We start from the raw sequence: 72,089 nt of genomic DNA on the forward strand, positions 1-72,089 counted from the left end.
CAGGCGTCATCAGATTTGGGCATAATCTGGGAAGGGACGGGCAACAGAAAGCGAAGGCTTCATTTCTCTTATTTTACCTTAATACCTATTTTATTTCATCCAAATCATCATTCTTCAGCTCTGAAGACCCTGGTGTCCTATGTGATATGGGGCCTAGCTTGCATAACAATGGGGCACAGGGGCACTTTAGAAGGTCTTACTAAAGCAGGTGAGAACTGGGTACAGGTGACCCAGGGCTGAGGCCTCTGTCTTGCATCTTGAGGCTCTGCCCTTCTCCGTGGGTATCATCTGATTTCAGGGACAGCGAGCTCGCCCCAGGACTGGGTGGGGGATTGTGATCCTCTTGCACTCCTGACCCTCTTCCATCCTTTGTCCATCCTAGGTGTGTCACCACTGGATTGTAGCTGTCATGTGGCTGGATAACCTTCTCTAGCCCATCTGGGGGGAAGGCTTTATTTCTGTATGCTCGGTAATAGCAGCTCTTAATTCATCACTTGTTTCAAATTCGCTGCTGCTGCTGCTGCTGCTAAGTTGCTTCAGTCGTGTCTGACTCTGTGCAACCCCGTAGACAGCAGCCCACCAGGCTCTGCCATCCCTGGCATTCTCCAGGCAAGAACACGGGAGTGGGTTGCCATTTCCTTCTCCAATGCATGAAAGTGAAAAGTGAAAGTGAAGTCGCTCAGTCGTGTCCGACTCTTAGCGACCCCATGGACTGCAGCCTACCAGGCTCCTCTGTCCACGGGATTTTCCAGGCAAGAGTACTGGAGTAGGTCACCAGTGCCTTCTCCGTCAAATTCGCTAAGAAGCATTAAAGAAAGGAGGTAGCTGAAAGAGTTCGTGGCCTTGTTTAAGTAAAGTCTACCCGAGGCTCAAAGGCAATTGGCATGGGGCCCACCTGCCCTACCTCGTTAACAGCCTTGGATTTCAGGTTTAATGATCCAGCCAGTTTAGACCAATCCTGATCCGTAGCCCGTGTTTCTTTTGGATGATTGGAGAAGTTACTCTCCCAAACTATACGGTTCATGGAAGCAAGCTCCAGCGTCATAAGTTCATTGCAAGCCCAGGACATTCACAAAGTTCTTCACAGGAGGAGCTGGGTGAAATGACGTTGAGTCTGACCTCTGAAGCCAGACTCCCCCCTCCACTCGCTCAGCTCTGGATGATTGGCTGAGAAGCAAAGAGGCCCCTGGCCTGTCGAAAACATCATTTCCACTGTAAACCTTGTTTTTATTCTCTGTGAAAGAGGACTTTATACTCTGAACTGTATGGAAGTTGAAAAAAATTTTTTTTTCAGATGAAATTGTTTCAAGTTTGGACTCAGCCCAAGCGGGATTAACAAAAATTGGCAAGTGAAAGTAAAATACACCAGGAGGCTTTTAGAAATGCAGAGTGTTAACTAAAAAATAATGAAAACTTCAGGGTGCCTCGCTCACAGACTTCACTGAGGGTGGTGGGTTTACTGACATGCACGCCTTGTTCTGCTTCACTGCCACACTTCTTGAACCATCCGAGTAACACTCTAGGCTTCCACAGGACTTTGTACTTTCAAATCTCTTTTCCATTACTAACTCATATTTTTATCATGTTATCACTGTGAAGTAAGTAGGTCCAAGATATGAAGAAATTGAGGCACAGACAGTAAAGTAACTGCCTGATATTGCTTATGGCTGACTTCTAGTGGGAAGACTGAAGTCTTTGGAAATGAGATGCAGCTGGGGTTCATAGTTGGTGCCGCTGTGGACTAGCCTAGTATCTAAGACTTGATCATTTATAAACCCCAAGCCTTGACTCACTCATTTGTGAAATAGGGATAGTTATATTACAAAGAAGGGTATAAGAATCAAATGAGATGGTAGTGGGATTCATTGTAAATTACAGTGTCACTGGAATGTTGAATGATATTTAACACATCCAGTTAGCAATATGAGTGGGAATTTAACCCATGTCTCCTAAGTCCTGGCTCAGCAATTCTATTTCCAATGGATCATCATTATCAGCCTCAAATCACCATCACTGGTTTATCTGGGAAATACCAGGTTTAAGACTTCTTCCAAGTCCTAAGTAAATTACAGGATTCATTTCGAATTTCTCTGTTAACTCACTAATCATGTTGGCCCCTTGTCAAGCTGAACAAGATTCATGTGGAATATGCTGGTTTTCTTTAGTTTTTTCACACTAAGTCACTCTGCTTCCTAAAGAATAGCCTCTTCTGTAATCTGGAGGAGCATTTTTTAATGCTTTATTATTACTATTTGTTAGAAAATACAATCTATAGAAAGACATTGCTCCAGTCCTCAGGGACTCTGTGTTCTCAAAGACATCAAAAGTAAGGCACACCTATTACTCTAAACATCTGCCAAATCATGTCTGCTTTCAAAACTATAGTAAAGTGAAACCAACCAAACCCTACAAACCAAAAACCAAAACAGTGACCAACGACAGAAAAACCTGAAGTTCCCCAGCTGTACCCTGTCAAGCAACAGAGCACATAAACATGATGAACTTCCTATAAATAGATGCTGGCTTTTTCTCATTGTATGTCTCTAATATACTGATTACAAGGAAGAAGCAACAGCAACATGTATGTCTCTGTTTCCTGTCTTCTCAGGTAGACTGTGACAACTGGGATGGGTGTCTTATTAATTCTTGTACCCCCAAACCATTCACTTGGCAAGGGGAAATATCACTTATTAAGCTCCTATTCAGTGCTAGGTTTGGTGCCAGCTTCTTCACATCAATCAATTCAGTTCAGTCACTCAGTCGTGTCCATCTCTTTGCAGTCCCGTGAACTGTAGCACACCAGGCTTCCCTGTCCATCACCAACTCCCGGAGCTTACTCAAACTCATGTCCATCGAGTCTGTGATGCCATCCAACCATCTCATCCTCTGTTGTCCCCTTCTCCTCCCACTTTCAATCTTTCCCAGTATCAGGGTCTTTTCAAATGAGTCAGTTCTTTGCATCAGGTGGCCAAAGTATTGGAGTTTCAGCTTCAGCATCAGTCCTTTCAATGAATAGTCAGGGTTGATTTCCTTCAGGATTGACTGATTTGATCCCCTTGCAGTCCAGGAAATTCTCAAGAATCTTCTCCAGAACCACAATTTGAAAGCATCAGTTCTTTGGCACTCAGCCTTCTTTATGGTCCAGCTCTCACATCTGCACATGACTACTGGAAAAACCATGACTTTGACTATAAAGACCTTTAGCAAGTTACTTTACCCATCTCCAGCTTATTTCCCTATCTGTCCATGAGTATGATGCTAATACCTCTCACTTAAGGATTATTTCAAAGAATGAATGAGATCACCAATGTGAAAGTCAAGAAGCAACCATCAGAACTGGACATGGAACAGCAGACTGGTTCCAAATTGGGAAAGGAATACGTCAAGGCTGTATATGGTCACCCTGCTTATTTAACTTATATGCAGAGTACATCATGTGAAATGCCAGGCTGCATGAAACACAAGCTGGAATCAAGATTGCTGGGAGAAAAATCAATAACCTCAGACACACAGATGACACTTCCCTTTGCAATAAAGATCTGTCTAGTCAAAGCTATGATTTTTCTAGTAGTCAGTCCAGTTTCCTTTAGGATTGACTGTTTGGATCTCCTTGCAAATCCAAGAGGCTCTCAAGAATCTTCTTCAACACCCCAGTTCAAAAACATCAATTCTTTGGTGCTCAGCTTTCTTTATAGTCCAACTCTCACATCCATACATGACTACCAGAAAAATCATAGCTTTGACTAGACAGATCTTTGTTGGCAAAGTAATGTCTCTGCTTTTTAACATACTGTCTGGGTTGGTCATAACTTTTCTTTCAAGGAGCGAGCGTCTTTTAATTTCATGGCTGCAGTCACCATCTGCAGTGATTTTTGGGACCATGATCTTAGTTTTCTGAATGTTGAGGGTTTTTGTTGTTGTTGTTGTTGTTAAAAGTATTATTTTATTTGTATACATATTTACCTTTCTAGAACTTTTATTCTTTTTTACAGTTTCAGGCTTTCATCTAGGATAATTTTTCTTCAGTTTGAGGAACTTCCTTTATTTCTTTTTTAAATTTTATTTATTTGTTTTTTTGCTCTTTATTTATTTATTTTTTTATTTTTTTACTTTACAATACTGTATTGGTTTTGCCATACATTGACATGAATCCACCATGGGTGTACATGAGTTCCCAATTCTGAACCCCCCTCCCACCACCCTTCCAATATCATCTCTCTGGGTCATCCCAGTGCACCAGCCTCAAGCATCCTATATCCTGTATCAAACATAGACTGGCAATTCGTTTCTTACATGATAGTATACATGTTTCAATGCCATTCTCCCAAATCATCCCACCCTCTCCCTCTCCCACAGAGTGTTGGCTTTTAAACCAACTTTTTCACTCTCCTCTTCCACTTTCATTAAGAGGCTCTTTAGCTCTTCTTTCTTTCTGCCATAAGGGAGGTGTCATCTGTCAGTAACCTGAGGTTATTGATTTTTCTCCCAGCAATCTTGATTCCAGCTTGTGTTTCATGCAGCCTGGCATTTCACATGATGTACTCTGCATATAAGTTAAATAAGCAGGGTGACCATATACAGCCTTGACGTATTCCTTTCCCAATTTGGAACCAGTCTGCTGTTCCATGTCCAGTTCTGATGGTTGCTTCTTGACTTTCACATTGGTGATCTCATTCATTCTTTGAAATAATCCTTAAGTGAGAGGTATTAGCATCATACTCATGGACAGATAGGGAAATAAGCTGGAGATGGGTAAAGTAACTTGCTAAAGGTCTTTATAGTCAAAGTCATGGTTTTTCCAGTAGTCATGTGCAGATGTGAGAGCTGGACCATAAAGAAGGCTGAGTGCCAAAGAACTGATGCTTTCAAATTGTGGTTCTGGAGAAGATTCTTGAGAATTTCCTGGACTGCAAGGGGATCAAATCAGTCAATCCTGAAGGAAATCAACCCTGAATATTCATTGGAAGGACTGATGCTGAAGCTGAAGCTCCAGTACTTTGGTGACCTGAGGCAAAAAGCAAACTCATTGGAAAAGACCCCTTCCAATCCCCTTCTACCAAATAAAAATTTGCATTTCACAAGATCTCAAGGTGATTCCAATTTGAGAAGCTCTGGTCTAGAGCCACGTCTTGAGCAAATTCTGTGTTTTAATAGAACCAGGGATGAACAAGAAGGGGTCTTTGGTAAAAATGCTGAGTCTTCCTGGGCAGAAGATGGATTGGGGCCATGTGAATCAATCTTTGATATTTAAGCTTCACAAACCTACACACAGGAAACTAGAGAGACTATGTGATGGGTTTGTAGTTTAATTACTGGTTCTTTGCTCAACAATTAATGATGCATTTACACAACATAGCTAAGAGGACCATCTCATTTTGGTCCTGGGAGCTTCCGTGAGCTTTTGATTTACAGCATCTATAAGGCCTTCATGCTTCTATCTCTCAAGTCTTGTGTCACTGACAATGAAGACCCTCTATCTTTGCTTGTTATAGGATGGCTGCAAGATGCTGCAGCTGGGGACGCCAGCTATCCTGATTTACCCAGACTGAAGAGTTTCTGGAAACTTTGGACTTCCAGTGTTAAAGCCTGTACAGTCCTGGGAAAGTGGAACAGTTGCTCATCTTAGCTTTAACTCTGTCTCTCTCATGCCTGTGGAGTCCGTGTTTTCTGTTTGGTGCAGGCATGCTAATTATTCTGTTAGAGCCATCCTCTGTTCTCTCCAGCAGCAGGTTATTATTTTCAGCTTGTTTTTCTTACTGAAAAACATTACTTCAAATGTATAGTCTATGCTAAAAATAAATACTCTGCATCTTAGAAAAATGAATGAGCATTTCTGCACAGTACCACTAAATGTCCCTTCTACTCATCCCACTTTCCTCAACAGCAAGAACACAGGAGTATTTGTTAATTGCTTCATGCCTAACACTACGTGGTTGAAGACTGCTTGTATCAGAACCTTATAATTCCACCTTGAGTGACCTCTGGTTTTTTTTATCTTTTTATGATCAATATTAAGATTAAGGTCCTATGTTTTAGGCTGTATCCCATGGTCACCCAGTCTTCAAGCCCAAGTAATAAGATTCGTGATATCAGAAATGTATTTCTCTTTTTATATTATTTGATTTCCTTTGATTCTTTACTGTGGAGGCTTAGGATTACCTTTTGACATCTTTCTTTGTAGCTGCCTGATCTTCATAAGAGGAAGTAGCAGATTAGAATTTCAGCCACAAAGGTAAAGAATTGCCTTTAAAAAAGGTCTAAGGTTTTTTAAAATCAAATGATTTAAATTGTACATTTTAGATTATTGCCTTGGGCATTTTCATATTAACCCACCCAGCTTTTTGGATACTTAGTTAAATAGATCATATTGAAAATAAGAAGACAGATTCTAAAAACATGTATATCTGAATTTCCTGTGTCTGGGAGAAATCGACACTGGCCAATTATAGATGTATTAATGTGTTGATTTAATTACTCTAAATTATATGGAATGTGGTTCAGTAACGTTCAAGATGGAAAACAAACATGTTTTCTGTCCATTCTCTCACTCTGAGGGAGCATTAAGATAATGATCTAATAGCTTGGGTGTGTGTGTGTCAGAAAAACTTGATTTATTATTTATCATTAACTGATGCTACTTATATTGACTATTTGTCATATCTGCTACGGATATGGGAAGAATGAATGATAATTAAACTACATTTTCTAATAAAGTCACACTGTACAGGGAGTTGACAGAGATATGAGTTGGACTTCTAGAACTGCACGTAAGATGTTAGCATCTTTAAGATGAAAGGAACTCAGACACAATTTGCAGCAACTTCTCCTACTTTCCAGATTAGGAAACTGACACGTTCCAAGTTGAAGTGACTTGACCAGGCTCACACAAGATCAGCAGGCAGCAGGACAACATCCGCTGACTCCTAATCCAGCGGATTCTCCCTGGCCACCATTTTGCATTGAACTTCAATACCTCCCACCTCTTTCTTTGCATCAGGTTCTTATCGATGATCTCTCACCTCCAGTAACAGTGAAGTTTCAAGCAAGCACAAGCTGTGAAGCTTTGCTTTGTTGCTGTTTTCTACAACTGAAAGGAAGCTTATGTGATTCTTGATTATCGTTACTTCTACCTCTTTCTGAAAAGCTATAGACAGGGACCTCTCTCCAAAGATTTGCCATTGTTTTATAACAAACTCACCTCTGTGTGTGTGTGTGTGTGTGTGTGTGTGTGTGTGTGTGTTTATGTGTACACACTTCACTTTTTTGTTTATCACAAATGGTCATGTAATGATATGTTGTGGTGGTTTAGTCGCTAAGTTGTATCTGACTCTGAGACCCCATGGACTGTAGACTGCCAGCTCCTCTGTCTATGAGATTCTCCAGGCAAGAATACTTGAGTGGGTTGCCATTTCCTTCTCCAGGGGATCTTCCCAGCCCAGGGATAAAACCCAGGTCTCCTGCATTGCAGGTGGATTCTTTACTAACTGAGCTAAGAGGGAAGCCCCAGTGATAAGCTACTATTGTGTAACTCCAGTGGTTCCTAACTGTCAGACACCCATGTTACCCAATCTTCTTTCCTTAGTTTTTAATAAACTTGGGTAACTCTTTTACAGTGTTTTGAGCTTGCTGCTGCTGCTGCTAAGTCGCTTCAGTCGTGTCCGACTCTGTGCGACCCCATAAACGGCAGCCCACCAGGCTCCCCTGTCCCTGGGATTCTCCAGGCAAGAACACTGGAGTTGGTTGCCATTTCCTTCTCCAACACATGAAAGTGAAAAGTCAAAGTGAAGTCGCTCAGTCGTGTCCGACTCCTAGCGACCCCATGGACTGCGGCCCACCAGGCTCCTCCGTCCATGGGATTATGTTGATACATGTAGGATTAGCTCATTGTGGGAAATCTAGTTTGCAGTTCTTCACCATTCAGTGAAAAAATATTTCTAATTTGGATTTATCTCCTCAGCACAAAGGATTCTAACCACTAAACTGTATGCTATCTATCACATATGATGGGCTTCCCTGTGGCTCAGCTGGTAAAGAATCTGCCTGCAACGCGAGAGACCTGGGTTCGATCCCTGGGTTGGAAAGATCCCTTGGAGAAGGGAGAGGCTACCCACTCCAGTATTCTGGCAGAGAGAATGCCATGGGGGACTGTATAGTCCATGGGGTCGCAAAGACATGACTGAGCGATGACTGAGTGACTTCCATTTCACTTCACTATCACATATGACATCAAGGCAGGGGGCAGGCATCTTAGGAATGTGGTGACTTTAACATTTCTAAAACTCTATGGATTCTATGAGGTCTGAATTGTTCTTGCTTCTCTTAATGCTTATAGATATACACATAAAAACATATCACAGCAGAAAGGATATGAAATTATCTCTGGATTCAATAAATTTGTTTATTGAGAATTATTCAGAACTTCTGGTTAAATGAAGGATTTATACTTTGATAGTATTTGTTCTTGTTTAATCGCTCAGTCATGTCTGATTCTTTTGCGACCCCCATGGACTGTAGCCCGCCAGGCCCCTCTGTCCATGGGATTTCCCAGGCAAGAATACTGGAGTGGGTAGCCATTTCCTTCTCCAGGGTGTCTTCTCTACCCAGAGATCAAAACCGCATCTCCTCCATTGGCAGGTGGATTCTTTACCAGCTGAGCCACCTGGGAAGCCCTCTGGTAGTATAAAAGATCTTAAATATTTTTATTGATAGTTCTAATTATAATGGTGGACTCCTTGTAGGCAATGAATATTTGTTTATTGAATAAAGAATATCCACATGTTGATTTTCTGTCAACGTAATTTCAGTGCTAAGTATATTGTATTCTCTTCCATCAAGCCATGTATCTCTTTTAGGCAGTCTCAGTTGTGCTAGGCTTCAGATGGTGAGTTCCTTTGCTCTTGGTGCACACGATCCTTGGTGGCTCAGATGGTAAAGCATCTGCCTGCTATGTGGGAGACCCAGGTTCGATCCCTGGGTCGGGAAGATCCTCTGGAAAAGTAAATGACAACCCACACCAATACTCTTGTCTGGAAAATTCCATGTATAGAGGAGCCTGGTAGGCCAGAGTCCACGGGGTCGCAAAGAGTCAGACACGACTAAGTGACCTCATTTGCTCTTGGTGCTCCCTTCCATGGGGGATAAGTTGTCCCATGCTAATATACCAGTGCTATCTCTCTCAGAGGGGCAACTGTCACTCCCCAGAGGAGGAATACTTCGTATAATTCAAGCTTTGGGAGGAGAACCCAGGCACATGTAATCCAGTTACTTGAGTCCTACCCGTCACTGCCCAGAAATGGACTGCTCAGAAAGCATACATATTTGCCATTGTTCTTGTCCATGCAAGGAATTTTATGAAATACTTCTTGTTGAAATCTGAGCTATTCCAGCATTCCATGTGTCTCAGATCTATCAGGCAGGTGCATCTTTGCCTAAAAGCCAGATACTTCTGGGCTTTAGATGAGGAAGTCCTCTTGCCTGCAGGTATAAGACCATTTTCCAACGTGGTGTTTGTATAATAAAGGTAATATTTTCATGCTACATTCATTCAGAGGCAAAAAGACCTTGTGGATAAGGGCATTGGTCATGGCCTCAAAGAGCTGAGATTTAAATTTCTACTCTGTTACTTGCTCAGAGTTGTAAGGATTTAATGAGTTAAGATGCATGAAGCATTTAAAACAGTGTCTGGCACAAGGTCCATCTCTACAGCTGTTTGATATGAATATTACCTTTTGCTTCATTTTTGATTTGGTTCAGAGAACAGACCTGGCAAAAGGGGTGATATGTCAGCTTCCTGTACTCACCACAGTAACAGAGTTTTAGAATAACTTGGAAACCCATTCCAATGTCAGATCACTCAGTGATGAAGCTAATCCCACACCATTATGTGTCTCATCCCTGGAATTATCTTTCCAATCTTAGAGCTAATGATGTCTACTCTAAAATTCTTAATGAATACAGATACCTCCAGTAGAGTTTCAAACCCTCCAAAATCCAACCTGAAGTCTACATTTCCAACCTCATCTTTCTAATGCACTCATTGAATTGTTGTTTAGTTGATAAGTCATGTCTAGCCCTTTTGTGACCCCATACACTGTAGTCTGCCAGGCTCCTCTGTCCATGGGATTTCCCAGGCAAGAATACTGGAGTGGGTTGCCATTTCCTTCTCCAGGGGTTGTTCTTGACCCAGGGATAGAACCCGGGTCCCCTTCATTGGCAGGCGGATTCTTTACCACTGAGCCACCAGGCCAACTTACTCATAGAATTGGCCCCAATCTAACACCACTCACTGTTCCTGAATCACAGCCTGTGTTTTCACACCACACTGGCTCTGCTCTTGTGCTTTCTAGTGTTTTTTCTCCCTTCTCTGCTTGCTAAACCAGAACCTGTCATTCACGGCCCAGCTCACAGGCCTACTCCTTTTTGAAACCTCTTCTCTATCCTCTGTTACAGATGTCTCTCTCCTCCATGTTGTGAAAATAAAAGAACATGTCGATTGTAACTCTATTGTACAACAGATTGCTATTGAAACTAATGTAACTCACCTGCTTCTGTGAGAGTTGTGTGAACTGTGAGCTCCTAAAGGTCTGGACATAAGACCACATCCTCTTCATCTTGTATACTCATTGCACCTAGCCCTAATTCAGTAACAACTCCCACTGCCCAAATGATTATCCAAACACTAGTCCATCAAGAGGTCCTGTATTGACCAAATACAAGAGGTCTGAATATTCATCAAACTCATCTACCTCTTTCCACCTGAACTTGACCACAGTCATTTCTTCCCAAGTCTCCTTCAATAGCCTCCTGATATAGCTCTCAATTCCAGTGTTGGCTCCAATTCAGGTTATTCCCCAAACAGCTGTCAGAGTCAAAACGTAAACCAAACTTGTGTTACCTTCTCACTTAATGAACCCCCTTGCTGTGATATTGAAATCAACATTTTGACCTTTCCACGCCTGCCTCCCCTTCTCACTTCATTCTGTACAATCCCCTTCCATTCCCTACTTCACTGTTCAAAAGTCACAAGTGTCTTCTTTCAATTTCTCCAACAGGTCGAACTTTCTCCCCTCTTAGCCTCTTGTACATTCTATTCTCTCTGCCTTGAAAGCTCCAGACTTAATTTTTTTTAATTGCTAGTGTTTTTTTTCTTTTTTTGGTACTTTAAGTCTCAGCTTAGAAGCCCCCTCCTAAGAGAAGACATTCCTGACCTTCCATCTAAAATGAATGCCACCCCCACCCCCATGTGATTCCTTATGTTCTGGAACCGAATACCTCAGGTCCTCACTATTTCTTTCATTATGATTGGTGAAGTGAAGTGAAGTGAAGTCGCTCAGTTGTGTCTGACTCTTTGTGATCCCATGGACTGTAGCCTACCGGGCTCCTCTGTCCATGGGATTTTCCAGGCAATAGTACTGGAGTGGATTGCTGTTTCCTTCTCCAGGGGATCTTCCCGACCCAGGGATCGAACCAGGGTCTCCTGCATTGTAGACAGCCACTTTACCGTTTGCGCCATGGGTGTTTTCCAGTGGTTTATTGCCTGTCTCCACCTGTAGTTCCATGATGGCGGGACTGATTGGATCTTGGTGTCATTCTCTTCTCAGGGCCAACCACAGAGCCCAACACATGAGGCAAGAGAGGTGTCTCGTGAATGACCATTCACGAGTAGCCTCAGAGACCTGAAGGATTCCCAGAGCAGGAGGGAGACTCAGAGTGTACCTGGTCAAAGTCCTTTGTTTCACAAGTCAGGAAATCAGGTTCCAGGATTTGTCATGAGTTCTCCTGAGGCCCCCTGCTTAGCACCTGTCGGACCTTTCCTGGTGTTTGGAAAGGTCCTGGTGTTCCCTTCATTATCATGTTCTCTTGCCCTAGGCTTCTGGAAATTATTCAACAACTATGGATCATTCATGAAATAATCTGAAAAGAAGACCGAGTCCTCCATTCATTTCAACCTTTCTCTGAGAAATGAAAGCAAAGCCTAAGGAAATGCCATCTGACTAATTTCTAACCAAGGCAAATCATCTCTTTTAGTCACCCTCAACAAAAATGTCAGTGTTCCCCAATCGCAGCGAGAGGTACCAAGGTCCATGTCAGCCTCCCAAGTTTGCTCTGCTTTACACGGGGAGCTGGGATCCAGTGCAGAGCCGGGTGGCTCAGAGCTGTGCCAGAATGTTTCTTAGGCAGGCACAGAAAAGCTAACATTTTAAATAGGCACCCCCTTTCATCTATTAGGGAATGTTTTCTACTATAGTCCAGGGCACACTAGTGAATTTATTGTTTATATTCATGTTCCTGTTTCTTTTCCTCTCTGAGTCTCAGTGTTCTCATCTCTACAAAAATAGTGGTTAATATCAAGGTCTCTTTGGCCTTGGCATTCTATAATTTTGCTTTATGGAGTCAGTGCTCAAGCTTTAACAAGTACGTGTAATTTGCAGAGCATTTTATTCAGCCTTATCATGTTCAGGAAAATAGATGATGATTGCAGCACCTCTTAGCATCCCGTTAGCATCCTCTACTGTTCTGAGCAGGTGTGAGGTACTAGTGAAGCCTGAAGGTGGTTCCTTCTGTTTCCTGCTCCCTGGGACTTTGCCATTTTTGCTAGACCAAGATATTCAGAGGCAAAGGAAGACATTCTCAAAAGTGATGATAAGGCTTGCGGCAATGCAGGGGAACCTGCCTATTTGATCACATGGGGAGTTTCTGGGAATGCCAACATCATTATCATATGCCAAGTCACCCAATGCGCTTATCATTTATTCTACAAATAGCTACTAAGCAACTTTTACCTGATATGCATTATATTAGGTGCTGGGGAATCTAAAAAATAGAAAATGATCCACCTTCTAGAAATACACAGATTAATGGGGAGATAGGGAGACAGGCTTAGGTAAGCTATTTCAGTGGAGTAGTGAGATATGTGCAGGAAGAAAGCTGCTTTTTCTTGCTGTTCTCACAGGGAAAGATATAACTAACTCCATCTGGGGCTTCTCAGAGGAGGCTACAAGAACTAGCTCATCAAGGGTGAGATGTTTTCTCAGTAGAGATAGAAGAGATGACAACACCAAGTGGAGGAGCAGAAGTACACAAAGCTATTGAATTTGGGCTTGGTATCCTCTGCAAATGGTGAGAAATGAAAGATGATTTTTGTGGTGACATCAGGGAATGGAGAGGATGAAGAAGAGGATAGTGGAGATGAAGCTGGAGGAGCAGGTTGCAGTTGGACGGAGGAGGGTCTTTTATTCCTTTTTAACGAGCATGGACTCCATTCTACATGCAAAAGTAAGTAAGTAAGTAAGTAAAGTCACTCAGTCGTGTCTGACTCTTTGTGACCCCATGGACTGCAGTCCACCGGGCTCCTCAGTCCATGGGATTCTCCAGGCAAGAATACTGGAGTGGGTTGCCATTTCCTTCTCCAGGGGACCTTCCTTACCCAGGGATCGAACCTGGGTCTCCCACATTGGAGGCTGATGCTTTCACCTCTGAGCCACCAGGGAAGCCTACATGCAAAGGTAGAGATCCCAATTACAGTAGAGAGGGTGCAAGTGCACACACAATATAATCAGATTTAATTTTTTAGGAAGATAATGGTATCTAGGGAAGGGCAGAGAATGTGAATGAGACAAGCCCAAGAGGATACAGCTTCTGGGGAACTGTGAACATTTTGACAGCTACTCTGCCAATGAGTAAAGGCGAAGCAACCTTTAGAAAAGTATTTTGGAGCTGATCAGTGGAAGGTCATATATTTATACTAAGTTGTTTGTGTCATTAGATACAAGCCTGGGAATACTACTCATGGCTTTTTCCTGTGGTTTATATGACAGTGATTAATGGAGCACCTACTGGGAACGTTGCTTGGCATGGAGTAGTGAAGATTGGAATTACCTATGCTGAAGATGTGACTTTTCTGGAAGAGGCAAACTTCCCACCTCCTGTACATGCTCATTTCATGTCTCATGTGCTGCTGGTTTTCTCAGATTCTGTGACTTTGACAAACTTCTGGCCTCTAGCTACAGAGAACAGGAGAGTTGGCCTCATGTCTGGCTCCATCACTGCTGGAGACAAATTCAAGGCCATTTTCAAACTGCAGGCTCAATACAACTGTGCTCTTGAATATAATAAGGACAAGAGGACCAATGTAAATCCAAATCTTCAGAGGGAAGAAGACATACATGAATCAGTGAAGAAACAGAATTTTTCTCTTTTCTTCCCACTGGAAATGTATTAGAAGGCCTTGACTCAGCATTAGTTCGTCTTATTACTCATGCTTATCTGTCCTTCTTGGCAATCTCATTGCTGGCTTGTTTTCAGGACATGAATGTAGAATCTTTGCAGTGTCTAATTCCTTGCAAGTTCCATTTGAGGGTGGAAGAGTTAGAACAAGCTCTAACCAGTAGACAGCCAGTGACTCAGGAGCTTAAGCATTTAACTAATTAGTAAAGAAAAATGTGGCAAAGATTTGCAGTTAATAAGAGTGAAAGAAGAATCACTGGAGCCTAAATTATGCAAGTTTCTATTTCCTTTTGGGACCATATCAGAGCTTTGGGAGAAGAAAGGCTACCTTTTACCTTTGAGGAATTTTCAGAGCATTTTTTTTTTCATTGGTGACTAACAGAATACTTTCAACATCTCAGAAAAATGCCTCATCATTTCCTCTTGTGAAATCTGTGTGCTTTTGAATAAATCCATGATAGGAATGTGGATCTCCATCTGTGATGGTCCATGTCCATTCTCATTTTTGAACAAAAGGTGGTACCAGGTGGTAGTCCTGGCTAGAAATAACAAGAAAAAAAAATAGAATGAAGAAAAAAGAAATAACAGAGCCCTTGCTTTCCCCAGGCATGCTGGAACCTATATTTATCTTTGTAAATCAGGAAAATGCAATCATTGAGAGCACATTCTTTTGTTGGAGGAGTTCAGATCCCAGCTTCATCTCTTTCTGGTCACAGGACTGTCCTCTCTGAGCCCCAGTTTTCTCATCTCTAAAATGGGGTCAACTATATCCACTTTCCAGGGAATTCTTGGAATTAAACACCAACACACGAAAAATATCTAACTTAGTGCCAGGCACACAATAATCATTCCAGGTCGTGTCAATTGCTATTAACAAAAATAGAAGAAAATTACAGAAAGTGCACATTTATGTTATTTGCTGACATTTATAGCAGGGTCTACTTAGTCCGTAAATGGGACTTCTCTAAGTAAAGAGAAAAATGTGATTTCTCTGTGTAGTATGTGACAATGGGAGGTTAAAAAGGTGGGAGAGGGCGAGGGTGAGATGATTTGGGAGAATGGCATTGAAGTATGTATCATATCATATAAGAAACGAATCGCCAGTCCAGGTTCGATGCAGGATACAGGATGCTTGGGGCTGGTGCACTGGGATGACCCAGAGGAATGGTACGGGGAGGGAGGTGGGAGGGCGGTTCAGGATGGGGAACACGTGTACACACCCATGGCAGATTCATGTTGATATATGGCAAAACCAATACAATATTGCAAAGTAAAAAAAAATAACAATAATAATTATAAATGATAAATGGTTAAAAAATTTTTAAAAAGGTTACATTTATGAATGATGTTTTCTAATTTTGTAGAAAGATGGTATTTCAACACTTGATTTTTAAACTTGTTTTATTTAGCTTATTTATTTTTTCTTTCCTTATTTCAGAAAAGAATTTCAAAATAATGTATAAGCCTATGAGCAAAACAATATAAACTAAATTATAATTATTTTTCACCTATAATCTTTTTTTCTCATACAATCTTAGCAACATTTTAAAAAGCTGTATAATTCCCAGACTGATGTGTAGGAGTTTCTCAATAAGTGTTTATTGACTTTAATTGACAAGATAGGGAGAGAGGGAAGAAAATTCAATATATGTTTCTCCTTAAGGCTTTTTTTCTTTGTCATCATATGTTTCTTAGATTTGACCATTATATGGATTTAAACCATAAATAACCAGATTTATATTTTTTAACTTAATGTTCATGTTAATCCACTTTAAAGTTAACTTTGACAATTTGTTTTGAATAGGTACTAAATTCATGTTTCAAAATTAGAAAGACACAAAAGCATTGATGGAAATTCTCCCATTCCTGTTTCTACTTCTTCTACCAGAAGACAACCTATGTTGATAATTTCTGTTAATAATTTTTAACCCGCAGTTGAAGTTTGTAAAAGAAAATCAGGTCAAGATCAGCATGTAGAACAGTGACCACTGCTTGGCCTTTGAGGTTAGAGATGTGCGAGTTCCATCATAAATTCTTCCCAGTAGCTCAACAGTTTTGGGTCAAGTTGCTTAGTTTCTCAAAGATCCAGTTTCTAACTCTATGCAGCTGCTGCTAAGTTGCTTCAGTCTTGTCCGACTCTGTGTGACCCCACAGACAGCCACCTACCAGGCTCCCCCGTCTCTGGGATTCTCTAGGCAAGAACACTGGAGTGGGTTGCCATTTCTTTCTCCAATGCATGAAAGTGAAAAGTGAAAGTGAAGATGCTCAGTCGTGTCCAACTCTTAGCGACCCCACGGACTGCAGCCTACCAGGCTCCTTCCATGGGATTTTCCAGGCAAGAGTACTGGAGTGGGTTTCCATTGCCTTCTCCATCTAACTCTATAAATGGATATAATTCTTTGCAGTCAAGTTTATGAAGTTTGTTGTTGCTTTTGTTTAGTTGCTAAGTTGTGTCCAACTCTTCTGCGACCTCATCAACTGTAGCCCGGCGTTTCCCAGGTGGCACAGTGGTAAAGAATCTGCGTGCCAATGAAGAAGACACAGGAAACATGGGTTCAACCCCCGGGTTGGGAAGATCTTCTGGAGTAGGAAATGGTAACCTACTCCAGTATTCTTGCCTGGGTAATCCTGTGGACAGAGGAGACTGGTGGGTTACAGTCCATGGAATTGGAAAAAGTTAGACACAACTGAATGACTGCTCATGGACTGTGGCTCACCAGTCTCCTCTGCTCATGGGATTTCCCAGGCAAGAATACTGGAGAAGGTTGCCATTTCTTTCTCCAAGGGATCTTCTCAATCCAGGGATCGAACCTGTGTCTTCTACATTGCAGGCAGATTCTTTACTGCAGGAAGCAGGGAAGCGGGTGATGAGGTTCAGATGAGAAGATGTATGCCTCAATGCGGCACTAGCAGGTGTTCAGTAAACACTGCCTTCTGTCATCTTATGTATATTTTGGATCAAAAATTTGATTTTTATGTGTATACTGACTAGCATGAAAATGTAAAATTTCAGTCTGTGCATTTGAAAAATGAAGGAAAATACTGAAACATTTCTTCCTCCTCCCATCTCCATGGATGTTTCATGGATGCTGATGCAGTCATTCCTTTAAGAACCAAGGATTGGGGGCCTTCTGTGTGTTCCTCACTGCCGTGGCTTTCTTCCCCATACCATCCCACCCTGCCTGTGCTCCCACACCATGTCTTTCTGATTCTTATCCAATGCCACTGACTTAAAAAAAATAATTCACTTACCAAATGGAGCAGAAATTGTTCAAGCCCACCTTTTTCCTACAAATGTGATGGACTCCAGAGTGTGGTCCATGAGTGTGGAAATGAGTGTTAGCTGTGCAGATGCATAGACCTCATTTGCAATCTGAATTTTGTCACTTTCTAAACTAACTAATCTCAGGCACTTAACTTACTATTTCTCAACCTTAATCTTCTCTCCTGGAAAATTACACTAGAAATACCTCTATCACTGAGATCTTTTAGGATGAAAAAAATGTAATAGAAATACCTGATATGTGGCAAATGACCAATAAACTATGACTTTTATAATTAGTATTTTGAGACACAGGGGGAGGCCTAGATAGTTTCCAAATGTTCTGCTTTCTCTACCCAGGAAAATGCAATCAGACTTACAGATAGGCAAATCAGCCAGTGTTTCATAGTGGTGTTTGATCATTAGTGGTATGTATGTGTGCACGTGCGTGTGTGTTTAGTCGCTTAGTTGTGTCCAACTCTTTGTGACCCCATAGACTGTAGCCCACCAGGCTCCTCTGTGCATCAGACTTCCCAAGCAAGAATACTGGAGTGGGTTGCCATTCTCTTCTCCAGGGAATCTTCCCGACTCAGTTCTCCTGCATTACAGGCAGATCCTTTACCGTCTGAGCCACAAGGGAAGCCAGATACACGGTGTATCTACTTGTTATCTGTATTCTATTCTACTTGATCTCAAATGCATCATTGGTAAGTGTTGACTATTTCCCTTCATGATGATTGGACTGGAAGCGAGACATCGTGGACTGTTCCCATATTAAAGAAGAGTGGATCAAATCTATCTGCAAACTTTGTGTCTTGATCACGCTATGCTTTTCTCTTCTTTTTTCAATTTTCCTTTCTCACTCCCTCTCTTGTTTCTTTCATAATTCCCACTTTAAACATATTACCTGGATGAGCAAAAGTAGCTCTAGACTGTTTGACACATTCTGGCTGCCAAGGGAAGAAACCAATGAACGTGGTACTTAACCTATTTTGAGGGCAGCTACAAGCCATAGGCATTGGTGTTCTTGCAGACTATGAGATATTTTATGTTCTGATAAGGGGTAAAAATTCCTGTCCCAAATGGCTCCCCATCAGCACTGAGGTCCTGCAACAATAACACTGCTGATTCAGACATTAATCTTAAATATCCAGGGAGCCTTAAAACATTGTAACCCACCAGCAAGGACCATGGTAATTGCTGTGTAAATCCCCTCCATAACATGGCTCCTATTATGACCAGCCAGCTAAAGCTTGCCTTTAAATCATCTCTATTGAACAAAGCCTTATAGAAACACCATAATCTACACACACCTCTGCTTTTTTTCATGAATCTGTTATCCTTTTTGCAAATCAGGTTCTTCACCTATTCCCTAACTCCAGATTAGTAATGCCCTGTTTAGTAAAGGAACATGGAATTTCAAAGGGAAACAGAAGCAACAATCATTACCAGCTGCTGTGCTAAGCATTGCAAAAATGCTCACACTTCCGTAGAGAAAGATCCATGCTGTGCTTTGCAGGCCTTCAGGTCTTTAGGGCCAGATACATGTACAACTTCTAGGCCAGGCTCCATTCTGTTCCAACAATAAGTTCTGAGAAATGAACTTTAGACCTAATGATCCATCTGGAACATTCAGTGATGACAATGACTTTGAAGTTACACTGACCTGGCCATCCCTGCCACTTATTGGCTTGGGTAAGTTATTCTTTTTTTTTTAAATCCATTCATTCAGACCACCAATACTTTGTGTCATATACTTGCCAGGCACTACTTATTATCCACCCACTCCCCAGGCCCTCCCACACCAAAAAAAAAAAAATAAAAATAAAGATCAGAAAGACAATGGAAATTCAGAGAAAGAATGATTTAATTAGACTTCAGAGGTTAAGGAAGGCTTCTTAGAGAGAATAATTGCTAAGATTAGACATGGAGAATGAAGAGTATCAGGCCTAGTTTTCTCATCTGTGAAATGGGAATCATCATCTAAAAATAGTGGCAACATTAAATAAGATGATATTCCTTAAATTCATAACTGCATTGGACTCAGATTTGGCATTTTCTAAATCTTACCAGTGTTTTTATATGATTATAATAATTGTATTTCCCATTTTACATAATTTGAAAAAGGCAAAAACATATTAAAAAAGAACAAAATAAAAGCCACTCATATCTCATACCCCAAAAATGTTTATCTTCTGTTAACATTTTAAGATACTTTCTGCCAAACATTTTTGGGCCTTTGTATACTTGTATATTGGGCTGGCCCAAAAATTCATTCGGTTTTGAGTAAAAATATCATTTTTCATTTTCATGAAGAACTTTATTGAATAACATATTCACTAACCAAATGAACTTTTTGGCTAACCCAATATTTGGGGTTACCCTTTTTATATATTTTGGACCCTTATTATTTCCAATGATTATGTAATATATCATATGGTTTTATTATAATTTAGCTAAGCATTCATCTATTTCTGTTCTTTTAAGCTGTTTTCAATTTGTAGCCATTATAAATTGAATTTCTGACTAGTGTAAATTGTGCTTAAATGAACATCTTTGTGGATAAATCTTTGTGCCTATTTTTGATTATTTCCTTAGGCTAGCTTCCCAGAATTAGAATGACTGGGTCATAGGCTACAAATATTTTTAAGGCTATGCAATCATATTGCCAGATTGTCTTCCAAAGGGGGTTATAACAATTTACATTCTGATGGGGAGTGAATGAGCTGGCCTGTCTCCACATAAGCTTGCCTCTAATTTGAAGTCACAGTTGCTGTTACTCTTATTACCATGTGCTGTTAGATCCTTGGGGCCATATCAGGTTTTCAAAGTTCAACCTAGATTTTTTTCTCTTTTTTTTGTGTGTCTAGATTTAAAAGCGGTAGCTGGTAAAACAGAGAAAACAATCAACTAAACAAAAGAGAACAAAAATGTGAATAATCCCGCTAATCAGAGACAACTACTCTCAAGGCAGTATCTTCTCTTTTTATTTCCAATGAGAAATGTGTTCTTTTCATTAAGTTAGTGCTGGATGTTCCTTTTTTCACTTACATTTCTGCATGTTTTAACATTCTTTTTTAAAAATGGGGATATTAGGAAGCAAATATCTTTATCAACCTGGTGGGTCAGATGGTAAAGAATCTGCGTGTAATACAGGAGACCTGGGTTCGATCACTGGGTCAGGTAGAGCCCCTGGAGAAGGGAATGCCTACCCACTCCAGTGTTCTTGTCTGGAGGACTCCATGGACAGAGGAGCCTAGTGGGCTGCAGTGCATGGTGTCCCGAAGAATCGGACACAACTGAGGGACTAACACTTTTGCTTTTTCTTATCGTTATTAAAATCTTTACCCTAGGGATTCTCAATCTTAGCACATTTTAGACCAGATAGGTCTTTCCTGGTGGAGGGCTGTCCTGTGGATTATAGGATGTTTAATAACATTTCCACTAGTTTCCATCCACTAGAGGCCAGCAGTACCCTCCTACCCATCCTCAGACTCGTGACAACCGAAAGTATCTCCCGATCTTATCAGATGTTCCCTGGATGGCAAACTTACCCCAGATGAGAGCCACGAACTGTACCCACTACCCTGTACTCCTGAAGTCCCCAAGGATAACCTGGGCTTAAATATTCCTGGCAAAACCACATTCACAGCAAACTGACATGTGCATTCAAACTATGGACAGCTCTGTCCCCAAAGTTCTTCCTTACAGGAGTCTAAGTTTTTCCAAACTACATAGTCACGACCTCCACTTTTCCTTCAGAAAAAATGTATGCAGATATATTTTGTCTTTTGCACTTCTCTTTCAAGTTTTAGAAGACTTACATCTCTAAAGAGTGCATTTATTTTCTTCCCTATTAATTGAACATCCTTTTAGTCCCCTCTCGATATCACCGCCGCTCACTGAATGCATTTCTATCTTTGCCCATTACTCTCTTTTTTGTATGGCATCAAATATGAGCTATGCTGATGGGAATGGAGAAAAGTAGATTTTTTCTGTCTCACTTGAGAGATCATGAACTTTAGGAAACTGCCTTTATTCAATCATTTTTGATCTACCAAAATGGAAATTTGATATTTTAAAACCTAATATATTTCTGTGTATTCAAACATCAAATTTACCTTTTCTGGAGAATGTATCACATCAGTGACTCATATTTCATTTACTGTCATCTAAAGACTAAAACTTGGTTCACAAATCCCTCTACTTGGCTTATCTGATGAAGCTGAAGAGAGTCACCTGGTGTATTGCTAATGACCATGTGCCTCATAGAAACTAGACACAAAATTATAGAAATATAGAGTGATAGAGTATGAAAGGACCAAAGAAACCATCTAATTTCACATCCTCTTTTCACAGACGAGGGAACTGAGACTCAGAGAAGTAACGTTTGCCTGGTTTTCACAGCTACTAACTCCTAGCAGGGCTTCCCTGGTGGCGCAATGGTAAAGACTTCACTGCCAATGCAGGAGAGGCGGGTTCCATCCCCGGGTCGGGAAGATCCCCTGGAGAAGGAAACGGCAACCCACTCCAGTATCCTTGCCTGGGAAATACCATGGACAGAGGAGCCTAGCAGGCTACAGTCCATGGGGTCCCAAAGAGCTGGACTCGACTTAACGAATAAACAACTCCGAGTCAGACTTCATCAAGAAGCCGATTCCCAGAATGCTGATCTGTCCAAGGACACCAAGGAGAACAATGTAATGGCTTAAGAAAACCTATCTATGCATATAATCTGCTAGTGGAGATGGAGAAGCAGACCAGGCAAATAAAGAGGGAATGACAGGCACAACCTATAACAGGGATGTCTGCAAGGACAAGGAATTGATGAAAAGCTCAGGGAGTAAATTATATTTGACTGATGAATCTGAATGGAGAAGGGAAAGGGTCCATTGCATACCGCAACTTCTAAGCGTCTGAATTCTCCCTTTTAATATGGCCTCTTCAAATTAATCTTATTAACTGACCACATGGGTTTTGGACAGACACCAGTTATTGCCACCCCAGATCTCTGAGTAAATTATTCCCAGTTACATGAGCCTCCTTTATTGTTCCATCATTTTGCTGTGTCTCTCTTCAGCTTTAACTAGTCAAGCCTCTGCTCCATTAGAAAGAGGAAATTCCTAAAAGGAGTACTTGATAGATTTCATCCAAAAGTTACCACCACCACCAAGTTGAAAACCATAATAATAATAACCCCTCACTAGTTTGTTCCTAACTAGTTTCAGTTTCCCAAGCACCTTTTGAGTTCAATAAATGAACAGTATAAATAAACAATATGGATATTTCGTAAGACGCTTGCGATCAGTCGAGCCGCTTATCTCTCTGCCTCCTTACAGGCTTTTCCCTGTCAGCTCATAAACTTCATATGTGTTGTGTGACTCAGCATACCTGCGGCAATAACTGAATGGCTCCTTACGATATCAACAGGATGTTTGATTTAGGCTAGCCATGAACAAATACTGATATTTCTAACCCTGAGAATCGCAAGTACAATGGAAATAAATATCTGATCTCGCGGCAAGTGAGTAATTGGATGTGAATTACATTTGTCTTTCTGATAATGATGCAAAGCAGAATGGCTGAGTGAGGGGACATCCTGTATTTAGGCGCTTCCACCGCAATGGGTAATTAACTGGAGTTGAATAGTTTAACGTCAAACTGTGGTCCTGCTCTTGATTTGCTGCTTTCGATAGCACAGCTGAAACCAAAAGGGTAAAGAGCAATGCCCTCCAATGGTGAGGATGTTCAGCATCATGGGTTTCAGAGCCAGTGATAAAAAGTGTACTCAAGTCTTTGTTCTGTCTGCCTAGCCCAGTGGGTTGTCCAGGGCTTGTGTGTGTGCTAAGTCGCTTCAGTCGTGCCTGACTCTCTGCGACCCTATGGACTGTATCTCACCAGGCTAATCTGTCCATGGGATTCTCCAGGTAAGAATACTGGAATGGGTTGCCATGCCCTCCTCCAGAGGATCTCCTTGATCCAGGGATTGAACCCACGTCTCTTATGTCTCCTGTAATGTCACGTGGGTTCTTTACCACTAACACCACCTGGAAAGCTCTGTCCAGCTCTTAAATGAGGTGAAATATGAACACATCATGACGTGAGAAAGATGCACACATCGCAGGTCTTAATATTATCACTTCCTTATAAGTAGGTGAACTTTCTGAGTCCATTTCTTTGAGTAAATGAGGACATGCACCTCGTTGACAATATGATGAGGATGATGGGCCTGCTTATCAACAGACACACACACACACACACACACACACACACACACACACTCCATATATACATCACTTACACTCCAGGAGTTGGTGATGGACAGGGAGGTCTGGTGTGCTGCGATTCATGGGGTTGCAAAGAGTCGGACACGACTGAGCGATTAAAGTGAACTGAACTGACTATGTGCATGCGAAGTCACTTCAGTTGTGTCCGACTCTTTACAATCCTACGGACTGTAGCCCACCAGGCTCCTCTCACTAGAGGATTTTCCAGGCAAGAATACTGGACTGCGTTGCCATGCCCTTCTCCAGGGGGATCTTCCTGGCCAACCCAGGAATCGAACCCACATCTCTTCCATCGCCTGCATTGGAAGCAGGTTCTTCACCAACTGAGCTATCAGGGAAGCCCAGGAAAACAAAGTCTGCTACTCTTTCCATTGTTTCCCCATCTAGTTGCCATGAAGTGATGGGAGTGGATGTCACGATCTTAGTTTTTTGAGTGTTGAGTTTTAAGCCAGCTTTTTCAGTCTCCTTTTTACTTTCACAAATACATAAATAAACCTTGAAATGGAGGAAGAATAAAGTATAACAGCTTTCCCAGAGGCCAGGGCCAGCTTGTGTGTATGTGACCTGTGTAATTGCTAGGGCCCCATACTTAGAAGGACCTACACTTGGTTTAACACTCTACTTGAAATTTTGCACTGACTTGAAATTTTAAACAGCAGGCCCTGCATGTTCAGTATGTACTGGGCCTCATAATTGTGAGGTTGCTCCTGTTCTGGTGACCAGCACTCATTGAGTGGGATGCAAAGCAGAGAATCAATCCCTCCTGGCGTCCCCCTCTCCCTCCCCCCAGCCTTCTCCAGTACAGACTTTCCTGTTATCTTCTGTATTTCTCCGTCACACTCATCTTCATTTCTCACAAACATTTCATACATTTATTATTTGATTCTCTGTCTTCCCCCTTGGCAGAATATCCACTCCCTGAGGGCAGAGATTTCATCTCTGCTGTACCCCATGCCTAGCATAGCAGCTGGCACTTGGCCAGAACATCATATCTTTGCGTTGAATGAATTCAACCCAGGTGCCTTAAGAGCAGAGCACACTTAACACTTGACCAGTGAGCACCCTTAACTACCATCCCCTAGTTCCTTATGATGGCTCCACCCTGTACACTGAGCAAATTTAGTTTCCTTGGGATCAACCAATAGCCAGGACTCTCTTGAAATTAGAATCTGTGTGTTTGACTGGAGGAAAAATTAGGAAGCATTTTTATTTTTTAAAAAAAGGCTTAAATTTTGCTGTCACACTAGATTATTGGAATAACAGGGAGGAACAAAAAAATTCCTAACACTTCTTGAAGCCTACTCTGTGCTAGGAGATAGGTACTAAATATATTTTCCTTCATTTAATTGAATTATCTCTCCACACAGATGGGTTTGCTTTATTATCCCCATCTTACAGAATTGAGCCTCAGAGGCAATCACTTCCTCATCCCAGCTTCCTCAGCCAAAAAGGGATGGCCATCAGCAATGATGATTATTGGGCTTCCCAGGTGGTGTTAGAGGTAAAGAACCTGCCTGCCAATGAAGGAGACATTAGAGACATGGATTTAATCCCTGGGTCAGGAAGACCCCCTGGAAGAGGAAATGGCAACCCACTCCAATATTCCTGCCTGGAAAATTCATGGACAGAGGACCCTGGCAGGTTACAGTCCATAGGGTAGCAGAGTAGGATACGACTGAAGAGACTTAGCATTCAGTGATGATTATTATTGTTAAAATAGATCAGTTTTTATAATTTGTAAAGCATGCATCTTCCAGGAAATAAAATAGAGAACTCCTTATTCATGAGGATATTCAGGCTTTGGAGCCAGTTTTCCTCCTATCTGCTTGTTGTTCTTTTGCTGGGTTTTGTTTCCTTTGGTGAGAGTTGAGGAAAGGGGATCACTTATTCATTTCCTCCCATATTCATTTACTTAGGATTTATGGTGCCGGGCTCTGTGCTTGCTGCTTGTTGGGGCAGCAGAGGCGAATCAGACACTGTCCTGCTCTCAAGGAGGCCACTGCTTTCTGTTGGCAACAAAACATCAGTCATTCCATAAACACCCCCTTAGCGCCTGCCCTGTGCCTGGCGCAAGGCTAAGTGACACATGGACCATCACCCTTTTCCTCAGGAGCTTCCAGTGTGGGAGGAGGGTCCCTGGCTTCTAATTAATGCAATGGACAAAATGCAAAAGGTATTGTAAGTGTTGTGAAAAGCAGGACAGGTCTGTCTTGTCCCAGCTGTGTTCCCAGTGCCTCACACAGTTCTGGGCCCACATTTGTTGACTGGAAGAAAAAAAAAAAGTGCAATCTAAAAGTTAAAAAATATCTCCTATTTGGTGGATTTTCTGAGGACTTAAGCCCAGAAGAAAGTTGCTCAGATCTCTCAGTGGGACTCCTCAAAGAGGTAAGGAAGACAGTAGAATATATAGGAGCTTTGCAACAACCAGGTAGCCAGAACAATGTTAATTAGAGATAACTGGATATGAATTTGGTGGTTTTGTATGTCTGGGAAGATGCAAGAGTCTGGGCTCAGTGAAATCATTCCTTTGATATGCATTGTCATTCTCTAGGGCCAGGATCCTGCTCGTCTCCATTCTGCATGCCCTCAAGTGCACAGCTGGGGGCAGCTGCAGCGGCTGGTGGCTGGATGGTCACATCTTTTGTTCACTCATATGACAGGAGACATTTTGCATCCACACAGTACATGTTCAATGTGTGAGAAGACTGAAATGCTGCAGTGCAGTCCTATGTAAAGTCAATCAGGTACGGGAGGAGATGTGACATCAAGGAGAGAGATATGATATCAGAAAGGTGATATCCACGCTTTCCTTAAAAAAAAAAAAAACTAACAAGGAAAGGGCATTAAAGAAAAATAATGTCATCATAAGCAAAAGATGAGTGGTGTGGAGACAGTTGAGATTAGCAGAGGTATGGGATCCTGGATTGAAGGCAGGAGAAGGGGATGACAGAGGATGAGATGGTTAGATGGCATCACTGACTCGACGGACATGAGTTTGAGCAAGCTCCAGGAGTTGGTGATGGATAGACAGACCCTTGGAGGACACAAACAAAACCTTGTGTGCACCAGGACCCAGGAGAAATGAACAGTGACCTCGCAAGAGACTGACCCAGATTTGCCTGCGAGGATCCAGGAGTCTCTGGCAGAGGTGTGGATGGTGGTAGCCTGCTACAGATTTGGGGGCACTGTGTGGTTTGCTGGACCTTTGGAAGGAGGCCGCCATTATCTTCATTACCTCCACCATAGTTTGGCCTCAGGTCAAACAACAGGAAAGGAACACAGCCCCACCCAACAACAGAAAGTTGGATTAAAGATTTAGTGAGCATGGCCCATCAGAACAAAGCCCAGTTTCCCCCGAATCGGTCTCTCCCATCAGGAAGCTTCCATAAGCTTCTTATCCTTCTCCATCAGAGGGCAGACAGACTGAAAACCACAGTCACAGAAAACTGACCAATCTGATCACATGGACCACACCCTTGTCTAACTCAGTGAAACTATGAGCCATGATGTAGGGCCACCCAAGACGGATGGGTCATCATAGAGAGGTCTGACAAAACATGGTCCACTGGAGGAGGGAATGGCCAACCACTTTAGTATTCTTGCCTTGAGAACCCCATGAACAGTACGAAAAGGCAAAAAGACAGGACACTGAAAGATGGACTCCCCAGGTCGGTAGGTGCCCAATATGCTACTGGAGATGAGTGGAGAAATAACTCCAGAAAGAATGAAAGGATGGAGCCAAAGCAAAAACAACATTCAGCTGTGGCTGTGACTGGTGATGAAAGTAAAGTCCAGTGCTGTAAAGAGCAATATTGCATAGGAACCTGGAATGTTAGGTCCACAAATCAAGGCAAATTGGAAGTGGTCACACAGGAGAAGGCAAAAGTGAACATCATCATTTTAGGAATCAGTGAACTAAAATGCACTGGAATGGGTGAATATAACTCAGATGACCATTATATCTACTACTGTGGGCAAGAATCCCTTAGAAGAAATGGAGTAGCCATCAAGTCAAAAGAGTCCAAATTGCAGTACTTGGATGCAATCTCCAAAATGACAGAATGATCTCTATTCGTTTCCAAGGCAAACCATTCAATATCACAGTAATCTAAGTCTATGCCCTGACCAGTAATGCTGAAGAAGTTGAATGGTTCTATGAAGACTTATAAGACCTTCTAGAACTAACACTCAAAAAATATGTCCTTTTCATTATAGGGGACTGGAATGCAAAAGTAGGAAGTCAAGGAAAACCAGGAGTAATAGGCAAATTTGGCCTTGGAGTACAGAATGAAGCAAGGCAAAGGCTAATAGAGTTTTGCCGAGAGAACACACAGGTCATGGCAAACACCCTCTTACAACAACACAAGAGAAGACTCTACACATGGACATCACCAGATGATAAATACCAAAATCAGGTTATATTCTTTGCAGCCAAAGAAGGAGAAACTCTATATAGTCAGCAAAGACCAGGCACTGACTGTGGCTCAGATCATGAACTCCTTATTGCCAAATTCAGACTTAAATTGAGAAAAGTAGGGAAAACCACTAGACCATCCAGGCATGACCTAAATCAAATCCTTTATGATTATACAGTGAAAGTGATGAACAGATTCAAGGTGTTAGATCTGATAGACAGAGTGCCTGAAGAACTAAGGACAGGGTTCGTGACATTATATAGGAGACAGTGATCAAAACCATCCTCAAGAAAAAGAAATGCAAAAAGGCAAAATGGTTGTCTGAGGAGGTCTTACAAACAGCTGTGAAAAGAAGAGAAGTGAACAGCAAAGGAGAAAAGGAAAGATAGACCCAATTGAATGCAGAGTTCCAAAGAATAGCAAGGAGAGATTAAGAGCCTTCCTCAGTGATTAATACAAAGAAATAGAGGAAAACATTAGAATGGGAAAGACTAGAGATCTCTTCAAGAAAATTAGAGACACCAAGGGAACATTTCATGCAAAGATGGGCAAAATAAAGGACATAAATTGTATAGTCCTAACAGAAGCAGAAGATATTAAGACAAGGTGGCAAGAATACGCAGAAGAACTATATAAAAAAGATCTTCATGACCCAAATAACCACGATGGTGCGATCACTCAACTAGAGCCAGACATCCTGGAAACCAAAGTCAAGTGGGTCTTAGAAGCATCACTATGAACAAAGCTAGTGGAAGTGATGGAATTCCAGTTGAGCTTTTTCAAATCCTAAAAGATGATGCTGTGAAAGTGTTGCACTCAGTATGCCAGCAAATTTGGAGAACTCGGAAGTGGCCACAGGACTGGAAAAGGTCAATTTTCATTCCAATCCACTCCAATCTTTGGCTATGCCAAAGAATGCTCAAACTACCGCACAACTGCACTCATCTCACACACTATCAGAGTAATGCTCAAAATTCTCCAAGCCATGCATCAACAGTATGTGAACCATGAACTTCCAGATGCTCAAGCTGGATTTAGAAAAGGCAGAGGAGCCAGAGATCATATTGCCAACATCCACTGGATCATCGAAAAAGTGAGAGAGTTCCAGAAAAACATAGACAATGCCAAAGCCTTTCACCATGCGGATCACAACAAACTGTGGGAAAGTTTTCAAGAGATGGGAATATCGGACCACCTGACCTGCCCCCTGAGAAATCTGTACACATGTCAGAAAGCAACAGTTAGAACCGGACATGCAACAACAGACTGGTTCCAAATCAGGAAAGGAGTACATCAAGGCTGTACTTTGTCACCCTACTTATTTAACTTATATGCAGAGTACATCATGAGAAATGCTGGACTGGATGAAGCACAAGCTGGGATCAAGATTGCCAGGAGAAATATCAATAACCTCAGATATGTAGATGATATCACCCTCATGGCAAAAAGTGAAGAAGAACTAAAGAGCCTCCTGGTGAAGGTGAAAGAAGATAGTGAAAAAGTTGGCTTAAAACTCAGCATTCAGAAAACTAAGATCATGGCACCTGGTCCCATCACTTCATGGCAAATGAATAGGGAAACAATGGAAACAGTGACAGACTTTATTTTTTTTTGGTGCGGGGGGAGGAGGGGGGCTCCAAAATCACTGCAGGTGGTGATTGCAGCCATGAAATTAAAAGACTCTTGCTTCTTGGAAGAAAAGTCATGACAAACCTAGACAGCATATTAAAAAGCAGAGAAGTTGCTTTGCTACCAAAGGTCTGTCTAGTCAAAGCTTTGGTTTTTCCAGTAGTCACGTACGGATGTGGGAGTTGGACTATAAAGAAGGCTGAGCCCCGAAGAATTGATGCTTTTGAACTGTGGTGTTGGAGAAGACTCTTGAGAGTCTCTAGGACTGCAAGGAGATCCAGTCAGTCCATCCTAAAGGAAATCAGTCCTGAACATTCATTGGAAGGACTGATGTTGAAGCTGAAGCTCTAATACTTTGGCCACCTGATGCGAAGAACTGACTCATTAGAAAAGACCCTGATGCTGGGAATGATTGAAGGCAGGAGGAGAAGGGGACGACAGAGGATGAGACGGTTGGGTGGCATCACCGACTCAATGGACATGAGTTTGAGTAAGCTCTGGTAGTTGGTGATTGACAGGGAGGCCTGGTGTGCTGCAGTCCATGGGGTTGCAAAAAGTTGGACACAACTGAGTGACTGGACTGACTGACTGACTGATAGGATGCTGGGACAGCTGGAGGCAGAAGGAAGCGGTTAAAAGCTGGTGGGGAGGCAGAAGGAAGCGGTGAAAAGCTGTGTGCCTGCCTAGCATAGAAAGGCCCTGTCAGACTTGTGCTGCAATAGTTTTGACCCAAACCGAGGCAGTGGCAGCGAGGATAAAGGAGTGGACAGGCACAGTTATAAGAACATGGGATTATCTTTACTTCTCATAGTAAGTGACTATGGTATTATTACATTACTTGTACTTATGCATGGGCTCAATTGTGCCTGATTCCTTGCAACCCCTTGGACTATAGCCTGCCAGGCTCCTCTGTCCATGGGATTTTCCAGGCAGGAATACTGGAGAGGGTTACCATTTCCTACTTCAGGGGATCTTCCCAACTCAGGGATAGAACCCATGTCTCCTGCATCTCCTGTACTGGTAGGTGGATTTGTTTTGTTTTTTTTTGTTGTTGTTGTTTGTTTGTTTGTTTGTTTTTAATCATCACTATATCACCTGGGTTAAGATATTAATATTTCAACTCCAGGAGAAAGGTGTTATCACACCACCCTGCCCTTCCGCCACCACCACTTTGCACAGTTGAAGAAGGAGAGGCTTAGGGAGGTTAAATCCTTTCCCTGATCAGGTCACAGGCCTGATCAGTTTCATAGTCAAAATTTGAGTTTATCTAATCCTAGCTCAGTATCTGGGAAAATGCAAAAGACATAATAGGTAGAAGAAGCTAATGGGTAGAACAGGATTGCACATGTGAGACCCCATAGATTTGATCTAGTCAATACACAGGATTTCTTGGCCTGGTACTGCTTGACAGGTTTTGAATTCAAAGGAACTGCACCACAGACCCCACTAATGCCTACTGTCCACAAAGCATCTTCATACATCCCAGTGAACCTGTAAATGGTCTGCCCCGCTGAAGGCAGACAAGAGCAGCCAAACGGAGAGTCTTAAAGATGCAGAATTCATTCAAACCCATTTGATGCAAAAAGAATGTCAATAAAGAGCTGGGAATTGAAGTGAGATAGAGAAGCAAAAAAAAAAAAAAAAAAAGTGACTTTGAAATTGACATTGGGAGCTTTTGCGAGGAGAGAAACAGGAAACCAGGGAATCTGTATTCAGTCCAGATGTGAGATGGGCAGGAAGAGGGAAGGAACATTCGGAAAGATAATGGGCTTACCCATTCTCTGCCCTCTGCCTGGAGGAGGGGCGGGGTAGATTGGGAGGGTGCAGTAGAGGAGGAAGTGTGAGGCCCGTGGTCTTCCAGCATTCCCCTCTGCTGGATTCATCCGTGTTAAAGAGGGATGAGAAGGCGTAGGGACCGAGTGCCATGTTTCCATAAGTAAACAGAAGCCTAAGATGTTCCGTTTTTTGTCAAATGAACAATGATTTACAGAGTGGTAATAGTCAGTGCTGGTGTGGTGATGGATAAAAGAGCAATTTAATACTGAGTTCTGGGAGTAAACTGGAGAAACTGTATGAGACCAAAAAAAGAAAAAAAAAAGATAGCAATATTTTCCAAAGGAATGAAAAAAATTCTACTTTCAGAAATCTATCTTATGGAAATAATATGAAATGTGGATGGAAAACCAGTGTATAGAGATCTTCATCATACTATGTAAAATAGTAAGGAAACTATAAAACATGTAAATGTCCAATGGTCATACAAATTTTGGTATATTCATAAAATGAATAACAAGTAAGGGCTTAATGCAGAATACTGTATAAAGAAAGTTCATTAACTTGAGAAAGTATTTATAGTATTACATAAAGTGAAAAGAGCAGGATACACACCTGTGTGTGTGTGTGGGGGGGTGTGTGTGTATGTATGTGAGTATGTGAGTTGTGTCTGACTCCTTGCGATCCCATGGGCTGTAGCCTGCCACGCTCTTCTGTCCATGGAATTTCCCAGGCAATAATACTGGAGTGGGTTGCAATTTCCTTCTCCAGGGAATCTTACTGGGATTGAAGCCCTGGGTCTCCTGCATCTCCTGCATTGGCAGGCAGATTCTTTACCAGTAGGGCCACCTGGAAAGACCCACCCGTTTGTATACATGATGTGATAGGCATCATAAAATTCTAAATTCTGTATGCCAGGGGGTGGCAAACTATAGCTCCTGTACCAAACCTGTCCTCTCCCTTCTTTTTGGAAACAACTGATACACAGCCACACTGGCTTTTATGGATCTTCTATGGCTGCCTCCGCGATACAATGGCAGGACCTAGTTCTTGTGCTTGAGCTCATAGATCCTCAAAGCCTAAAATATTTCCAATCTGTTTCTTTAGAGAAAAAGTTTGCTGAGTCCTCCTGCTTGAGAAAACACTAATGGTGATTTTTGTAATTGTAGAATTTTATTTTTGAAAAGAGCATTGTTATATTTATCTCTTATTTTCACAATAGGCCTGTTTTATTTTTATAATGTGTTAAAAATGAATACTTAAAAATATCTGGCTACAAGTGAGAACAGAGCAAGTACCCAATATGATTTTGCTCAGTTTTGTGTTTAGCTATGCAAAGTGAAGCAGTTTTGCTTACGTTGCTCTGAGTATTAGGAAGTCCCAAAGCTAACCCCCAGGGGCGACCTACTTCACATTTGTACTACACCCTTCAAAGGTGTTGTGTGTGCAGAGGAGGAACCTTGTGTTTTCCACAGCTCTAGAAATGGCTACAAGGCACATTTTATGTCCTTTGATGATTAGTTGAGGAGGTGCATACGATAACGGAAAGATGACCATATTGCATTGTTACAGGCTGCAGTCTGGTCCCTGGATCTGGCCTGTGGACCAGAGGGGAAATCCTGAATACCTCTGGATTTTGGTTGTGTGGTCTCCAAAACCAGCATAGTAACTCATCACCTGCTACTCACCACACAGTAACCCATTATCTGACTGGCTCCGATGTCCCCTTGATCTTTTGTCCAGTGCTTAGTGCTGTGATTCCAGGATTCATCAGAAATATCTGATCACCTTTTATAGCTGAGAATCTTGCTTCTTGACTTCCTGAATAAGCGGGATGCAAAGATGGCAGTTAACATGCAGGAGAGAAAAGCCTTCCTCCATGAAACTCTCACACATCACTTGATATTACCTGGTGACCTCTGAGAAATAGATCCCCTAAGGGGAGTGGCACCCACTGCCTCTTCCCCCTTCCCCAAACTGTGGTCCCTCTAGTGATAAACCATAATGGTAAAGAATATTTTTTAAACAAATAATGTGTGTGTGTGTATATATATATATATATACACGCATGTATATGTATAACAATCACTTTGCTGTACAGTAGAAATTAACACACTACTGTAAATCAACCACACTCTAGTAAATAAAGAAATAAATGCCTTGTCATATGTGCCATTCCATGCATGGTTCAAAGAAATAGCACATCTGTGAGAAAGAAGCACACGTCTGTTTGCTATGCTTCAGCCACCAAGAAAATATACTAAAATAGCTTAAAAGGCAGTTCACCGGAAGAAAAATTCAAATAGATATTTTTCTTTGGGTTCATAGTTCCGGTTTCTGTTTGCAGTGGGGATTTCATGGGGGAAAATATTTCAGCCCAGAGCTGGACATTTTGAGATGGCGGAGGCGCGGACACCCACATAGCTCTTCACTGTCATCACAGTTTCCCAGCCTGGTTCAGGCACCAGGCCGTGTATGCAGAGACTCTTTCCTACAAGTCATATGGCACCCCACATGATACAGGACAAGAGGCGCACATTTTCACTTACAGGAAGAAGAAGTTCTGAAGAGCAGAGGCACAGTATGGTGATTGCAGCTAACATGGTATTGTATACTTGAAAGTTGATTAGAATAGATCTTAAGCATTCTCACCGCAAAAAAGAGAGCACTATCGATGTCAACTATGTGAAGTGGTGGATTGGTATTTATCTTGATTTTGGTAATTACTCGACAAAGCGTATGTATATCAAATCATCATATCATGCACTTGATCTCATGTGAAGACTCATATGCAGATTATTCCTTTGTAAGTACAGAATGTACCAATAAGAAAGCTGAAGACTGCATAACCTTCATGGAGAAAACGATAAAGAAAGATATCATGAATATCCCTCCTGTTGGATCGTTTCATTCTTCCTCCAAAAATATGGTCTAATGGGGACTCTTTGGTTTAAAGCTCTGTATGCCTGGAATGTGACTTCTGATATCCCTGGGAAGTTGGAATAGGAAAACCATATCTCCAACCCCATTTCACAGGTCATGACAAGCTGGTGAGGGCAATCACATCTCTAGATAAACGTAGATAGTTGGAAAGGCCCCTGCATTACCCTACCCTCTAACTATTATCCTGGAACTTACACATTCTTATCCATGGTTCCACAGGTTTCCCAGGTGGCACAGTAGTAAAGAATCTGCCTGCCGATTCAGGAGACACAGAAGATGACGTTTTGATCCCTGGGTTGGGAAGATCCCCTGGGTAGGAAATGGTAATGCACCCCAGGATTCTTGCCTGGAAAACCCCATGGACAGAGGAGCCTGGAAGGCTACAATGCGTAGGGTTACACAGAGTCGGACACAACTGAGCGCAACAAACTATCCATGGTTCCACAAGGAAAAGCTGATGCTTTTGCTGAAACACATTGGACTGGCTTCTGACACCATTTTCTAAGGTCACATCTGAGCCACACAGGAAAACCTGCCTTACAACTATGGAGGCATTGCTCTGATAATGATCCAACTCATTCACATTTTTAACTCGCAGTAACCTAATTGTCTCAAATCCAAAGCACACAAACATTGAGGTGCTAATGGCATTGAAAAGATGGCCATTCGAGTCTTGATTTAAAAACTTGAGACCCTTTCCAGCCTCATTTCCACTCACACTCCTGACTACCATCCAACCCCGCTGGAAGGAGGGTGGGTGTTTGCCAATGAACTTGGCATCACACTCGGGATATCACAGAAGCTTTTATAGTTCTGAGCTGGTTTGTAAATGCTGTCTCAACTGCAAAGTACCTTCACTTCTCTTTAACTGCATGCTTCTATATGTCATTCAAGACCCAGCTAAAATTCTACTGTACCAGAAAAATTTCCCTGAACTTTTGTAGTCGTTTAGGCAGTTCTATGAAATTTTTTTCTGTTTCTCTTTCCTAGTACAGAAATGACTTGCAATTTGGGAGTCAGGCTGTTTAAATTTGAATTTTTAACCTCTTAGCAGTAACTTGAATGTTTCAGGCAAGTTATGTAACCTTCTTACCTTCAGTTCCTCATCTTTAAAATGAGTCTGATGAAAATATGTACCACACTGAGCTGTGGTGGGAATTCAATGAGAAAAAGAACCTTAAATCCTTTGACTGGTGTTTAGAAGAAACACTGGGAACAGAGGAAGAAAGTGATGCAGCTGGTTTTTACAGTTAATAAATCACTGCATCGATGAGCTTCATAAGTAAAAGAATTCAGTCTCATTTATCCCTGAGCCTAGAGCTCCTGACCAAGCCTGACATACTCTTACTGGGGAAAGACTGTTCAAAGCATAACTGAAATTATGTCACTTAAAGAAATTATAAGCTGACCGCTAAGCAAGGAGAACACTGTACTGTAATGCTTGCAAATAGTTCAGGCAGGATACCGATGGCTGTTGGAATCCAAGAGGTGTAGGACCTGGCATGGGAGAAAAGATGTATTTGTGGCTTGCTCTCCTACATTTAGCTTATCACCTGGAAGAGTGCTGAGTACTTGGGTACTCACTTGGGTAGTACCTCACACTTCTGACCTTCTGTAGGAAGGCTCACTGGAACACTTTAATTCTGGGTTCCACTCTATGTTTTATCTCACTGAAACTGTGCCTCGTACTGTGCTTTTCTTCTGTATAAATACAATCCTATCAATACCGGGGCCTGACTGTGTATATACTGGAGTAGGAACACAGACCTGGGAGCGCCTGATCTGCATGTTTGCCCCACCCTGCTGGCAGGTGGCATCAGTGTCCGTGTCAAGCTCAGAAGAGCAGCAGCTCCTGTTGGTCAAATGAAGGATCTGTGTTTATGAGCGATGCAAAGGCACAGATGGGCGAGGGCCTCAGAGCAGGGAAGGCAGAGATGAAGGAGGCCGGCTTTCTGAGCCTGAAAGAAAGTGAAAATGAAGTCGCTCAGTCGTCTCCGACTCTTTGCCACCCCATGGACCCTAACCTGCCAGGCTCCTCTGTCCGTGGGATTTTCCAGGCAAGAGTACTGGAGTGGGTTGCCATTTTCTTCTCCAGGGGATCTTCCCCACCCAGCAATCAAGCCCGGGTCTCCCGCATTGCGGGCAGACGCTTTACCGTGTGAGCCCCCAGGGAAGCCATGAGCGAGCTTCAGTTTGTCTTGCCGATTCTAGCCTCTAGCTCCCAACCAGCCTATCTCCTCCCTTCTTCCCAAATTCTCTTGAAAAACCTGTAGGATGCAAGTTAGAGGATCCCTACATTTTCTCCCTCACCATTATCACCAAATGATTTTATAGTAGCACCTAATGGTTTATTTAAAAATGTCCTTTTTAATATATTCATTTATTCATTCAACAAATATCTGGGAGATGTCTATCATGTGAGAGGGGCTGTGCTGAACACTATAGATAAAAATGAACAAGCCAGGAGGATTCCCCACTCCCGCAGAGTTTACAGCCTGTAAGCTATTAGCTTACGTTCATCTGAAGCTCAGAGCTACTATTTTTGAGATAAGAATCCATCTGATAGATGAGTAAACGGAGAACATTTAGGGAAAGCGTTAGACAGGGAATTCAGGTCACTGGTCTCTCCTGTACTATGTGTTGGGCCACGCTAGAAGAAAGGACATGAAAACAAAGCAAAAGCAAAATGGTAAGAGACTGGATATTGAGTATAGATCCATTAGCTTTCCCTTGAAATTATTCATGGAAGAGGAATTTGCTCTCCTGACTCCAGGCACCCTCACTCCATCTTCTCTTTTAAATGCCTGGCTGCTTTTTAGCCACCTTTCAAACTCTAGGAAACACTCTGGAATTCCAAGCTAGGAGGGGTTTCCTTTGTAGGCCTGGCTATTGTAACTTTACGAGAAACTATTCAGTACTTCCTTTTACCAGTTACAAAGCACAGTTTTCTGAATGAATTTCATACTCATTAAATGGTTAACCCTTTATCTTTCTGACTCACACTTTTCATGTTATTACTCAGCCTTCAGAGAGAGATAAAGCCTCAGACAGCTTTTATGTATACCAACCCCCCTCTCCCCCATCATACACACACGTACACAAACACATATCACATCCTTACAGATGACCACTAAGAAACATGCACATACAGACACACACAAACACACACACACACAAACACTATTCATACACAAAATTAAATAAGGGCTATGCTCATTCATTATAAATATACTTACCCTCTAAGGTGTGCGCACAAACACTCACAGGGCATGGCCTTGACTTTGTACTCTTTGTGAGAGGAAGGAAATGGAAAGACCCAGATAGATAGTCAGACTCCCAGCTAAACACATCAGAATCCTGTCAGTTCAGAGTGTTTGGGGCTCTTTCCTGTTTAAGAGAAGCAGAACATCAGTACTGCTGTTGCCTGTTGAACCTTCACTTCCCATCCCTCCCCATTGCTAGATCCTTCATCCGTACATCAAATGAATGATCTTTTTTTCTTTCACTGGAGGTAAAATCATAAGTATTACTGAATAAAGCAGACATGAGCTCCTGAATTCCAACCTCTGATATAACACATAGCTGGTTTCTAGCAGACACTAAGTAATACTAGCTGCATGACAGAATGCATAGAGACTGTTTGTATTTCATTAGAATAAAAAAGGTACTGGTCAGCCCCTTCGTATTTCAATTGAGGGTTCAGAGACCTGGAGAGTTACATGGTCATCCCAGGGTTACACTATTAATTGTGAGAAGAATGGGGCTGGAGCCACAACCTCCAGTATCCAGTAAACCTGGTGAGTAGAAGTCACTATTATTGGAAAGTTATTCTGTTTTGCTGTATCTCTTCTTAAATGTTCAAACTAGAAGTCAATACGGGTACATGTCACAAAGTGAAGTGAAATTTGGGGCGATTATTCAGTGAGACTTCGGTACAGGTATTCAAAGTGGGCAATTCCAGTCTCACCTTGATTTTTCCATCTTTATTTTGAACCTAAACTTGTCCATGTGGATTTCCTTTGCTTCTCTGAGGTTGGATTTATCCTTCAAGGGAAAAGAGATAAAGATAGAGAAATGCAAACAGAGTTTTAGGAAATGTGAAGCATAATAATTTTTAAAAATATTTTTAAAATTTTAATTGAAATATAAAATACATCAGTAAGGTACATAAAGGGCTTAGATCTTGTGTCCAGCTCATTGATTGCCTACGTATGAGCAGACCTGTATACACCTGGTAACCACCATTCAAATATAAGGCAGAGAATATTTCCATCACCTTAAAAGTCTCCCTTGGGACTTTCCTGCTGGTTCAGTGGCTAAGACTCTGTGCTCCCAGTTCAAGGGGCCCAGGTTCAATCCCTGGTCAGGGAACTAGATCCCATGTGCTATAACTAAGAGTTTGCATGCCACAGGTAAAGATCTTGCTTGTTGCAACTAAGATCTGGTGTAATCAAACAAATAAATAAATATTTTTTAAAAAAAAAACCATTCTCTGTGTCCCTTTCCACTTACACCTATGAATACAACCATTATTACTATAGGTTCATTTTACCTATCCTTGAACTTTATATAAATCATAAGGTGGCATTCTTTCATGTCTGATTTCTCTCACTCAGCACACTAGGTGTGAGTTTAATCTGTGTGTTGCATATATCAGCATTTTGTTTTTACTACTGAGTTGTGTTTCATTGTATGATTTGATCATAATTTGTCCATTTTTAGGTCAATGGATATCTGAATTTTTCCCAGCTTTTGGTGGTTATGAATATTTTTGTGCATGGCTTTGCATATATTTTATTTCTCTGGGGTATGTGTCTAGTAATAGGGCTTCTGGGTTGCAGTGTAGGTGAATGTTTTACTCTAACAGACAGTTTCAATAGTTTTTCAAAAGGAGTGCCCCTAGTCACACTCCTGCTAGTAACGTACAGAGTTCCATCTACTCTTCTTACTTAACAATAGTTGGTATTGTTATTTATTTTTTTAAAATTAGTTATCCTGGGGAGGGGAGTTTGGGGAGGAGTGGATATATGTATATGTATCACTGAGTCCCTTTGCTGTCCACCTGAAACTATCGCAGCTTTGTTAATTGGCTATACTCCAATATAAAATAAAAATCTAAAAACAATTTTTAGCCATCCTGATGAGGATGTAGTGGTGGTGACAACTCATTGTAGTATTAATTTGCATTTTTCTGAGTGATCTGTCTGAAGCATCTGTTGGGTTTTTTTGTTTTTTTTTTTTTGCTTGTTTGCTATTTTTAAGTAGGTATTTATTCTTCTGTTATTAATTTGTAAGAGTTATTAGTGTATTCTAGGTATGAGTTCCTTGTCAGATATAAACATATACGTGCAATATTATAAAAATCTTATCCCAGATTTTTCTTGCCTTTTTACTTCCTTATGTTCTGTTCAAGAAATATCTGCCAATCCAAAGTATGTAAAAGTATTTACATACTTTCCTTTTCTTTTTCCCCTAGAAGTTTATCTTCACATTTGGTGTGCATTCCATCTATAATTAATGTTGGAGTGTGGCATGAACATAGTCAGGATTTACTTGTTCACATCCAGATATCTAATAGCTTATTGAGAACATCTTCCTCTCTTTTCTGAATTCCCTTGGCACTTTTGGCATAAATCAAGTGACTGGGCAAAGAGTTCTATTTCTTGATTCTTTCTTCCATTGCATTAGTCTGTCTTTTCTTGTAGCAATATATACTCTTTTAATAACTGTAGCTTTGTTGTAGTTATCAAAATCTGACAGTGTAAGTCTTCCAATTTTCTTCTTTTGCAAAATTTCTTTGGGTGTTTTAAGTTCTTAGCACTTCTATAAAAAATTTAGAATCAGCTTGTTTATTCCAACAACAACAAAGAAGACATTTTCAGAGACTTTAATTGGGATCACACTGAATTGGTATATGAGTTTGGAGAGAATTTACATCTTACAGGTATTGAGTCATCCATAACATAAACATAGTAAGTCTTTCCACTTATCTGTTTTCTTTAATTTCTCTTAGCAATAGCTTCCAATTTTCAGTGTAGAGATCTTGGAAACTTTGACTAGACTTAGTCTTAATGATTTGATACTTTTTGATATTAGTGTAAATGCTATTGTTTTAAACATTGTTTCTAATTTTCAGTTATTAGTGCATAAAAATACATTTAACATTTGCATATAAACTCTGTGACCAATGACCTTCCAAAACTGACTTATTAACTCTGATAGTTTGTACATTGTTTTGGATTTTCCCCCTATACAATCATATCATCTCTGAATATGATAGTCTTACTTCTTGCTTTATCTGTATGCCTTTTATTTATTTTTCTTGCCTTATCATGCTGGCCAAGACTTATTTAATAACAACCACAGGTGGTGATAGGGAGAGGGAAATGAGAGCTATAGTTTGAATGTGAAGAAAATATAGCATGAAATATAGGAAAGGAGGGGACTAAACCCAGTGGCCTAAGATGAAAGAATCCTGGCTGTTGGGCAATTTTTGTGAGATCAGTTTCTAACAGTTTTCTGTATTCATTCATTTCTTTGGCTGTGCTGGGTGGTCTCTGTTGCAGCTCTGGCTTTCCTCTAGTTGCGGCGAGCCAGGGCTACTCTAGCCGTGGCGCCTGGGCTTCTTGTTGCAGTGGCTTCTCTTGTTGCAGAGCGTGGACTCTAGAGTGCATGGGCTTCAGTAATTCCAGCACGTGGGCGCAGTAGCTGCTGCTCAAGGTCCTAAAGTACAGGCTTGATAGCTGCAGTCCACGGGTTTCGTTGCGCCGCAGCATGTGGGATCTTCCTGGATCAGGGATGGAACCCGTGTCTCCTGCATTGGCAGGCAGATTCTTTACCACCGAGCCACAAGGGAAGCCATGGTGAGATTTTGCTAATCTTGTGTACTAACAAACTTCTATCATTTAGGACTGAGTCAGTTATTCTGCTGGGGTTACGTCCTACATCCTATGTGACTCCCTGGTCTGGCCCTGAGAAGGACTGATTGATTGAGGTTGCTGCTGCTGCTGCTAAGTCGCTTCAGTCGTGTCCGACTCTGTGTGACCCCATAGACAGCAGCCCACCAGGCTCCCCCTTCCCTGGGATTCTCCAGGCAAGAACACTGGAGTGGGTTGCCATTTCCTTCTCCAATGCATGAAAGTGAAAAGTGAAAGTGAAGTTGCTAGACTATCTCAAAATTGCTTTTCCTAAAATCCTCTACTGCTTATGCAATTAATGCATTAATCCCATCCATCCTTTATTCACTCATTAAACAGGTGTTAAGTGGCTCTTATGCACTAGACACTTCGGTAGAAACTGAGAAATCGATCTTTAACAAAATAGACATAACCTTGTCTTTTCTGAGCCTACAATCTTGTGGCTTTTAGCTGCAAGTAATAGAAAACCTGCGATTCATGGGGCCGCAAAGAGTCAGACACGACTGAGCGACTGAACTGAACTGAGCTGAACTGAATAGAACACCTACATTCTAAGATTTGAAAAGCTATCTAATTTTCTAAAGCAACTGGACATCTGAAGGCATTAGATTTTAGGATAAGTGCAGAAAACTGTCACGCAAGAACAAAGGTTTTCTATTCATCTTTCTTAAGATACTCAGGCCGTTGTTGTTGTTTTAATCAGCTTAAGACCATTATGACTGCTGCAATTCCAAACATCGTAACTTCCCACCAAAATCTTCAAAGAAGAAAAAGTGGTAAGGCAGTCTCTAGTATTAGTCTCTTTTATTAAGATGTCTAATATTTTCCAGAGGCTCCCCTCAATACTTTCTTTACGTATCAATGGCAAGAACCATACCACAGGTCACTTTTAGCTCTAAGAGAGGCTAGAAAATGAATATCTGGGAAAGAAGAATGGATTTGCCATGGAAAATGTTGATTAGCCCTGGTGACTCCACTAGAGCTGTTTGTATGGTCACCCCAAACTCAGCTGGGATCCTATTAACAATGAAAAAAAAAAAAGAAATGGCCAATAGATGGACAATGAGCAGTGTCTGCTACAGGCAGAGGCAATGTTTACCATATTCCATAAACAATTACTTTAGATTAGGCCATCCACTTCCAGCATCATCTCTCCTTGCACATTGGTCTTTTCTTTCCTAGTACTCACCTCCATTTGATATACATTTATATACATTTGCTATACAGACTTGAATGTATAAGCTCCATAATTGAACAAAGCATGATTGCTTTGTTTACCACTATACGCCCAGGTCCAAGCCCAGTACCCAGGCTGCAATAAGTGCTTAATGATCATTAATTGAATTAATAAATGCATACTTTGGATACATTTGTATTTAATAGGTAAATGAATGACATAAATGAATATGTTAATCAAAACTTGTAACCCTTAATGACAATATTTCTGCTTGATTTGTTACAGTCATATCAAGTCATCAACTTCCCCAATGAAACTATTGTTCATAATTCAAGTATAGGGCACACCAAAAAGTATAAAGAGCACTTTGGGATTTAAACAAGAGCTTGAGCCAATTGCTAGACAAACTTAGGTTAGAAAAACAATTATTGGGAACTCCCTGGAGGTTCAGTGGTTAGCACTCAGCACTTTCACTGCTGAGGGCCTGGGTCAATCCCTGGTCAGGGAACTAGGATCCCACAAGCCAAGCAGCATCTGTGTAGCCAAAAAAGAAAGAAAGAAAAGAAAACACAATTATGTCAAAGCTACCCATTCTGAATGTTTAAATTCACCCCCAGCTTTCCCACAGTTTATACTGCCCCTGCTATCTTCTCTAAATCTTACATAATACATCCAGGAACAATGAGTTTTTAATGCTTCTCCAAACATTCATTTATTCATTCATAGATACATTTATTCATTCATAAAACAAATATTTAACATGGCTACTCTGTGCTAGGCATTGTGCTACTTCATGACTCACTGCCTCAGGACAATCTCTGCCTTGAACACATTTATTTACCTACTTTATCTGATAAATTTTAACATATTTTAAAGCTCACTCAAATATATTTAGGTTAATGAAAACTTCTAGTAACCTAGAGAGTAAGACATTCTCTTTTTTCTCTGTGATCATATTGCACTTTTCATATGTCTCAGTAAGAATTTTTGAACTTTTTGCTAAATTCACTGTTTTCACGCTTTTCTTCTTCACTAGATGGTGACTCCTTCATTACAGGAATTTGTTGTAATCAAACCTTTGTATTTAAGTGTTTTGCATAATTGGTGACATAGTTTTGCTACAGGTTTATTTAGTGAATGAATAAATGAACTTGTGGATGGTTAGTGATCCATTTGTCAGGCGATGAAATAGGCTTACAAAAGATATTGTTATTGCTGTTTAGCTGGTAAGTCGTGGCTGATTATTTGTGACCTCATGGAATGTAGCCCACCAGGCTCCTCTGTCCATAGGATTTCCCAGGCAAGAATACTGGAGTGGGTTGTCATTTCCTTCTCCAGGGGATCATCCCAACCCAGGGATCAAACCCATGTCTCCTGCATTGGCAGGTGGATTCTTTATTGCTGAACCGTCAGGGAAGCCCACAAAGGATATTAGCAAGCAATAAATCTTTGGCTACAATTTGGATCTTCTGACTCTTGCTCTGGATAAAACCCACAGAACACAGCTGCCCTTAGTATTCCTCTTGGCCATGTTCCATCACTGTCACTTTTAAGAGAGGCATGGTCATTCATAAATGGGATCATATCTCATTGGCAGATCCAGCCCCACGCTGTCTGCTACCTCACCTAGAGGAGCATGTGCCTGTAGCAATCTGCGGATTCATCTTTTCTGTCTTCTGTGGGTGTCTGTTCACAGGCAGCACCTGAACAACAGTGGGGCCAACCAAGGGAGCAGAAGAGGGCATTTGCTAGTTCTCGACACAGATAAGCATCACCAGCTTTTTCCTTCTAAGAGCAGTGGCCTCAAAAGTTCCAAATTAGGAGAGAAAGGCAACAGGCTCACTAAAATGTGTGAAAAGTTAGAGCACATCTTGCCTTTGTCTACTTCCCTCCTCTGGAAATTCTTTTTGAATCTTGAACCTTTGAACTTTTTGAATACTAAATGTGTATCATCCTATCACACACACTGGCACATCACACACACTCAGTAATTTTTAGCTTCTTCAGTTCTTCCTCTAAGCTTTAAATTACAGAAAAGCCCTACTTGAATCTGAGGTTTGCTATTTAACTAGTTTATTTCAGATTGCAATCATATTATTTAATATTGTGAGAGTGTTATGCCAGTTTTGAAGAATTTTGACTTGATTTTGCTGCGTAAGAGTCCAGTCCTCTTCTTTACCCATCTCATAGGAGTGACTACAGAGACTGAGAAAGACTATCTATTTATTCTCAAAGTACTTATTAAGTACCCAGTGTATATGGTTAAATATGATAAGATTTATCATGGGGTAAAGCCCATGTTCTGAGCTAACCTGACATGGGAGACCCTGTGAGGCCTCTCTGTGAAAGTATCTCTTACACTGCGGCTTGGTTATGGCCACAAGCCCAGAAAGTGGTTGAGTTGGGATATGAACTCATGCCTGCTTGACTCAAAAGACAATGCTTTTGGCTTTGTACCCTCCTCTCTCTCAAACTCTGGCCCCAAATAATAAAAGCCAACTTTAATCTCTGCCCAACTTCAGTTGGCATGGTATGACAAATAGCCCAGTGGTCTCAGATGCCCAGTGGACTTGTTATTGGAATTCTATGGGCTAGACCTAGGCAGAATGCCAGAGCCTTATAGATCCATCAGGGTGGGGCTGGCGAATGTCTTCAGCAAGGAGAAGGGGTTATATACAGTCAAGGTCTGGCTGGCATCAACATGAGGACAAAATTTGTTTCTTTAAAATATAAAAACCATTTAATGACCAAGATCCTTTAAAATCAATGACTGGAAGAGATGGAAGAGGCTTTAGCATTCTGCATGTCTGTGTGCTAAGTCTCTTCAGTCATGTCTGACTCTTTGTGACCTTGTGGACTGTAGCCCCCTAGTCTCTGTCCATGGAATTCTCCAGGCAAGAATACTGGAATGGGTTGCCATGCCCTCCTCCAGGGGATCTTCCCAACCCAGAGATCAAACCTGCATCTCTTACATCTCCTGCATTGGCAAGTGGGTTCTTTACCACTACGGCCACCTGGGAAGCTCCTAAGTATCCTGCTGCTGCTGCTAAGTCACTTCAGCCGTGTCTGACTCTGTGCAACCCCAGAGACAGCAGCCCACCAGTCTCCCCTGTTCCTGGGATTCTCCAGGCAAGAACTGGAGTGGGTTGCCATTTCCTTCTCCAATGCATGAAAGTGAAAAGTGAAAGTGAAGTTGCTCAGTCATGTCCAACTCTTCGTGACCCCATGGACTGCAGCCCACCAGGCTCCTTCATCCGTGGGATTTTCCAGGCAAGAGTACTGGAGTGGGGTGCCATTGCCTTCTCCGCTAAGTATCCTAGCCTTCCTTGTTTTTAGATGTAGATGCTAAGACTCAGAGAAGTCACATGACCTTATTAGGGTCACTCAGTGAGATGACAGGGGGATCAGGGTTAGAAACCAATTCTTTTGACTCCCAGTGCAGGAGAAAACATGCTGCAAAACATGAGCTTCAGACTCACACTGTCACTGAATCTGGACTCTGCTGTTTAGCTGTGCGACCTTAACCATTCAGAGCCCCTGACACGGCCCGTCTCAGTGCAGGTTTTCAAGCCACCCTAAACATTTTCACCTCATCCTCTTTGACTTGATGCCTCATGTTTACTCAGAGATACCCCAAAGATGTAACATTGATTGGTTTTACATGCAGAGTACACATTACTTCATGATATATTGCAACTATCATCAAGTTTTAGTTGGTGCTATTTAGTATCCTCCAAAACAAATGTAATGGGATTTGACTCTTAGAGCTGGCTCAAGGTGGTAGCAATTCAGGATACAAAGAGAAAAAATAGGAAACATGAGAGAATTCACAAAAGTCATTGAGACCAAACATCTAGTCTTTTATGTCGTCAAACATTTGACTTAAAAGGTAGAAATGGGCAAGATAAATGAAGAGGCAGCTTAACAGTTGGCATTTCTTAAGGGGAGGAGAGCTATTGACCTTTTGGGAAGGATATTTCCTCCTGATCTGATGGTTCCACTGTCTAAAAGATGACATCCCTCCGTACCCCTCCCTGATAACAGTGGTGCTCCTCCATCACTGGAATGAGCCCAAAGCACCACCCCCGTTCATTTACAAATGCTTCCTGGGATTATATCACTCCTGATTGTAAATCATAAGACTTCGTTAAGAGAATCCAGTGATGCCAGGAATGTAATTTTCTGGATTCAAATCCTGGCTTAGGCAGCACATACCTTTGAGATCTTAGACTAGCCACTCAAACTTTCTGGGCTCTAACCTCCTTATCTTTAAAATGGAGGCACTAATAGTATCTGCCTCTAGGGTTGTTGTGAGAATGATATAAAATAATTTAAATGAGCTTTAGGACTCAAACCATGTGAAATAAAAATACATATATTTCCTTTTATTATTTTTTTCTATCTTTGATTCAAACTCCAAGAAGGCAAGCAGAGATGTTTTATTTATCACCCACTATAGAAAAAGAATTGAACATGGAACAACAGACTGGCTCCAAATAGGAAAAGGAGTACGTCAAGGCTGTATATTGTCACCCTGCTTATTTAATTTCTATGCAGAGTACATCATGAGAAATGCTGGGCTGGAAGAAGCACAAGCTGGAATCAAGATTTCCGGGAGAAATATCAATAACCTCAGATATGCAGATGACACCACCCTTATGGCAGAAAGTGAAGAGGAACTAAAAAGCCTCTTGATGAAAGTGAAAGAGGAGAGTGAAAAAGTTGGCTTAAAGCTCAACATTCAGAAAACGAAGATCATGGCATCTGGTCCCATCACTTCATGGGAAATAGATGGGGAAACAGTGGAAACAGTGTCAGACTTTATGTTTTTGGGCTCCAAAATCACTGCAGATGGTGACTGCAGCCATGAAATTAAAAGACACTTACTCCTTGGGAGAAAAGTTATGACCAACCTAGATGGCATGTTCAAAAGCAGAGACATTACTTTGCCAACAAAGGTCCTATGGTTTTCCCAGTGGTCATGTATGGATGTGAGAGTTGGACTGTGAAGAAAGCTGAGTGCCGAAGAATTGATGCTTTTGAACTGTGGTGTTGGAGAAGACTCTTGAGAGTCCCTTGGACTGCAAGGAGATCCAACCAGTCCATCCTAAAGGAGATCAGCCCTGGGATTTCTTTGGAAGGAATGATGCTAAAGCTGAAGCTCCAGTACTTTGGCCACCTCATGCAAAGAGTTGACTCATTGGAAAAGACTCTGATGCTGAGAGGGATTGGGGCAGGGGGAGAAGGGGATGACAGAGGATGAGATGGCTGGATGGCATCACTGACTCAATGGATGTGAGTCTGGGTGAACTCTGGGAACTGGTGATGGACAGGGAGGCCTGGTGTGCTGCGATTCATGGGGTCGCAAGGAGTCGAACACGACTGAGTGACTGAACTGAACTGAACTGAACTGAACTGATAGGAAGAGTGATTAGGATTAGGAGCTTTTCAGGGCTGTCTGAGAACCAAGAAACAAATGTATTATTCTGAAATGTGAAAAGAAAATTCAACAATCAAAAATCAGTCTTCCCTGGTGGCTCAGACAGTAAAGGATCTATATGCAGTGCAAGAGACCCAGGTTCAAACCCTGGGATGGGAAGACCTTTTGGAGAAGGGAATGGCAACCCAAGCCAGTATTCTTGCCTGCAGAATTCCATGGAAAGAGGAGCCTAGTGGGCTACAGTCCATGGGGTCACAAAAAGTCAGACACGATGGAGGGACTAAGACTTTATAGATGTGAATGGATTGTCTGCAAAATGCAATACCAAGGTCAATTTGACTTTTAATTGTTTATATTAAAATGTAGTAAGTTTAAATTACAGGGCTTCCCTGGTAGCTCAGCTGGTAAAGAATCTGCCTGGAACGCAGGAGACCCTGGTTCAATTCCTGGGTTGGGAAGATCCTCTGGAGGAGGGAAAGGCTACCCACTCCAGTATTCTGGCCTGGAGAATTCCATGGACTGTATAGTCCATGGGGTTGCAGATAGTTGGACATGACTGAGTGACTTTCACTTGAAACCACAAGAATAGGAAAATGTATTAATAAAACTCAAAAGTATAATTCATTCAAATATTTTAAAAGTAAAACAAAGCTGCAAGCAGAACTCCACTGTCTTCTTTCCGTGTCCTCAGGTCAAAATCTTGGATCAGCCTGGACACTGTCCTCGCCTAGCCACCCTTTCTTACCCTCAGAGAACAGTCACTTTCACCACCCCTGCCATTCTGTCCCCAGTCTAAGCCTCCATACCTCTTGTCTGCCTTATTGCAGCCATCTCCTCACTGACTTCCTTGCTCCCTCTCTTGACCCAGTTAAAACCTGAGTCAGAGCAAACTACCCTCTGCTCAAAGCACTCGAGGGACTACTCTTCCCTCTCAGGGAAAACCCAGATCCCCGATGACTTGAAAAGCCCTTGTCTTCTTGCCGTTTGTCTGACCTCATCTCCTACCATCTTTCCTCTTGATCAGTCTGCTTCAGCCGTACAGGTCCCCTGTCGCTCTTCAAATATGTCAAGCACACGTTGCCTCAGGGCTGTCGTGTTGGTGGGTCCCTTTCCCTGGAATGTTCTTCTCCCAGTTCAGCTTGACCAGCTGCCTCATCTTCTTCAAGTGTCTTCTCAAACATGACCTTCCACCTGAGCTCTTCATGAACATTCTATTAATATCATAATTTCTCCCTTGGTACTTCTTACTCCCTTCCCTGATGTATCTTTCTGCATGGCATGTAACGTCTCCTGAGATAACAGATAATTCACTCATTTTCTTCATTGTCTGCTCACACTAGAAGGTCATTCCAAGCAGGGAAGTGCTTTTGTGTGTATGTGTGAGTTTGGGGGGATGTTGGATGACTTCCTGGCACATAGCCAGTGCTCAGTAAATATTTTGTGAATTTATGTGTCAATGTGTAATGTTGGTGCATTGAGTTACATTTGACGTGCTGTGAGATTCTGCCTTGAACAGATAGGAGTGCTCAATGTAACGACAACCGAAGTCCTTAAACTAGTCTACCAAGGTCTTAAAACATTTCATGCCAATGTTCTTATGTGTATATTTACAGTAGCACCTAGAGTTTAGCCTGAAAAGGACCCTTATCTGTTTAGATTTATTTCTCCCCTCTCTCGACCTCATATGAGTGAGTGAAAGTAGCTTAGTCATATCCGACTCTTTACAACCCCATGGATTGTCCATGGAATTCTCCAGGCCAGAATACTGGAGTGGGGAGCCTTTCCCTTCTCCAGGGGATCTTCCCAACCCAGGGATCAAACCCAGATCTCCTGCATTGTAGGCAGATTCTTTACTAAATGAGCTATCAGGGTTATTCTCCAGAACTGCCAGATTGCTTGCAGTTTGCCCAAAGAGTTCAGGCTGTTTCATGTCTTTTGCTTTTGTTACATGTAACTTCTTTCTGGAATTCCCTTCCCCCCTTTCTTCTTTCAATCCAATCTGACTTATGCTTTAGAATTCAGGGGTTTGTCCTCAAGAGGCTTTCATGAACCTCCATGTTAAGTTAGGGGTCCTCAGTCCTCTCTCCATAGTCACTAACACATTCTTCTAGTTTTGCATTTACTGTATTACGTCAAAATGATTTCTTCATGTATCCATCTCTCCTCCTAGATTGAAAACTTCTCTAGAAGTGACCAACAATAAGTGCTGACTGCACAGAGGAAGAAGGCAGAGTGATGATGGAGGTCATCCTAAGAGGATATGTTCTAAGAACCAGCCATATGGGACCCATGCTTTTAAATCTTAATTATCTGGAGAAATACCTGATGCAGCTATAGAAAGAATGGGGACTTGGGTACCCAGCTGACAGGACTACACACTAGCTCGCTGATAACTAGATGGGTGTTTTAAATAAGTAGCTGAGCTTCCGTGTCTTCATCTGTCTGGTGGGGATAGTAACACTGCACGGTGTGTGTAATGCAACCGACACACACTAGATGCTCAATTCATGCTAATTCTTCCGCCTCCATCTTTTCTCTGGGAAGGAAGCGAAATAATTTCCCCTTGGTGTCCATTCATCCCCCTGTGCCCCCAGGTGGAAAGCAGGAGAGCTAGGTGTAGAGCTGCTGATGGGGGGAAAGGCTGCCCACAGTAGGTGTTGTTAGATGTGGTGGAGCTTGTTGACTTCCTCCTGGGGGCCCCATTAACAACTGGTGTGTTCCCTGATAGTCAAGTTCAAACTTTCACTTCTTAGCTCCTAAGAAAAAGTCGATTGAAAGTTAACTAAGTCTTTTTCAGACAGAAGACTTCTTTGCCAGATCCCCAACCTTTCCGTCTTCATTCCAGCTCTTCCCAGTGAGCATCTGGGGAACCACAGGCTGGCCTTGCTCCTTCTCCAGCAACTCTGATGGGCAGGGGCAGCCATATCTACCATATCCTGAGTCCTGTTGTACCCGAAGAGCTGAATGCACAGTGCATTCTCACTGATGTTTCAGAGCAGCCTCATGATAAAGAAAAGAAGCTATGATCATTTTGATTTTGCCTGTGATTGGGCTCAGTGAACTAAGGCACCTGCCCTCCCAGTCCCTAGCACAGCGGCTGTGTGTTGACACCATTGGCCATTCTATCACTGGCACTCACAGTGCATAATTGTGGGGCTTCATTTGTACACACGTTTATCTCGTGTTTTCTAAGTGTTCATTCTAGCAACAATGGGGGAAAATGAAAGGGAGGAAAAATGAGGGAGAGGTAAAACTTTCTTTTATGTCCTTTGCTCTCCTAACTCTTCACTTCAGTTTCCCTGATAAGGCCGGAAGAATGGAAATAGTGACCAGAGGGGGACAGAACGGATCTGATGAATCTGATTCGGGTGGCATCAGATGGATTGGTGTTTTTTGTTTGTTTGTTTGCTTTGTTTTTACTAAAGAGGAACTATAATAGAATGGTTAAATTCATGGACTCTGAAGCCAAATTCCTGAGATCATTCTCCTTCTTTACACATGTGTTGATTTACAACAAACATCTTACATCCAACTCCATCTCGGCATCTACCTGCAGAGAACCCAACTTGTGAAAACCAGCTATCTGCACTTGTTATTCTTCCTTTTTATTCCTTAAAAGCCATTGCACTCTGTCCCACCTATGCACTTTCTACTGAAACCATCTTTAACATGGGTTCAATGGCCTTACTGTGACACTAATATTTAATGTTCAGATTTCACTTTCTTGGCTTCCTCCTTGAATTTAGTGTACTTGACCACTTACTCTTTAAGGCTGTATTTCTTTGGCTACTCCTTTTGTTTCTGTCTCTTCTACAGCCTTCTCTTCCTGCTGTAGCTCTTTAAATACTAGTGTTCCCAGGGATATTGGCTCAGCTCACTCCTCTTCTGATTCACTTCCTCCAATTTCATCTATTTTGAAAATTCCACAATTTATGTTTTCTGTCTTGATCTATTCTGTTCCCAGACCTTAATATCCAAGTGCTTGATGGACAGTGCTTTCTGGTACCTGCCCTGTCCTTCAGAGGTGACACGTTCTAAGGGAATTCATCACCAGGCAAACTATACATAAGTTCCCTCCTCCTGTTCAAGCTAGAAATTGAAGAGCAGTTCTTGGTTCCTTCCCCCTCCACGTGTCTCCACTCTCCATTACCAAGTCCTGTGGGTTTTATTTGTAAATAGGTTCACTTCTCTCCTCTCCTAGCTTGCTCTATTGTGTGCAGTTTTCTCTCCTTAACTTAGCAATGATCTTCTGAGCAGTCAACCTGATCCGCAGGTCATCTGTGCTCCATGTAAATGTGAATCTGGAAAATGAAAGGCCACAGAAACTCTCACATTGACCATACATACACACCAATTAGTATAACATCTGTGGAAATTGAAGATGGGGTAGCCTTTGACCCAGGAATATATTTTAGAATACGTTAGAGAAACTCCCGCACGTGTGCACAGTGAGATAAGCACAAGGATGCCATGAAAAATAATGCTGCTCTGAACACCTCTGTGTGCTTCCCTGGTGGCTCAGGCAGTAAAGCGTCTGTCTACGATGCGGGAGACCTGGGTTCGATCCATGGGTCGGGAAGATCCCCCGGAGAAGGAAATGGCAACCCACTCCAGTACTGTTGCCTGGAAGATCCCATGGACAGAGGAGCCTGGTAGGCTAAAGTCCATAGGGTCACAAAGAGTCGGACACAACTGAGCACACATCCTCTGTGGAGGAGGGGGGGCAGATATCTATCTTTCTTCCTCTTCTTATAAGTCCACCAGTCTTCTCAGATTAGGACCCCACCCACACTTATGGCTTCATTTAACCTTAATTACCTCCTAAAATCTCTATCTCCAGGTATAATTATTTTATAATTTTATAATCATTTTATTTGCAATTAAAACTTCAACATCTGAATTTCACTGGAGGTGAGGGGGATACTATTCAGTCCATTTCAAGGGTCTAGCTTTCTAGAGAACCATCTTAGAAACTGTTTTGTAGAGATTCTACTCAAATTTAGTTCAAATCTACAAATTGGAATAGGAGCTTATAAAAAATACAAGTTCTCAGACTGTACCCAAGTCCTCCCAAATCAGAATTTCTGGGGAGGAGGCAATAAATGTATTTTCACCACTTTCCCAAGTGACTTTTATGTATTCTCAAGTTTGAGAATCACCTGTTTCAAGGACACTCATTCCTCAATAAGATTTTGTGAGTAAACTTGTTTCATGATGAAATGTTTAGGAGATGCTGGCTCAAAAAGCTAAAGAGGTTTTCATTATTTTTGTGGGACTTCAGGAATTTGGCATGGGCAACTTGTGTACTGCCAGTCTCTAATGCCAGGATGCCTATATCCCCACAGAATGTCTTCCTGCCATGAAGCTCACCCTTACATTTTTCCAAAGTTTTTATGAGCAGAAAATTATAACACCTGGAAAAACCAGGCAGGAAGACAACTTATAGCTTAGGAAAAATTGGTCTAAAGTAATGACCAATTTTCATACACCATTATTTTGTTAATGGACTTGTATTTCTCTCCATAATTGTATGTTTCCCTTTGAGCAGACACTGGGTCTTATATTTCACATTTACCCATAGACTAATGTTTGTTTCTCAATAAACATGTACTCAGTTCAGTTCAGTTCAGTTCAGTCGCTCAGTCATGTCCGACTCTTTGCGACCCCATGAATCGCAGCATGCCAGGCCTCCCTGTCCATCACCAACTCCCAGAGTTCACTCAAACTCAAACATCCATCGAGTCGGTGATGCCATCCAGCCATCTCATCCTGTCGTCCCCTTCTCCTCCTGCCCCCTATCCCTTCCAGCATCAGAGTCTTTTCCAATGAGTCAACTCTCCACATGAGGTGGCCGAAGTATTGGAGTTTCAGCTTTAGCATCAGTCCTTCCAATGAACACCCAGGACTGATCTCCTTCAGAATGGACTGGTTGGATCTCCTTGCAGTCCAAGGGACTCTCAAGAATCTTCTCCAACACCACAGTTCAAAAGCATCAATTCTTTGGCACTCAGCTTTCTTCACAGTCCAACTCTCACATCCATACATGACCACTGGAAAAACCATAGCCTTGACTAGATAGACCTTTGTGGGCAAAGTAATGTCTCTGCTTTTCAATATGCTATCTAAGTTGGTCATAACTTTCCTTCCAAGGAGTAAGCGTCTTTTAAAACCATTCTTTAGGTACTCCTAATAGTGTGAAGAACAGGAAATATGAAGAAGGAAGATGGTATCAATCCTAGTTCTTAATTTTATTACTGAGCTGGCCTTGAGTAGATAACCTCTTTGTGACTCAGTTTTCCCTTCTGTAAGATGGAAACATAATACCAGTCACTTTGCAGGATTAGTGTAAAGCTTGGATGAGGTAATGCTGGTGAAAATGTTTTTCAAGGTGATATAGAAAGGTTAACTGTAAACTTCAGGGAAATCTTCAATTGTTTAAAATCGGTGATCCTATCAATAGACTATTAAGCACAGAAATTGTCAAGGTTAAGTGATTCTTTCTAAAGAACTTTTTCTTTTTTTCAAGAGAGCTGCTAGAGTGGGCTCATCCCGCTTGCTCACTCCACTTTTCCCTTGGTATCGTCATTCATTGGGATACAAAGCTGCAAAGCTTCATGGCATTTAATATTGTGGGAGAAATGAATCTGAATAAAGAATCACAGTTGAATCTTTGCTAACTTTGATGAATTAGCACCAAGGAGCTCTTCAGGATGTCATTTTTTAAGCTATTTGAATGATTGGGTTTCAATGGTTCCCTCTAAAGAATTTTAATTTTGAGAGCTGCATAGACAAATGTGCACACACAAATCATTTAGTGTCCACCTCCCAAAGAAAAGAAAAGTGCTTATGGAGGGAAATTTCACCTTTCTACTTCATCACCTTCCTGCTAGAGTAGAGTTTTTCTTTGTTTAAAGTCTAACATTGAAGAAGTTCTTCTAAGTAGATAGTTTTAAAAGTAGGGAGCATTTAAGAATAATAATAATAATAAAGCCTAGCTGAGGGATTATCCATTACTTCTAATAATGTGAAAAAGAAAACCAACCCTAGTAATAATGGAGATAATTTTACTGATGATAATAGCAAATATTTATTGCAGGCTTGCTATATGTCATGAACTGTGTTAAATATTTTACACATTGAACCTCATTTGATGCACCAACAAATCCACTGAGCAGAAACTATTATTATTTGCATTCTATATATTAGGAAATTGGTTTAGATAGGTTTAGAGAGGTGAAGCACCTCTCTCAATAACACAAACTGTTAAGTGGTAAAGTTTGCACGGTCAGTATGGAGTTCTTGGTTCTAACTCACACTCACTAACTGATATCAGTCAAGACTTAAGCTTCCAGTCTCAGTTTCCCCAACTGTGAAATGGGAATAATTAGGACCCATCTCAGGCTTTCCAGGTGGCACTAGGTAAACAACCTGCCTCCCAATGCAGGTAGATGTAACAGATTCAAGTTTGATCCCTAGGTTGGGAAGATCCCCAGGAGGAGGGCATGGCAACCACTCCAGTATTCTTGCCTGAAGAATCCCATGGACAGAGGAGCCTGCAGGGCTACAGGTTTTAGGGTTGCAAAGAGTTGGACACAACTGAAACAACTTAGCACACACACACGAACACACACAGGATGCATCTCAGAATGAGACACTACATGTATAAAAACATCACCTACTGTAAAGAGTGTGAAGTGTTTAAGATGTTTTTATTTCTTTTTGGCAATTCATTATTGCGAGCATACTAAGTCACTTCAGTCATGTCTGACTCTTTGAGATCCTATGGATTGTAGCCCGCCAGGCTCCTCTGACCATGGCATTCTCCATGGACAGAGGTTGTTATGTGTACAGCTTTCTTAATTGTATTTTTAATTTTTTATTAAATTTTATTACCATATATGTTATGTTATATATGTTTAGGTTGTTATGTTTGTATTTTGATTAATTAATTAATTAATGCTTGTGTGTGTGTGTGTATCTGTCTCTCTGAGAACAGGACTGGCACATATGTGCTTCATGCCTTTGATCTCATTATTACCATTACTGGCACTTGTCCTTGGAAGCACACAGCTGACGTGACCTTGGAAGACACTGGCAAAGAAAGCACGGAATAAGAGAACACTCTAGGTTCCTTGTAAACATTAAAGGTACTTCTTCCAAATGGATTTTCTTCTAGGAAAGAGATACACTGCCTCTTTTTTACTTTTCCTTTTCCCCTTTCACGTGTCTACTCTATTCACATCCTTCAAAGAAGGACAAATCAGCAAAACCCCAAGAGAGCCACTGCTATGAGAATAATTATGAACTTGCTGAGCCCTTGCAATGTTTGTTATTTAAGTTCTTAAGTGCAGACAGTCAAATGCCCAGGAGCGTCGAATCTCACGATCCTAAAAACCTGGTCCATAGCAGCCACGTGGCGCTTAGAGCTCTGCATCTTCTTCAGCATACCCTCTTGATAAATCGCTGCCCTGTCGGACTCCCTGAACATTTCATGACAAGGTGAAATCCCGTCTTCTTTCAAATTTACATTTTTCCTGAGCTTGCATATTTTCGTCGCATATCCTTTGTTGCCAATGTACCAAGTCCTTATACCTTCCCACTGCATTTACTGCTGTTTGAAATGGTTTCTCAGAAATGGGACATTAAAAATCCTTTGAAAGCTGTTCAGGCATGCTTAGTATCAATCTAATCTTTTTTTTTTTTTTCTCAAGGTCTTCAGGTGGAGACTCTATATAGGGGTTGATAATTGAGTATAAGTATCCATTAAAAAGAAACCATCTTGATCACTAGAAACCCAGGCTGGTAGTGAGAGGAGACCTGCAGTGATTTATTCTGGAAGAAGGAAGGTGTAATTGTTTACTACATACTTTCTAAGTACTGGGCATTGAGTCAGACACTTTCATATCCCTCTAACATGTGATTTAGTCTAAGGTAATAATTTAATGTAATTCTCAACACAATTTGGTGAAATGGGCATTATCTGTATTTTACAAATGAAGAATCAGAGGCTGAAAGAAACTTAGGCATGGAGAGGTTAAATAAATTAGACAGAACCATTCATTACCTTATCTATCACTGTGTGACAAATTAGCCCAAACTTTGGTGGCTTAAAACAACAAAGGTTTATTATCTCACAGTTCTGGGCACGTTGGAAGCTCTGTTCAAGTAATCACTATCTTTGTTAATGCTGGTACTGATCTTCATGCTGTATATATGAATTGGGGCTTCCCAGGCGGCTATAAGTGGCAAAAACCCACCTGCCGACGCAGGAGACATAAGAGACACAGGTTCGGTCCCTGGGTCAGGAAAATCCCCTGGAAGAGGGCATGGCAACCCACTCTGGTGTTCCTGCCTGGAAAATCCCATGGACAGAGGAGCCAGGTGGGCTATGGCCCATAGGGTCACAAACAGTTGGACATGACTGAAGCGACTAAGCACCCACATGGGCATCGCTGAACTGGCGTGTGTGCCAATAAAATGATGGAAGGTAAGACTCCAGAACAGCAACAGTTCAGCCAAGTGTTTGCTATCCTAAGTGCTCTCTCTATATATAAAGTCAATTCACTTCAGAATAACTCAGTGAGGTAGATATTCATATTATCCTCATTTTAGAGATAAAAAACTGTATTTTTCTGAGCTGGGGGTCTTTGGCTCAGGGTTGCTTGTAAGATCCCAGTCAAGATGGGGTTGTAGTCCTCAGAAGGCGCATCTAAGGCGGCGTGCTCCGCTTCTAAGATGGCTCATTTGCATGACTGTTGGCTGGGGCTCTCAGTTCCTTGCTGGTTGTTGGCAGGAAACCTCAGTTCCTCTCCACATGGTCCTCTCTGCCGGGCTGCTTGAGCATTCTTACGACATGGCTGTTGATTTTTCTCAGGGTAAGTGTTCCAAGAGACAAAGCAAAGATTATGCTACAATGTGTTGTAAAACAATCTCAGAAGCCAAACACATCATTTCCACTGTATTCTATTCATTATATGTGACCCACTATGTTTAGCCCATGCTCAAGCGTATTGGAGAAGGCGATGGCACCCCACTCCAGTACTCTTGCCTGGAAAATCCAATGGACGGAGGAGCCTGGTAGGCTGCAGTCCATGGGGTTGCTAAGAGTCAGACACGACTGAGCGACTTCACTTTCTCTTTTCACCTTCATGCATTGGAGAAGGAAATGGCAACCCACTCCTGTGTTCTTGCCTAGAGAATCCCAGGGACGGGGGAGCCTGGTGGGCTGCCGTCTATGGGGTCACACAGAGTCGGCCACGACTGAAGCGACTTAGCAGCAGCAGCAGCAGCAAGCATATCAGTCAGTCTTGTCTTATTCTTTGCAACCCTATGGACTGTAGCCTGCCAGATTCCTCTGTCCATGGAATCTTTCAGGCAAGAATACTGGAGTGGGCAGCCATTCCTTTCTCCAGGGGATCTTCCTCACCCAGGGATTGAGCCCACATCTCCTGCATTGCAGACAGATTCTTCACCATCTGAGCCACCAGGGAAGCCCATGTTCAAGGGGGAGTGATTAAGTTCCACTTCTTGATGGGAAAAAATACCACGGAATGGTAACAGCTCTACCATTCCTAGCCTGTATATCTCTACTGTTTCTTGTCATTCCCTTATGCTCCCCACACATTTCTAAGACCAAATACAAACGCTCCTGAAATTATCCCAATTTCAATCTGTTGTCTGTTTCCTGATTGGGACCTGACTGCTATAAGTAAGATTAATGCAAAAGGAAGAATGTTGGGAATTTTTGCCCAAGTAAGTACTGGGACTGAGGGAAGTAACTACTCATCTTGGAACTGAAGTTGCAAGATGAATGATCTTAAAAAACACAAGGGTTATGGCAGAAATAGATATATAAGTTGATATCCCAGAGTAAATTCTGAACCACAATAAGTCAGCAGAGTAAAGTCAAGAGTGATTAACTGAGTCTGAGGGAATCAGGGAAGGCTTCAAATAAGAGGTGACATTGGACCAGGTCTTGATGGATAAATCTGGATTAGCCATGAAGATGAGAAGGTGTAGAGAAAATAGTATGTATAATAGAGCAAAGTCACAAAAAAGTAACTAAAAGTCAAACTGTTTGGATTAAACCTCTGCCCTGTCACCAGCAAGCTGTTTGAGCTTGAGAAAGTTACTTAACCTTTCCATGCCTCAATTTTTTCATTTGTTAAATGAGGATAAGAAGAAAATCAATGCAAGATGTTTAGAATAGTTTCCAGCACATAGGGAAGCACTGTATGAAGGATTATTATCCTTGTTGGTGATGTTGCTCTTCTTGATGCTGTTCATAGAGAAAAGCAATAGAATGGGAAAGACTAGAGATATCTTCAAGAAAACTAGAGATATCAAGGGACATTTCAAGCAAAGATGGGCACAATAAAGGACAGAAACGGTATGGACCTAACAGAAGCAGAAAGTATTAAGATGAGGTGGCAAGAATACACAGAACTTTACAAAAAAGATCTTCATGACCCAGATAATCATGATGGTGTGATCACTCACCTAGAGCCAGACATCCTGGGATGCAAAGTCGAGTGGGCCTTAGGAAGCATCACTATGAACAAAGCCAGTGATGGAATTCCAGTTGAGCTACTCGAAATCCTAAAAGATGATGCTGTGGAAGTGCTGCACTCAATATGCCAGCAAATTTGGAAAACTCAGCAGTGGCCACAGGACTGGGAAAGTTCAGTTTTCATTCCAATCCCAAAGAAAGGCAGTGCCAAAGAATGCTCAAACTACTGCACAATTGCAGTCATCTCACACTATAGCAGAGTAATGATCAAAATTCTCCAAGTGAGGCTTCAACAGTAGGTGAACCAAGAGCTTCTGGATGTTCAAGTTGAATTTAGAAAAGACAAAGGAATAAAAAATCAAATTGCCAACACTGATTGGATCATAGAAAAAGCAAAAGAATTCCAGAAAAATACATCTAATTCTGCTTCATTGACTACGCTAAAGACTTTGACTGTGTAGATCACAACAGACTGTGGAAAATTCTTAAACAGATGGGAATACCAGACCACCTTATCTGCCTCCTGTGAAACCTGTACGCTGGTCAAGAGCAACAGTTAGAACTGGACATGGAACAATGGACTGGTTCCAAATTGGGAAAGGAGTACGTCAAGGCTGTATATTGTCACCCTGCTTATTTAACTTATATTCAGAGTACATCATGCAAAATGCCAGACTGGATGAAGAACAAGCTGAAATCAAAATTGCCTGGAGAAATATCAGTGATCTCAGATATGCAGATGACACCACCCTTATGGCAGAAAGTCAAGAGGAAATAAAGAACCTCTTGATGAAGGTGAAAGAGGATAGTGAAAAAGCTGGCTTAAAACTCAACATTTAAAAAACTAAGACCATGGCATCTGGCCCCATCACTTCATGTCAAATAGATGGGGAAACAATGGAAGCAGTGAGAGGCTTTATTTTCTTGGGCTCCAAAATCACTACAGATGGTGACTGCAGCCATGAAATTAAAAGACTCTTCCTTCTTGGAAGAAAAGCTATGGCCAACCCAGACAGCATATTACAAAGCAGAGACATTACTTTGCCAACAAGGATCCATCAGTTAAAGCTATGATTTTTCCAGTAGTCATGTATGGGTGTGAGAGTTAGACCATAAAGAAGGCTGAACACCAAAGAATTGATGCTTTTGAAGTGTGATGTTAGAGAAGACTCTTGAGAGTCCCTTAAACTGCAAGATCAAACCTCTCAGTCCTAAAGGAAATCACTTCTGAATATTCATTGGAAGGACTGATGCTGAAGCTGAAGCTCCAGTACTTTGGCCATCTGATGTGAAGAGCCAACTCATTTGAAAAGACTGTGATGCTGGGAAAGATTGAAGGCGGAGGAGAAAGGGACCACAGAGGCTGAGATGGCTGGATGGAATCATGACTCAATGGACATAAGTTTGAGCAAGCTCCGGGAGATAGTGAAAGACAGGTAAGCCTGGCGTGCTGCAGTCCATGGGGTCACAAAGAGTTGGACATGACTAAGTGACTGAACAATGACATAGCTGTACTGGGGTATAGAAAGTGAAAGTGAAGTAGCTCAGTCGTGCCCGACTCTTTGCGACCCCGTGGATAGTGGCCTGCACCAAGCTCCTCCGTCCATGGGATTCTCCAGGCAAGAGTACTGGAGTGGGTTGCCATTTCCTTCTCCAGGGAATCTTCCCAACCCAGGGATCGAACCCAGGTCTCTCACATTGTAGACAGACGCTTTACCATCTGAGCCACCAGGGAAGTCCAAGTACTGGGGTATAACTGAATAGAATTATGGAAGGGAATAATTCATAATAATTCAGACAAGTGTTTGTTATTTTGAGTGCTTTACATGTGAATGTGTGCTCAGTTACTCAGTTGTATCCAACTCTTTGCCACCCCATGGATTGTAACCTGCCAGGCTCCTCAGTCCATGGGATTTCCCAGGCAAGAGTACTGGAGTGGGTTGCCATCTCATCCCCTGTCATCCCCTTCTCCTCCTGCCTTCAGTCTTTCACAGCATCAGGGTCTTTTCTGATAAGAAGATTCTTCACATCAGGTGGCCAAAGTATTGGAGCTTCAGCTTCAGCATCAGTCCATCCAATGAATATTCAGGTCCGGATATATTGGAGAGATAGAAAAATTGGAGATGGGAATACTGAATTACCCTATTGTAGAGAACAGTTAGCTAGAATGAAAGCTGATCTGTGGGTGAGACAAGGGTCACTTTGAGAAGTAATGGGAAATAATATTGAAGAAAATATTTTCATACTGAAAGCTTTGATTTTGTGTGTGTGTCAACATCGCATGTCAGACACTGTTTTCCGAAGTCCATCCTCCTCTTGTTTCTTCCTGTACAGACATGCCATCACCTAGCTTCTCTTACAGTTAGCTGTGGGTATGAGACCGAGTTTTGGCCAACAGAATGTGAATGGATGGGATTTGGGCAACCCCCATTCATTTTTCTTTGCTCCTTTTCCTCTTCTGGCTGGTTGTATGGCAACCTCAAGAATGACTTTGGAAGCTACATGTATTCAAGATGGCAGAATCTCTATCAACTTGGATTCCTGAATGAGGGGTGGAGTAGAACCCTCCACCCCAACACACACATTATCTATCACGTCCCTGGACTGTTACAAAAAGATAGAATAACAATTTTTGTTGAACCATGACAAACTTGTAGCTTCTTGCTATCAAAGTGTAACCTAAACTATTAATAATACACATCAGACCCCAGTAATGCTGAAATTATGGTAGCTTATTGTTCAGCGATATTTTAAACCTTTAGTGTGAATGATTTCTCTTTGGTATAATTCTCATGCTTGTTGAAACCTCTTTCTGTTACAGGGCTTTTGAGGAAGTTCTTCTGTGCTCATCTTGGGTTAGGGGAAATTGAAATGAGAGCACGGGAGAGAGGAAAAACTACCTCATGTTTCAGGATTCACAAGAGGCGTCATCTGCCCTGGTGGAAACAGCACGTTGGTCGGTCATCAGTAACCCACGGAGCCATGAGCGTCTGGCATCAGAGTATTTTTAACTTATGAAGGTGAATTTCATCGAAGAGGTGACTGGGGTGATAACCCAAATATGTAAAGTCCGTATGCTAAACGCGACGGCAGGAAACCAGAAACCGGGTAGGCACACTCCTGTTCTCAGAGAGAACAGTTAGCAGGGGCCCCTTAAGACTGACACCGCTGGGAAAACAGAAGAGACTGCTTTGTTTCATTTTTCTTAAAGAGCAGGCAACCTCAAACTTACTACTAATGACTGTGTTTCCTTTTAGTCAACCCCCGTGGTTTTGTTTCTTATGCTCCATAAAATGTGAGCCTTTTTGGTCACTTTTGACAGATTTTCCAGCACTAAAAATATCAAGGGCTTAAGTGACAAGTCATGGGTATTTTTGACAAGACTGTCTATTAGTCCTGGGAAATTCTTTCTACCTGCTTAAAGAAGAAGAAGATATAAAAGACAGCTGAGAGTGACAAACGCCCTTTCCGTGGTTGACCTGAGGTTTCTGTCTTTTTTTTTTTTTTATCATCTACCTCTGCCCTTACTTATATAGACAGAACGTGGCATCTGATTCATTACAGCAGTATTTTTAAATGTGCTGATATTAATTAATCAATATAGCAGTTAATAATTCTGTTTCACTGTGTTTTTTCACACACTAAAAAAGTATCTGAGGATGAAATGCATTCCTGTTTTTCACTAAAAATTAACTCACTAATCTCCTATTGCTTTCAAGGGCATTTATTGGCCCCAGTTAGGCATAAGTTCAGCTTGCTGATGTGAAAACTGAGTGGAACGTGGTTATGTAACTTGATGATGTTCTCACAGCTAGGAAGTGGTAATCTTTCTTCTAAACCACTTTACTCTCAATTTGCTTTCACAAGCTTGTGTTCAGTCAACAAGCACTTGCCGAGTGGTACCCTTGGGCCTGGCTTGGTTGTCAATACTGAGGACCCAGATCCTGTCTCCACCCTCATGGAGGGCACAGTTGAGAGAATCCACACAAATATTTGCTTATAAAATGAGATAAACGCTTGCTGTTCTGGAGCCTTACCTTCCATCATTTTATTAGAGCACATGCCAGTCCATCTATGCCTGTGTGGGTGCTAAGTCACTTCAGTCATGTCTAACTGTGACCCTATGAACCATGGCCCACCTGGCTCCTCTGTCCATGGGAATCTCCAGGCAGGAATACTGGAGTGGGGTGCCATTCCCTTCTCCAGCGGATTTTCCTGACCCAGGAATTGAACCTGCAGCTCTTATGTCTCCTGCATTGGCAGGTGGGTTCTTTACCAGTAGTGCCACCTGGGAAGCCCACCAAAGTTTCCCACTGAAAAAAAATCTGTCTTTGATTCCTGTCCTAATCAGCTGGCATCCACTGCCTTCTTTGCATTTGAACTAGAGTTCCCTTAACTCAGTTATTTGGTAAGGAGGGAGAGTGATCCAGGGGAGCACAGATGAATTACTGAGCCAAGTCTGTCTCTAAACCTGTTAAAGCTTTGGCTCTAGCCATCTGAGGCTCAGGAAGAAGCTGTTGATGAATCAAAGGAGACCCTTGGAAGTCTGCTGGCTATTCTGTTTCTTAATTCAAAATCAACAAGTTGGCATGGAATCACCCATGGGATACAGAGTCAGTCTTAAGTTCAATTCCATGCTATGCTATTTACAACATGCATGATCTTGTGCTAATAAATCTACTTCTGCTTCAGTTTTTGAAACTGTAAGCAGCACGTGTGTGTGTGTGTGTGTGTGTGTGTGTGCTCAGTGGTGTTGGATTCTTTGCAACCTCATGGACTATAGCCCACCAGCCTCCACTGTCCATGGAATTTTCCAGGCAAGAATACAGAAGTGGGTTGCCATTTCCTTCTCCAGGGGATCTTCTTGACTCAGAGATAAAATCTGTGTCTCCTGCATCGGCAGGCAGATTTTTTACCATTGTGCCACCTGGTAAGGAACACAGGGATAATAACATGTACCTCTCATTTGGGTGAAGATTAAATGTATATAGAAAACACCTGTACAGAAGGTTGTCTATTATTGATAGTTTACTTTCCATTACTCTTCAGAGTTTTGGAAGGATTTTGGAAGGCAGTTACCAATGACATTGTGGATTTTTGTTGCGTATTTTTTCATACACACTTGAATTTTATATTTAGCTTTGCTGCAGATTTGCTTAATTTTGAACAGTAGCATCATTTTTCCATGGCCCATGTTTCCATCTTCCTTTTACTAAAGTTCAGTGATTCTCAACATTGGCTGCACATTGGAGCCACTGGGAAGATTTCACAAAAATATTGATGCCTGTTTTTATCTCAAGAGATAACTATGTGATCGGTTTGAATTGTGGCATGGATAATGGGATTAGTTTAATAAAATGACCTTTTAAAAATAAGTGTGTGCAGGAATTCATAGAACGACAGAAATTTTCAAAGGGTCAAGAGGCGTTATCCCTAGAAAGCACTGCAGGTGTAACAGTTACTTTCTCTACATGAGGCCGATAGAAGGGACATAATAAAACTTTTTAGTTAGTAGGGCAGCTGAATAGGCCTGGGGCCACCTTATAGGTAAAATGGCTCTGTGGCTCATTAGGTGAACACTCTTAATATAGCTTAAGGAAAACTAGCCTTGTACCCTAGACCAGAGAGTTGCATTTCTCCTCCTCACTTGAGATAGAAAATGAAAAATAAGTTTTAACTTAACTCACATAGGTTAATCTGATCCTCTAATATTTCACTTGTGTTATGTCATGTGATGTGATAGAATTCTGTCTCTGACATTTAGGCTTCTTGATTTCACTCAGAAACTAATTCTTCCATTAGGGTATGCTGCCACCAGGTGGCGATAGGGGTCTCATTTGTGATCGCCATTTTTGGGCAGCAGTTGTCCATTCATGCATTCATTTCTTCATGGCTGTTTGCAAAAGTTGATATACCTTTCCCCTTATTGGTTTTTAAAATTCAAAATGTAAATTTAATAGCACAACTGAACTCGTAGAATTAATTTTAGTTTTAATAAAGGTGATGTGTATGGGTGTCCATAAATATCAATCAGTTCACTTCCATCGCTCAGTCGTGTCCAACTCTTTGCAACCCCACGGACTGCAGCAAGCCAGCCTTCCCTGTCCATCACCAACTCATGAAGCCTACTCAAACTCACGTCTGTCGAGTCGGTGGTGCCATCCAACCATCTCATCCTCTGTCATCCTGTCTCCTCCTGTCTTTAATTTTTCCCAGCATCAGGGTCTTTTCCAATGAGTCAATTCTTCACATCAGGTGGCCAAAATACTGGAGCTTCAGCATCAGTTCTTCCAATGAATATCCAGGACTGATTTCCTTTAGGCTTGACTGGTTTGATCTTCTTGCAATCCAAGGGACTCTCAAGAGTCTTTTCCAACACCACACTTCAAAATCATCAATTCTTTAGCAGTCTACTTTCTTTATGGTCCAACTCTCGCATCCATACATGACTACTGGAAAAACCATAGCTTTGACTAGACGGACCTTTGTTGGCAAAGTAACATCTCTGCTTTTTAATATGCTATCTAGGTTGGTCATAACTTTTCTTTCAAGGAGCAAGTGTCTTTTAATTTTCATAGCTGCTATCACCATCTGCAATGATTTTGGAGTCCCAAAACATAAAGTCTGTCACTGTTCCCATTGTTTCCCCATCTATTTGCCATGACGAGATGGGACTGGATGCCATTTTAGTTTTCTGAATGTTGAGTTTTAAGCCAGCTTTTTCACTCTCTTCTTCCACTTTCATTAAGAGGCTCTTCAGTTCCTCTTTGCTTTAGTTCCTCTTTGCTTTCTGCCATAAGGGTGGTGTCATCTGCATATCTGAGGTTATTGATATTTCTCCAGGCAATCTTGATTCCAACTTGTGCTTAATCCAGTCTGGCATTTTGCATGATGTACTCTGCATATAAGCTAAATAAGCAGGATAATAGTATACAGCCTTGATGTACTCCTTTCCCAATTTGGAACCAGTCTGTTGTTCCATGTGCAGTTCTAACTGTTGCTTCTTTACCTGTATACAGATTTCTCAAGAGGCAAATAAGGTGGTCTGGTATTCCCATCTCTTAAAGAATTTTCCAGTTTGTTGTGATCCACACAGTTAAAGGCTTTGGCATAGTCAATAAAGCAGAAGTAGATGTTTTTCTGGAACTTTCTTCCTTTTTCGATGATCCAGCAGATATTGGCAATTTGATCTCTGATTCCTCTGCCTTTTCTAAATCCAGCTTGACCATTTGGAAGTTCTCAGTTCATGTACTATTGAAGCCTCACTTGGAGAATTTTGAGCATTACTTTGCTAGCACGTAAGATGAGTGCAATTGCGCGATAGTTTGAACATTCTTTGTGTTTCTTTGGGATTGAAATGAAAACTAACCTTTTCTAGTCCTGCTGAGTTTTCCAAATTTATTGATATATAATTTCCAAATCTATATTGATATATAAATATTAATAGTTATATATGAATGTGGAAATCTACAGGTCTATATGTATGAATGCTTTAGAAAAATCAAAGGCAAAAGCCGGTCCCCCACTTCACTGTCCCCCACTCCTGACTAGTCATAGCACAACCATGCATGCTCACTTCTGTGTTCTATAGCCAACTTTTGCTGTAGCTTTATGAGGTGGAGCACTGCTATGGAACTTCAGATGAACCTGATATTATTAAAATTCATTCACGTGGATTCTCAATGACTATTTCCAATTAAGGAACTATTAATATAACTATTTTCCTACAGCCTGCTAATGAAATTATTTCTATCAATGTTATCTCCTGATAAGCTATCTTTCATTCTTCCTACATAGAAATAGTAGAGAGGACAATAACATCGCTTTGTGTTTTTTTTCTGGAGATACTGAATCCTCGTGACTGATTCTTTCTAATCATAAGAAAGACTCTTCTGCCTGTGGAAGAGAAAAACATGATGATGTAGCCGTTAGCTCCTGTGTGACTTGAAAGCTATGTACAGTGATTCTCTTCTGTCTGATGAGCTTGACTTTAACATCACCTTGGGCTTCTGACAGCTTATCTTTAACTTAATGACTTTACAAAGAAGAAACTTACAAATTATTTTTAAAACATCTTGTTGTCTACAGAGAGAAATTGATAATGCCTTCCTATCTCCCTCTATGCAGATACCGTCTGGAGAAAGGAATCCCAGTGATTTTCTCTCCCCACAGTTGATATCACCCATGCCAGGACACTTGTAAGGGGTCATAGCAAACTGCAACAGTGCATTTATATGAGGTAGAACATCCCCTACATCGGTGCTAAATATGGGACACGTTCACTGCCTCTGAGGTGACTGACTATTCTGACCAACAAAGCCACTTCATGCTAACTCCTGCTGGTGAAAGCTAATCACACCCTCTTTCATAAACTTAGAAAAACATGGGAGGGCCACTTAGCCCAAGCTATCCACATGCAGCAAAGCTGAGCAACTTTATAGGTAACTTCTGAAGCCCATGCAACCAAAAGTAAGGAGAACTGGGCTCAGGGAGATGGCGCTGGGCGCAATACTATTTCTCTTTCTATATTGAGCTCCCCTGTTTCTTGACATTGTTTCCCACTCTTTAAAGAATCTGTGACCTCGAGAATCTGTTCAGCCTAAACTGGCTCAGTCGTAGCACTTTTAATATAGCCTTTTAAATTTCATTTTCATGCAAGCTTGAGACTGAGATTGATAGCATCATCAGATAATAGAGATTTGTGGGTTTGATCTTGATTTTGACTTTTTGGAAAAGATCCCAAAGATCCATGAAATTATTGAAAAACCATATCAAACCCCTTTTCTAAAAATTCTGCAGTGGCCACTCTACACAACTCTTTCCTTTCATTTTCTACATTCATTCCTCAATTAAATAACCTGATTTAAGATGCCGAAAATATTGATCATCTTCCAAACTGTTACTCTGTTCCTTGATCCTTGTATCTTTATGCAACCCTTCCTGTGTGTCTGTCATCTTTCCTTAGTTGGTTTGATGCAGTTTGTGCCAGAACCACATCATGGCACTCTACTTGGGTCAATCTGCGATGTGGAGTTAAGTACTGTGATCCTCCACTGAAGCCTCTGCCTATCCAGTTCACTCAAGCATTAATCTATTACCTGATACCACGTTTATCCCCTCAACCATTACACATTTGTGTGATAAATATTTATTGAGTACTTATTCTGTTACAGGCACCCTTCTTGGTGCTCAATATCTAAGACCAAATGAAAGATAAGAGACCTTGATCTCCTGGAATGCATGTCCCACTGGTTGGAGGAAATGAAGTGTATAGGAAGCTAGGTGGTGATGGGGAACAAAACAGTTCCTGAGGCCATCATGGAACAACAGACTGGTTCCATATAGGAAAAGGAGTACATCAAGGCTGTATATTGTCACCCTGCTTATTTAACTTCTATGCAGAGTACATCATGAGAAACGCTGGACTGGAAGAAACACAAGCTGGAATCAAGATTGCTGGGAGAAATGTCAATAACCTCAGATATGCAGATGACACCACCCTTATGGCAGAAAGTGAAGAGGAGCTAAAAAGCCTCTTGATGAAAGTGAAGGAGGAGAGTGAAAAAGTTGGCTTAAAGCTCAACATTCAGAAAACGAAGATCATGGCATCCGGTCCCATTACTTCATGGGAAATAGATGGGGAAACAGTGGAAATAGTGGCTGACTTTATTTTTTGGGACTCCAAAATCACTGCAGGTGGTGATTGCAGCCATGAAATTAAAAGACGCTTACTCCTTGGAAGAAAAGTTATGACCAACCTAGATAGCATATTCAAAAGCAGAGACATTACTTTGCCGACTAAGGTCCATCTAGTCAAGGCTATGGTTTTTCCTGTGGTCATGTATGGATGTGAGAGTTGGACTGTGAAGAAGACTGAGCACCGAAGAATTGATGCTTTTGAACTGTGGTGTTGAAGAAGACTCTTGAGGGTCCCTTGGACTGCAAGGAGATCCAACCAGTCCATTCTGAAGGAGATCAACCCTGGGATTTCTTTGGAAGGAATGATGCTAAAGCTGAAGCTCCAGTACTTTGGCCACCTCATGTGAAGAGTTGACTTATTGGAAACGACTCTGATGCTGGGAGGGATTGAGGGCAGGAGAAGAAGGGGACGACCGAGGATGAGATGGCTGGATGGCATCACTGACTCGATGGACGTGAGTCTGAGTGAATTCCGGGAGATGGTGATGGACAGGGAGGCCTGGAGTGCTGCGATTCATGGGGTCGCAAAGAGTCAGACATGACTGAGCGACTGAACTGACTGAACTGAGGCCATCTTGACAAGGTCAGACTGTCTACATGAATCCTTAGCCTGGCTACAGCTGAGGTCAAGAATGGCTTTCCTGCCTGTGGCCAGCTCCTGGTATACCCGGTGGGGACACTAAACAGTGAAATGTTTCAAGCTTCCTTTAACCCCTCTCCATATGCCCCACTAGAATAACTGGGCTCATTCCCTCTTACTTCCTGCACTGGTGTTAGTTCACCAAGCCTAGACTCCTTCCCTAAATGTCCAAGCCTCGAACTGAAAGTTTCTTTCTGAGCAGTTCTTTCAGACCCCACTTGCAGAGATTCTACCTTGCCTTTCCTCCCCCAGTCTGGGCTAACATACTGCTCCAAATTGGAACCATCACCTGGTTCTATGGAGTTTCCATTTCTTTTTTTTTTAATAATTTATTCATATGTTAAAATGTAAATCTACTACCTACTACATATGACATGTTTTACTGAGAATTCGGGATACAGAAGTAAATAGACAGAGCTGAAAGAGAGATCATTTTTATCAGACTAGTGATAATTTTTATGAATAGTTTATCGTGTTCCATCTATTTTTGCACAACAGGTATGCTATCCTTTTTTGTTGATATGAAGCTGTTTTAAAAAATTTACTTTTCTTATCTATTTTCCAAGGGCTTTCTTTAGCTGTAGAGAATTACGGTCTGTGTGTATATATTGTCTCCTTCTAGGATGCCAAGTATATTTCGTGAAAATAAGCTATTTTGAATAAGAAAATATACTTGTAACAGAAACTATTCCATTTTAATAATATATACCTTTGTACCCAAGTTACTATCATTTTTTAAAGTAACAGTTTACTTTTAGTTACTCTATTTTTCATAAGTCACCAGGGATTCTGCAGAGGTGATATGTGTGCAAATGTGTCTAAATTGTTCAATTGAGGCAATTAGTCTGAGACAATTACTGCGAAACAATTAGAGCCTTCTTAAGGACAGGATGGTTGGACCTGGAAGGATGCAGTTTGGAAAGGCAATTGGCTGAAACAAACACAAATTTATGGGTTTAATCAGACCTTGCTTGAGAATCTGAATCTTACATCCTCACCTCATTTCTCCAAATGTCCATAGACCTATGACTTTTTTTTTACTCCTTTAGGCTCTTGAGTTCCTGCTTCCAACCCATGAAGTTGTTCTGTTCCTTCTTTTGTGCTGACTCAGTTGTAGAACTGAGATAACTAATGTGGGTTATCACTTGGGCTTGAGAACCATCTCTTCTAGGCCTTGTTGCTCAGAAAGTAGTAAATGGACTAACACAAATAAACAACTCCTGGAGTTTGTTAGAGATTCAGCACCTTAAACCCTACCCAATCCCAGATCTGCTGAATCAGAATATGATTTAGTAAGAGCCCCAGGTAACTCATATGTATATTCAAACTTGAGAAGGAAGGTAATCCTCATTAGAGGTTGGAGAAGGTTCACAGGTCCAACATCTTTGGATAAGACATCAAGTGCCCCACTGTGCCCTATTTTTGACCTCCAGATTGCTCCCTCAGCTCTGTCCCACTCTTCTGCCCAGAATCTAACCATAGGCCTTTGAAACTGGGATATTTATTTCCTCTTCTCCAGTGATCTTCTTAGGTGACAATTAACCAGGCAGAACTCCCTGCTTCACATTTCCAAACCCTGTCACCGCACATCCTATGATCCTCATCCCACAATCAGTGAACTACCCTGATCACCCATTCACTCTCTACTCCATTCATTCATCAATCAGCAATGATTATTGAGCATCTTCTATGAGTCAGACGCCGTTATGTGCTGGGGGCACACTGGTCCACACACTAGTCTTGTGAAAGATTCTTGGAGTGGACAGATACTTGTTTACTTACTTATTACACAGTGCAGGGAGATGATCATATTAAGAGCTTTGGAAAGCTCATGTTGACTACAGTTTAGAGAACAGATCGGAAGAGGACTAGTGTCACTGGAGGGAGAACTGTTAGGAAATAATTGCAGAAATCAGGAGTGAGAAGGTAGTGGCTTGGACCAGATCTGTATCACAGTCAATAAAACTTGGTATTGCAAGCTCACACTGAAAACATTAAGTTCTAGGGTCTTCCTAAGTAACCCAGTTGCTATCTTGGCACTGTTAGGCTAGAAAAAACTTAATTAGCATGTGGTAGGAGAAAGGTAGGAGGCAACCAGCAGGTGAGATGAAGTACAGGAGGAGGTTAAATGTGGTCTTTGGGTGGAGCCCTCAGAAAGGTGTGAGCTATTTC

The 72,089-nt window shown here is 41.6% G+C and overlaps 1 long non-coding RNA gene across 1 annotated transcript; it reads right to left on the bottom strand.

Annotated features, from left to right (window-relative positions):
- Positions 1-14,489: 14,489 nt before the first annotated feature.
- LOC138446065 (uncharacterized) lies at positions 14,490-37,937 on the bottom strand. Its single transcript, XR_011259122.1, has 5 exons — positions 37,772-37,937; positions 36,303-36,493; positions 34,142-34,442; positions 33,281-33,413; positions 14,490-14,765 (listed from the first exon to the last, which is right to left on the bottom strand). It is a non-coding gene; the product is annotated as an uncharacterized lncRNA (long non-coding RNA).
- Positions 37,938-72,089: the final 34,152 nt, after the last annotated feature.

Source organism: Ovis canadensis, chromosome 9 (assembly GCF_042477335.2).
Source record: "Ovis canadensis isolate MfBH-ARS-UI-01 breed Bighorn chromosome 9, ARS-UI_OviCan_v2, whole genome shotgun sequence".
NCBI classification, from domain to species: Eukaryota; Metazoa; Chordata; class Mammalia; order Artiodactyla; family Bovidae; genus Ovis; species Ovis canadensis.